Source organism: Rhinoderma darwinii, chromosome 7, assembly GCF_050947455.1.
Source record: "Rhinoderma darwinii isolate aRhiDar2 chromosome 7, aRhiDar2.hap1, whole genome shotgun sequence".
Lineage (NCBI taxonomy): Eukaryota > Metazoa > Chordata > Amphibia > Anura > Rhinodermatidae > Rhinoderma > Rhinoderma darwinii.
This window is the reverse complement of record NC_134693.1, coordinates 13,718,343-13,779,290: the sequence shown is the minus strand read 5'-3', so window position 1 is coordinate 13,779,290 and position 60,948 is coordinate 13,718,343. Positions and strand designations below refer to the sequence as shown.

Genomic DNA, 60,948 nt, shown 5'->3' with positions numbered 1-60,948 from the left:
CAAGCACAATGGTACCTGTAGTAGTTCAGACAGTAGCAACGGCTAGGCTCAGATGGGACCTTGGCATGGTGTAAGGGTATGTTCACACGCGTTTTACGCCTCGAATTACGCCTGAAAAAACGGCTCCATTACGCCTACAAACATCTGCCTATTGCTTTCAATGGGTTTTACGATGTTCTGTTCCCACGAGGTGTAATTTTACGCGTCGCTGTCAAAAGACGGCGCGTAAAAAGACGCCCGCGAAAAAGAAGTGCAGGACACTTCTTGGTATGTTTTTGGAGCCATTTTTCATTGACTCCGTTGAAAAACAGTTTCAATAACGTCCGTAAAATACGCCGCGAAAAACGCGAGTAGTTACAAAAACGTCTGAAAATCAGGAGCTGTTTTCGCCTGAAAACAGCTCCGTATTTTCAGACGTATTTTGCTGAGAGTGTGAACGTACCCTTACACAGCAGGCGTGACCGGTGGCACAACGCGACTCCAACTTTCTAAGGCACTGGAACAAGGTAGCATGGGATACAGGATACAGATAGCAGGTACGGGAACACTGGGAACAGAACACGGAGTCTAACACGGGTAAACACAACAACGCTCAGGCAAGGTGTAAAGGGGCGGGGCCCTTCTTATAGTCCAGTGTAATTATGGGCTAATTGATGATTATTTTCATGTGCACCTGTAATGACCGGGGGGTAGGGAAACGGACAAGTGAGCCCTAATCTACCCGCCACTCTGTCCCTGCCTACTTGCAACGACCCGCCCTAGGCGACGGGGTACAACTGGGCGGCGGTCCCTGCACTCAGTAAGTGCACGACAAACACGACAAACATACAAGGGAATACAAGCAAGGGAAAGGGGCAGTTGCCCACGGCAACACCGTGAGCAACCAGAGTGGTGAACGAGCCGAGTCAAGCCAGGAGTGTGCGAGGTACCAAACGAAGAGCAGAAGAGTAGTCAGTAAGCCAGGGTCTGTATGGAGCAGGAACAAAATAGAAGGAGCTGTAGCTGGGCCAGGAAACCACACGAAAAAGAATCACAAGCACTGGAGGAACAGGAAAGGCAGGTATAAATAGACCGAGGGCGGGAGCTAGCTGAGTCTGGCCAGGTTGCGATAGGCTCTCCCGCTCCTAAGCCTGCCAGCCTGAGTGGTGGAAGCTGGAGTCAGTCTCAGGGATGTAGATTCAGGTGCAGACTGATTAATTAAGGGAGTTAACCCCGAAGCTGTGCCTGGCAGATCCTTTACAGCACCCTACGGGACACAGCAGAACCGAGCGGAAGTGAGCGCTGTTGTCTCCTAGGGAGGAGATGCGGGCCAGCGCTCACAGATCCATGGTTGATGTTGTCGGGGGGGGGTGAGTAATCCCACCGGTCTGCGGGCATGGACCCTACAGTCTATCTCTCTCTGGAGGACCTGTCCTGTCCATTTTATGGTCAATATTACATCTGCCACTACCAGACTCCCTGTCATTCTGCCGTACCGAACTTAGATTATTATAGAACTCTATAACGGTACGTTCACACAGGGTGGATACACTGTGTAAAAGCACACAGCGTATCCACCCTGGTCGTCGCAGGGTATTCCGGACAAAGAACCGCACCAAATTGTGGTGCAGTTTTTCGGCGGGAATGTCCGCTGGGGAAATCCTGCACTAAAAAAAATAAAAATGGATACTTACCATGGCGACGCGTCCCTATGATCTCCTGCAGCCCGGCCTTCTGGGGTGAGGTTTTATTCTATGTGACCGCTGAAGCCTGTGATTGCCTGCAGCGGTCACATGGGATGAAACGTCACCCCAGGAGGCCAGCCTGGCTGAAGAAACACAGAATTCTGGGTAAGTATAAGATTGAAGGCTGAAACTGCTTTTTGTTGCGGGTTTTGTCTCCTCATTGAATTCAATGGGGAACACCCGCGACAAATAAGCAGCAATTACGCAAATGCAATCAACATGCTGCAGATTAAAAGACCGCACTGCAGGGTGATTTATGAATGTTTTTTCTGCTTATCATTTACGCAGTTTGTGGATGAGATTTGTTCAAAGGTCATCCACTTTGATGCTACTGTATTAGGCCTCATGCACACGAACGTATTTTTTCCCTCCCGTAAATACTGGCGTAACTACGGGTCCTTGGTCACACATATTTGACCCGTATCGCACCAGTATTTACGGACCCGTGCCCGTAAATACGGGTCCGGTGTCACCCGTATTCCACCCGTATTTACGGGCACGTTTTTGTTGCAAAATTGCACTGCACTAATCGGCAGCCCCTTCTCTCTATCAGTGCAGGATAGAGAGAAGGGGCAGCCCTTTTCGAGGTAAAAGTAAAAGAAATTCATACTTACCCGGCCGTTGTCTTGGTGACGCGTCCCTCTCTTGACATCCAGTCCGACCTCCATGGATGACGCGGCAGTCCATGCGACCGCTGCAGCCTGTGATTGGCCTGTGATTGGCTGCAGTGGTCACATGGGCTGAAACGTCATCCCGGGAGGCTGGACTGGAGGAAGAAGCAGGGAGTTCTCGGTAAGTATGAACTTTTATTTTTTTTACACGTTGATTTATATTGTGATCGGAAGTCACTGTCCAGGGTGCTGAAACAGTTACTGCCGATCGTTTAACTCTTTCAGCACCCTGGACAGTGACTATCTCCTGACGTCGCCTAGCAACGCTCCCGTAATTACCGGTGCACACACGTAGTCACCCGTAATTACGGGAGCCCCATAGACTTCTATGGGCCTGCCCGTGCCGTAATTACGGCCTAAAATAGGACAGGTTCTATATTTTCCAACGGCAGGGGCACCTTCCTGTAAGCATACGGGGAGGTACCCGTGGCCAATAGAAGTCTATGGGCGTTTTTACGTTCGTGTGCATGGGGCCTTATACTGTGGATTTCCCGCAACTAAATCCGTTGTGGAAAATCCGCAGTATTTACGCTATGTGTGAACTTACCCTTTGGGTTCAGCTCAGTAGAAAAAGGTGGAGGTCGTCCAGGTGTTATGGACGTCATATGGACCCGAAAATATGTCCGTATTATAGCAAGTAAAACTAAACTAAGCCGTATGAGAAAGTGGGAGCCCTGTGGGAACTGTATTGGCATCAATATTGGATATCACAGAATAACGGAAAAGGACAATTAAGGGACTTCTCCATAAAAAAAAAAAAGTCACTTCTAAACTTCCGCTTATAAGTGTAAAGGATCTGCCAGGCACTACGTCTGTGGATACTCCCAGGATTAATCAATCGACACCTGAGGCCAGACCTCTTAGACTGACACCTGCTCCCACCAATCAGGGTGGCAGGCTCAGGAGTGGGAGAGCCTATCGCGGCCTGGTCAGTCGGAGTTAGCTCCGCCCCCTGTCCATTTATACCTGCCGTTTTCTCTTCCTCATTGCCTGTGATTCTTCCTGGTTTCCTGGCCCCACTGCTGCCTTGCTCCAGCCTGCTTCTGCCGTGCTTCAGCCTTGCTTCAGTTCCCGCTTATCCTGCTTCGCTCTGCCCCCGGCCTGCTTCCTGCCCCGTGCTCTGCGTTTGTATACTTCATTACATCCTGATCCTGACTGCTCGTTTCCACTCCGTTCCCTCACGGTGTTCCGTGGGCTACTGCCCCTTCCCTTGCTTGTTCCCTGTTTGTATCCCCTTGCACTTAGTCAGCGTAGGGACCGCCGCCAAGTTGTACCCCGTCGCCTAGGGCGGGTCGTTGCAAGTAGTCAGGGACAGGGCGGTGGGTAGATTAGGGCTTACTTGTTCCCTTTACCTCCTTCCGCCATTACATAAAGGCCCGAGAATGATCAGAATCGTACATTGACCAAATCGCAGCAAGAACACAAATAGATTGGTAATCGCTTCTTCAGATTTTCCCATAAAATCGCTTTCTGGATCCGTGTTTTTAGCAGAAAGCCGGTAATTACTCCCGTCGAGCTTATTGACTTGGAATATTCATGACTTAATTAAAATGAGTAGAATCAGGACCCGGCATAACAAAGATACCCAGTCTAATTGGTCTGGTTGCTGTCAGTAGCGGCTGCAACAACAAGCTCCGCGCTGCCAACTTCTGCTCATTAGCCCCCACATTTTTTTTTGCTTGCCCTGTTTAATCATAAATGATTATCTTCTCCGGTACAGGCCAGCAGGGGGTTAAAGCTGGTGCTCCTAATTTAACAAAAGAGTCATTTTGCTAGATGGCAAATGGTTGGCAGGAATATACACACCGTCCTCTGGAATACTGGACGGGGTCCAAATCTGAGGAATTCTCTCATCATCTGCAAAGTCAGGCTCGGAATGCTAACAGATATTGGTGGTTTCTGTAAAGCAAACACTTACCGAGACTGCAGCATTCAAAGACGCAAAAATTACCAACGAGAAACGGCGGGTCCTAATATGACAATGATATAACGTCCTATACCACATCATCAAGACATAAAGGCTCCACCGTGATGCTAGGAATAGACCAGTGCCAGCGTCTAATTAAAATTTTTGGAAGATTTTTTTTTTTCGTCCTTTACGCCATTTACTTTGCACAGTCTTGGAAGAATTCTATAACTCAGAAATGACTTCATTGCTCTTCTGACATTGAACTGCACATGTGAGGAATTCAAAGGAGCAACATAACTGTCTGCAGTATGAACCCAGCCTAAGGCCTGTAGTGTTTTTTACTGTCCGCAAATACGGTCCGTAGTCATACACAAGTCATCCGCATTTCTGGCACGCTGTCTGCAAATACAGTCTGTAATGCATCCGGATTTATAGAGCCGCGCAAAAAGAAGGGAGGCTACAGATCATGTCACCAACATGTCCCATACCCTTGAAAAGGTCAAATGATCGCATTTTCTTGGGGAATACCCCGCTGTCGCAAAGCAATGCTTCCGCAATTACGGACGGCTATGGGTGCACATCCGTAGCCATCCGCAATTTTGCACGTGCCCATAGACTTCTATGGGCGAGCCTGTGCCGCAAATGAGTACAGGAATAGGACATGTTCTATATTTTGCGGATCATTTTTACGGTCCAGACACCCCTCCCGAATAGTGTCCATGGCCTATAGAAAATAATGGGTCCGCAGATTATCCGTAATTACGATTAAGGGAATACCTAATATGTATCACTATTTTTCTGTTTTCTAACTTTTTCGTTTTATTAAAAAAAAAAAATTTATAAAAATTATTTTACATGTTTCATAATAATGCATTATAAAAACGATGTGAACCAATGTAATGACATACCTCAGGAGTGTTCTCAGATCCCGCAGCTGTCAATCATAGCCCCTCCACCCCACAACCACTGAGCCTGCGCTGTAAATGTCTGATACCATGGCCTCCATGTTGGATACGTTTGGTAATGTGAGGGTATGTTCACACGGCAGCCTCCGTAAAGGCCGAAATGACGGGGCTGTTTTCACGAGAAAACAGCCCCGTCATTTCAGCCGTAACGGCATGTGCAGGCGCTTCAACGCTGCGTCCATTACGGACGTAACTGGAGCTGGTTTTCCATGGAGTCCATGGAAAACGGCTCCATTTACGTCTGAAGAAGTGACATGACACTTCTTTGGCGCGGGCGTCTATTTACGCGTAAATATACGCCTCGTGTGAACAGACAAACGTCAGCCCATTGCTTTCAATGGGCAGATGTTTGTCAACGCTTTCAAGCCGTAATTTGGCCGTGTGAACATACCCTTAGTATTACACTGGGGGTAGTAGGAGAACCTAAAGTTAGTATATCTGGGGAGGATGTCCCAGATCCACTTTTTTCCATATTTGGTCCCTCTGGATAATGGTCACTTTTAAGGATTTTACGTGTTTCCATTTACACCGAGCTCTGCCCATTTTCTCAGCTCTACTTGCTTCTAGAAATTCTCCAGTAGGTGATGCCTACATATTAGATGGATCAAAGAACATTTAAAGGACTCGGCTCTTGATTAATCGATTTCCACGCAACGCCACGTTTTTCTCTGATAGCAGCCGACGGTACCTCTCATCTTTTCAGGGTGCCCCTCTATTGAAAACTGGTTGTGCAGGCAATTCCAAAAATACTTTGGGATGATCACAGAAGATCAGCTATTAGACCAGTGCACTCATCATTTAGGGTTGGCAAAGACATGAACCCCATTAGCAAAACCTACCACTTTACTGACAGTTCCGGTAGTCTTCAGAGTGCTCATTTAGGGCACGTTCAGACGTAGCAGAAATTATCCACTGTGGACTTTGCTGCAAATTCGCAGCAAAAACAACTAATCCGCAGCAAAATTTGCATATTTGACTGTTTGTCCAGACGGGGTGGATTTTGCAGAGGACTTGATGTAGATTTCAGCTTTTGCATTGCAAAGGCTGAAATCGGCAGTGAAAATCCGTCTGCACTAACTTAACTAAAAAGCTATAAAAAAATAAAGAAAAAAATGTCTTAGGCCCCATGCACACGACCATGCCCGTAAATACGACCTGTAGTTAGACACGGCCGGCCGTGGACAGCCGTCCGTTTTTACAGGCCATGCTCCCATTATAAAGTATGGGAGCACGGTCCGTAAAATGAAGAAATAGGACATGTCCTATTTTTTGGGGAAAGTTTCTACGGCACGGACACCCTCCCGTAAATATATGGGAAGGTGCCCGTGGGCCATGGAAATGAATGGATACGTAATTGCGGATCAAAATGACAGTTGAGTATATGGGGCCTTAGGCATGGTATGGTAGTGGTATTTTATATGTGCAGTATTTGCTTGTTGCCCAGGATCTCGTAAATCCAATGTATCTAATCTGATTTTTGGCAGCCCCCAGAGACGAGATTGTTGGCAGGTCTTAGTAAGGCTGGGGTGATTTATTGTGTCTTGTGATGCGATCTTTACATGCGATTTTCTTCTATATAAGGGAGGAGCCTCCTTAATGAAGGGAATTTTTTTTAAATCACATTGTAATAGTGTGCAAAATCTTGCATTTATTTTAATAAATCCCTATAGGGGAAAAAATTTAATGCGATATGCGAAGATCTGGAAAAATCCAACATTGTTTGATTTTTTTGCGCCCACAATAGAGCAGTTGCATGAACGTGCACATACCCATGTGATTCCACGCTGCCCTATAAGGATCCATTAGGCGTGACATCGGACTGCGATCTAAAGTGATCGCATTAGTGCAATAATCACGGTCGTTTTTTAAAGATGCTACAATCCCATATTATGGGATGACGCAATGATTTAGTGTTTGCGCCACGGTCGTGTTGTTCACACAGGTGCGTCCACCAGAGCCCTCAGCTCTGTATTGCGTTACAATGTGTAATATATCCCAGACATGATGTCACTGCAGTATTAAGAAAACATTCATCAGTTCGCTGAATCTGGAGAATCCCGAGTCATTCTTCCGACACACAAGAGTTGCAACGCTGAACTTGCAGGAATTTGTGCTTTGCCTAATAAATGCTGAGAACTACAAGCTCCAGCAGTCCCTGCCATCCAGCTGCATTTATCTATAGCTGACTAGCAGTCTCGACTATAAGGGTATGTGCACACACACTAATTACGTCCGTAATTGACGGACGTATTTCGGCCGCAAGTACCGGACCGAACACAGTGCAGGGAGCCGGGCTCCTAGCATCATAGTTATGTACGACGCTAGGAGTCCCTGCCTCTCTGCAGGACAACTATCCTGTACTGTAATCATGTTTTCAGTACGTGACAGTGGTCCTGCAGCGAGGCAGGGACTCCTAGCATCGTACATAAGTATGATGCTAGGAGCCCGGCTCCCTGCACTGTGTTCGGTCGGGTACTTGCGGCCGAAATACGTCCGTCAATTACGGACGTAATTAGTGTGTGTGCACATACCCTAAATATCAGCCCTTCCTGCCCCCAGGTGCTGTGTATTACTAGTGGCAGCAATTCCTGTGCCCCTGGTATTACCAATAGGCCAGCGCTCCCTGCCACACATCTTCCATGATCTTCAATTTTTTCACTTTTAGGGCTCGTTTACACGAGCGTGATATACGTCCGTGCAACGCGCGTGATTTTCATGCGTGTCGTACAGACCTATGTTAGTCTATGGGGCAGTGCAGACAGTCCGTGATTTTTGCGCAGCGTGAGTCCGCTGCGAAAAACTCACGACATGTCCTATATTTCTGCGTTGTTTGCGCATCACGCACCCATTGAAGTCAATGGGTGCGTGAAAATCACGCATGCCACACGGAAGCACTTCCGTGGGACGCGTGTGATTCGCGCAACAGCTGCCAAACTATGAATGTAAACAGAAAAGCACCACGTGCTTTTCTGTTTACAAACATCCAAACGGAATGTCATAATGATGGCGGCTGCACGAAAATCACGCAGCCGCGCATCATACGGGGATGACACACGTAGCTGTTAAGTGCCTTTCGCGCACGCAAAACGCTGCGTTTCTTGCGTGCGCAAAACGCACACGCTCGTGTAAACCCGGCCTCAGGGCGGATTTATACGAACGTGATATACGGACCTATGTTAGTCTATGGGGCCGTTCAGACAGTCCATGATTTTCACGCAGCGTGAAACGCACGACATGTCCTATATTTGTGCGTTGTGCGCGCATCACGCACCCATTGAAGTCAATGGGTGCGTGAAAATCACGCGCAGCACACGGAAGCACTTCCGTGTGACACGTGTGATTCGCTCAACAGCAGTAAAAACTATGATTGAAAACAGAAAAGCACCACGTGCTACAAACATACAAACAGAGTGTCATAATGATGGCGGCTGCGCGAAAATCACGCAGCCGCGCATCATATGGTGATGACACACAGAGCTGTTAAGTGCCTTTTGCGCGTGCAAAACGCAGCATTTTTGGGCGCGCAAAATGCACATGCTCGTGTAAATCCGGCCTAAAGGAAGTTATACTATTACATTTTCAGTGTTTGGTGCTGGTCTTTAGATGTAGTGTTGGGTGCTGGTCATTAGATGTAGTGTTGGTGCAGTGTTGGGTGCTGGTCATTAGATGTAGTGTTGGTGCAGTGTTGGGTGCTGGTCATTAGGTGCAGTGTTGGGTGCTGGTCATTATATGTAGTGTTGGGTGCAGTGTTGGTGCAGAGTTGGGTGCTGGTCATTAGGTGCAGTGTTGGGTGCTGGTCATTATATGTAGTGTTGGGTGCAGAGTTGGGTGCTGGTCATTGGGTGCAGTGTTGGGTGCTGGTCATTAGATGTAGTGTTGGGTGCTGGTCATTAGGTGCAGTGTTGGGTGCAGGTCATTAGATGCAGTATTGGGTGCAGGTCATTAGATGTAATGTTTGGTGCTGGTCATTAGATGTAGTGTTGGGTGCTGGTCATTAGATGTAGTGTTGGTGCAGAGTTAGGTGCTGGTCATTAGGTGCAGTGTTGGGTGCTGGTCATTACATGTAGTGTTGGGTGCAGTGTTGGTGCAGAGTTGGGTGCTGGTCATTAGGTGCAGTGTTGGGTGCTGGTCATTAGATGTAGTGTTGGATGCAGTGTTGGGTGCAGGTCATTAGTTGTAGTGTTTGGTGCAGTTTTGGGTGCTGGTCTTTAGGTGCAGTGTTAGGTGCTGTTCATTAGGTGCAGTGTTGGGTGCTCATCATTAGGTGCAGTGTTGGGTGCTGGTCATTAGGTGCAGTGTTGGGTGCTGGTCATTAGGTGCAGTGTTGGGTGCTGGTCATTAGGTGCAGTGTTGGGTGCTGGTCATTAGGTGCCGGTCATTAGGTGCAGTGTTGGGTACAGGTTATTTGGTGCAGTGTTGGGTGCTGGTCATTAGATGTAGTGTTGGATGCAGTGTTGGGTGCAGGTCATTAGTTGTAGTGTTTGGTGCAGTGTTGGGTGCAGGTCATTAGGTGCAGTGTTAGGTGCTGGTCATTAGGTGCAGGATAAGGTGCTGGTCATTAGGCGCAGTGTTGGGTGCTGGTCATTAGATGTAATGTTGGGTGCTGGTCATTAGGTGCAGTTTTAGGTGCAGGTCATTAGGTGCAGGTCATTAGGTGCAGGATAAGGTGCTGGTCATTAGGCGCAGTGTTGGGTGCTGGTCATTAGATGTAGTGTTAGGTGCTGGTCATTAGGTGCAGTGTTGGGTGCTGGTTATTAGATGTAGTGTTGGGTGCTGGTCATTAGATGTAGTGTTGGGTGCTGGTCATTAGGTGCAGTGTTAGGTGCTGTGTTGGGTGCAGGTCATTAGGTGCAGTTAATTAGGTGCAGGATAAAGTGCTGGTCATTAGGCGCAGTGTTGGATGCGGGTCACTGGGTGCATTGTTGGGTGCTGGTCATTAGATGTGGTGTTGGGTGCTGGTCACTGGGTGCAGTGTTGGGTGCTGGTCATTAGGTGCAGGGTTGGGTGCTGGTCATTGGGTGCAGTGTTGGGTGCTGGTCATTGGGTGCAGTGTTGGGTGCTGGTCACTGGGTGCAGTGTTGGGTGCTGGTCATTAGGTGCAGTGCTGGTCATTGGGTGCAGTGTTGGGTGCTGGTCATTGGGTGCAATGTTGGGTGCTGGTCATTAGGTGCAGTGTTGGGTGCTGGTCATTGGGTGCTGGTCATTGGGTGCAGTGTTGGGTGCTGGTCATTAGGTGCAGTGTTGGGTGCTGGTCATTGGGTGCTAGTCATTGGGTGCAGTGTTGGGTACTGGTCATTAGGTGCAGTTTTGGGTGCTGGTCATTTAGTGCAGTGTTGGGTGCGGGTCATTAGGTGCAGTGTTTGGTGCTGGTCATTAGGTGCAGTGTTGGGTGCTGGTCATTAGGTGTAGGTGCAATGTTGGGTGCAGGTCATTAGGTGCAGTATTTGGTGCTGGTCACTGGGTGCAGTGTTGGGTGCTGTCACTGGGTACAGTATTGGGTGCTGGTCATTAGGTGCAATGTTGGGTGCAGGTCACTGGGTGCAGTGTTGGGTGCTGGTCACTAGGTGCAGTGTTGGGTGCTGGTCACTGGGTACAGTAGTGGGTGCTGGTCATTGGGTGCCGTGTTGGGTGCTGGTCATTAGGTGCACTGTTGGGTGCTGGTCACTAGGTGCAGTGTTGGGTGCAGGTCACTGGGTACAGTATTGGGTGCTGGTCACTGGGTACAGTAGTGGGTGCAGTGTTGGGTGCTGGTCATTAGGTGCAGTGTTGGGTGCTGGTCACTAGGTGCAGTGTTGGGTGCAGGTCACTGGGTACAGTATTGGGTGCTGGTCACTGGGTACAGTATTGGGTGCTGGTCATTAGGTGCAATGTTGGGTGAAGGTCACTGGGTGCAGTGTTGGGTGCTGATTACTAGGTGCAGTGTTGGGTGCTGGTCACTGGGTACACTAGTGGGTGCTGGTCATTGGGTGCAGTGTTGGGTGCTCGTCATTAGGTGCTGGTCATTAGGTGTAGGTGCAGTGTTGGGTGCAGGTCACTGGGTACAGTAGTGGGTGCTGGTCATTGGGTGCAGTGTTGGGTGCTGGTCACTGGGTACAGTAGTGGGTGCTGGTCATTGGGTACAGTATTGGGTGCTGGTCACTGGGTGCAGTGTTGGGTGCTGGTCACTGGGTACAGTATTGGGTGCTGGTCATTGGGTGCAGTGTTGGGTGCTGGTCATTGGGTACAGTATTGGGTGCTGGTCATTGGGTGCAGTGTTGGGTGCTGGTCATTAGGTGCTGGTCATTAGGTGTAGGTGCAGTGTTGGGTGCTGGTCACTAGGTGCAGTGTTGGGTGCAGGTCACTGGGTGCAGTGTTGGGTGCTGGTCATTGGGTGCAGTGTTGGGTGCTGGTCATTAGGTGCTGGTCATTAGGTGTAGGTGCAGTATTGGGTGCTGGTCACTGGGTACAGTAGTGGGTGCTGGTCACTGGGTGCAGTGTTGGGTGCTGGTCACTGGTGTGGTCACTGAGTGGCACTGCAGCAGCAGCAGAAGCAGAGCAGACAGGGGAGGTGCAGTGAGAGCCCCGTCACGTGATCCGGAGGCTGCGGCAGCTCGGCTGATAAATCTGGAGGCTGCAGAGCGCGGCGTGTGAGTCCGAACACCCCAGGAATCTAGAGCCGAGAGCAGCCATGGCGGGGGCCATCATAGAGAACATGAGCACCAAGAAGCTGTGCCTGATGGGGGGCATCCTGCTGGTCTTCCAAGTGCTGGCGTTCCTGGTCGGGGGACTGATCGGTGAGTGCTCCGCTCCAAAACTTTTCTCCTTGTGTCTGCAGCCTCCGTTCTCGCTCCCTGCGCCCAGTCCTCCTCCCCGGGGGTCCCCGGCACTCAGCCGCTTATCTTATTCTAGTGTCCGCTGGATGTGAGGAATAAGTGGGTGCAGTAGGTTCTATTCACAATGTGGGGGTCGTTGGTCGGGAAGGGGTTAATACAAAATGCAACTCTGTGCACTTTCCAAACCCAAAGGGGTTAACCGGGAAAGTTCATGAGACCTCATCGGTAACCCCTCCCCCCCCCCCTCTCAGCCTTTGTTGAACACCCCAGGAGGGGAGGTCTGTACCCGGCTGTATCCTCCAACTTTTTAAGGACTCGATTCGTATAGGAGGCTCCGTGCAGTTCCCGGATGTGATTGTTACTTTGTATCTTTTCTCATTTTGAAAGTTCTTTTTGTCTCTGGTGTAGAAAGACTGAAACTATGGAACTTTTTGCTCCAGCTTTTATCGTTTCTGACAGATGTGAGAAATCTCTAAAATCTCCTTTAGATTTAACCTTAAAACATACAAATTTTACCTGGAATTTTTTTTCAAAATATTTTAATCAACGATTGTTCTTCTAAACGCACAAGTTAGTCGCAAACTTGTTCTGATGATGAAAATCCGCAAACAGTGAACTAGCGCCAGATGAACGTCCCGATAACCATGGAAAAACCAAGATGTAAAAATAAAAAAATGTCCAATAAGTTTATTGAAAGATTTAAAATATTTCTATTGGTTGGACCTCTGCCCAAATCCCTGGAGCTCGACCCAATTAATTTCTGTCAGCGGAAGGTTCTTCAGTGGAATTCACCTTGTGATTTGTCAACTAAAAAAAAATAATAGTAAAAAAAAAAATTTGCATTTTTTTTAAATCCCTTTTTATTTTTTTGTTTACCTATTATAATTTTTTGTTTTTTAATATTCCTAATTGTCGTCCTCCATTCCTAAGGTAAATCGTGTCCTCCCCCCGCATTCATCTGAAGGCGAGTAGTGTCCATGACTGCACTTCACACAGGAAACCCATTCTCTGCTCTGCAAGTCTTTATGTGAAATCAGGAAATTATTTAGCCCGTCCCTGAGGCCAAACATTGGAGAACAGCAGAAAGGCAAAAATAATAATCCTGGTTAGAAATTTGTAGCTTCAACTTTTAGCCCATTGTATGTCAGGCTACAACACGTGTAAAGCGTCCAAGCTGCGTGGCATCTGTAGAGCAGGCTGGAGCGTTACCGCGTTCTCCGTTGTGAAATACGTAAAGATTCGCTATATCTTTTATTTTCTGTTTGCATAAAGAAAATGTATGTTATTTTTTAAAACTGACTTCTAAATAAAAAATATATAATAATAATATTATATATATTTTTTCTCTATGCACCAACTTGGTTATTCTGGATACTTTATGTAAAGTTTTCTTCGCTGTGTCTTAGAGGCTCTGTCACCAGATTATCAAATCCCTATCTCCTATTGCATGTGATCGGCGCTGCAGTGTAGAGAACAGTAACTTTTAGTTTTTGGGAAAAACGGTCATTTTTGGCTAAGTTATGAGCAATTTTATATTTATGCAAATGAGCCTTTTGAATGGACAACTGGGCGTGTTTTCTCTTATTTCCAACTGGGCGTGTCTTGTGTTTTTTACCAACTGGGCGTGTTTACTTCTTTCACTGCACAATCACACTGTGCTGTGGATCATGCTGGGCTGGAACAATGAGAAGTGCAGGACACTGATTGGTCGGCCTCATACACTCCACTGTACAACGCCCAGTTGGTAAAAAGTAAAAACACGCCCAGTTGTCCATTGAGAAACTCATTAGCATAAATCTAAACTGGCTCATAACTTGCTCAAAAATGATCGTTTTTCAAAATAAAAACCACTGCTGTTCTCTACATTACAGCGCCAATCAGACTATGTAGGAGATAGATCATTTATAATCTGGTGACAGTCTCTTTAAAACTGGAAATTCCTGGGGTCTACAATTGTCACATGGCTGTGTTTGTGTTGTACTGATCCACAATACGGGGTTCACGAGACCCTTTTACATGGACCGGTGATCGGGCAAACGAGTGTTAAATTGCCCTGTGGGTCATTGGCTGATTGTGTCGTTTATCCAGCAGAATGTATTATTTTTGTCGGCAGCAGATCTTGGTGTGTAAACAGGGAGACGCGCTGCCGACGATCGGAATGTATGGGGACGAGCAATCGCAGTAACGAGCGCTCATCCCCATACTAGCTTCTTCTGAAAGGAGCGCCGATCAACAGCGCTCATTTACATGGCACATGTCGGGCCATGTTAGGCTAGATTCACACGGGCGTTGCGCATCTCGGATAGCACGCATCCTCCATAAACTAGAGTTTATGGAGGGATGCGTGAAAAAGTAGGACATGTCCCTTTTTCACGCGAGCCATTTTTTCCGCTCGCGGGAAAAGAAACGCCTCCGCCTCCCATTGAAATCGATGGGAGGCATATTCAGATGTTTTTTGGCGCGGTTTCTGTGTCAAAAAAAACATGTAAAAAAACTCTGTGTGAACTAACCCTTATGGAGGTTTCTGCCCTAAAAGCAATGTCTCCAGTAGACCATACATATCCATGTGGTGTAACATCACAATTGCGGTGTTGCAGAATCCTTTTTAACCCTTTATATACACTGTAGGATGAAGTCTCTGGATAAGGTCAGTTTCAGGTGAGCGTAATATGGGTGCATTTCTGGAGCCGTATTACGGCCGCGAATCCTTGGCTGAAGGCAGGTCTGATGATTTGACCTGAACTGGCAGCATCATAGGTCATCACACCTGCGGTTGGGTAGGGATGTGCAGCTTTCATATAGTCAAGCGATGTCGCGGTACTTCTGTAAGGCCCTGTTCACACAGAGTTTTTTTGCAGGCAGAAAAATAGGCTGATTTTGACTTGCCTGCAAATTCTTGGCGCATTTTTATGCTGCGTTTTTCAACCGCGACCAAAAAATGCTGCGAAATACGCTTTCTCTGCCTCACATTGATTTCAATGGGAGGTCAGAGGCGGGACCGCGGCAAGAAAGAGCATGTCCCTTGTATTGCGAGCGCCTAAAAACCGCCGCGTAAAAAAAACGCCTCCCATTGAAATCAATAGCAGGCAGTTTCCGAAATTTTTTTGCTGCCGATTCTGATGTGGTTTCCCCGTCAAAATCCGTGTAAAAAAAAACTGTGTGAACTGGGTCTTACTCGTTTTCAAAAATTTTAGAATGTATTTTTTGGGCATTGTGTGACAAATATTAGCAAAAATTTTGGGTATAGAAAAGTGTCGAAAATTTCAGAGTGGTCTCGTTTGTGACCTATTATCCCATGGTGAGGCGGTTTTGCGATTCTTTTGCGAGGTTTTTTTTTTTTTTTTTTTAAGTGACCCTCTAATAGTCCACAATGGTCCCCAAATATCCATTGCATTCCCTGCTAGTGAATCTTGGCTTGTTCTGATGTGTCCTCGTTTACATAATCCTCTTTGTATCCGCTGACTTCAGTGTCTGTCTGGTTGATTCACTTCAATGGCAGCGGAGAGTAATTTGGCGCTGGGAATTTGGGAAGAGAATGCAGAATTAGGCCAGATTCACACGAACGTGTCCGTTATATGTTCGCAAAAAAACGCACCGTTTTTCATGCGTTGCAGTTCCGTGTGCCATCAGTGTTTGTCCCGTGTGGCGTCCGCGTTGGTGCACGGTTTTTATTCATTTATATTTTTTCTTAGGATTTCTTTAGCAACTGGTGCGTGAATCACGGACAGCACGCGGATGACGCACGTGTACTGTCCATGATTTTCACGCACCCATAGACTTCAATGAGTGACGTGGTCCGCAAAATGGACCAGAATAGGACATGCAGTGAGTTACACACAACGAACACACAATGCGTGAAAAACAACGCGTGTCTGATAAGCCCTATTGAATTGCGGGGTTCCGTGTGCTGTCCGGTTTTTTTTTTGTTTTTTTTTAACGGACAGCACACGGACGTATACAATGTTCGTGTCAATCAGGCCTTAGAGATAATTTACCCTAAAGTATAAGGACAGGAGCGCAGGGAAATTAGGGTCTGGTTGGCGCTGGATGCTTGGATCTGTTTCCAGGATGATGTGTTCTTCAGCAATTCTGTGTAAGGGTATGTTCACACACTCAGCAAAAAATGTCTGAAAATACGGAGCTGTTTTAAAGGGAAAACGGCTCCTAATTTTCAGACTTTTTTTTTAAGCAGTCACGTTTTTCGTTGTGTTTTTTACGGCTGTTTTTGGAGCTATTTTTCTATAGTCAATGAAAAACGGAGCCAAAAACGGCTCAAGAAGTGACATGCACTTCCTCGCGGGCGTTTTTCAAAACGGCCGCGTAAAAAAAATGCCCCGTCAGAACAGAACGCCGTTTTGGCGTTCTGTTACCGATTTGTCGGCCGTTTACAGGCTGAACATACCCTTAGAGTGCAGTCACCCAAATTTTCGTTCCATTCATCACAATAAAACTTGCAGAAACAACCACATTCAGATGAATTAAACTAATTATCAGTCACAGAATTTTTTTGTAACAAAGTCTGCAGCATGTGAATCCCCCGAAATATTCCCAGAGCAATCTAGAAGAGTGATTGAAGAGACTCCCAAGTCAGAACCTTCAAACGTGGTCTGGAACGAATCCTCATTCACTGCCTGAGGCAGAAGGAAGAGTCAAAAGCCGCCCCCACCCCCTGCGCCTTGTGAAGGGAACAAAAATAGCTGTTTACTGAAAACTTTACTCCAGTGGATGCACAAAAAAGAGGCCGAAGTGTAAAATGGACCCAACATGTTTTATAGTTCAGACTTTATTCACATCAATATACCGGTCTACAGGGAACACTTTTATAATAGTTATATTCTTGTATATAGGGGGCAGTATTGTAGTAGTTATATTCTTGTATATAGGGGCAGTATTATAGTAGTTATATTCCTGTATATAGGGGGCAGTATTATAGTAGTTATATTCCTGTATATAGGGGGCTGTATTATAGTAGTTATATTCTTGTATACAGGAACAGTATTATAGTAGTTATATTCTTGTATATAGGGGCAGTATTATAGTAGTTATATTCTTGTATATAGGTGGCAGTATTATAGTTGTTATATTCCTGTATATAGGGGCAGTATTATAGTAGTTATATTCTTGTATATAGGGGCAGTATTATAGTAGTTATATTCTTGTATATAGGGGCAGTATTATAGTAGTTATATTCTTGTATATAGGTGGCAGTATTATAGTTGTTATATTCCTGTATATAGGGGCAGTATTATAGTAGTTATATTCTTGTATATAGGAGCAGTATTATAGTAGTTATATTCTTGTATATAGGAGGTAGTATTATAGCAGTTATATTCTTGTATATAGGAGGTAGTATTATAGTAGTTATATTCTTGTATATAGGGGCAGTATTATAATAGTTATATTCTTGTATATAGGGGGCAGTATTATAGTAGTTATATTCTTGTATATAGGGGGCAGTATTATAGTATTTATATTCTTGTATATAGGGGCAGTATTATAGTAGTTATATTCTTGTATATAGGGGGTAGTATTATAGTCGTTATATTCTTGCATATAGGGGGCAGTGTTATAGTAGTTATATTCTTGTATATAGGGGGCAGTATTATAGTAGTTATATTCTTGTATATAGGGGCAGTATTATAGTAGTTATATTCCTGTATATAGGGGGCTGTATTCTAGTAGTTATATTCTTGTATATAGGGGCAGTATTATAGTAGTTATATTCTTGTATATAGGGGCAGTATTATAGTAGTTATATTCTTGTATATAGGAGCAGTATTATAGTAGTTATATTCTTGTATATAGGGGGCAGTATTATAGTAGTTATATTCTTGTATATAGGGGGCTGTATTATAGTAGTTATATTCTTGTATATAGGAGCAGTATTATAGTAGTTATATTCTTGTATATAGGGGCAGTATTATAGTAGTTATATTCTTGTATATAGGGGGCAGTATTATAGTAGTTATATTCTTGTATATAGGGGCAGTATTATAGTAGTTATATTCTTGTACATAGGGGCAGTAGTATAGTAGTTATATTCTTGTATATAGAGGGCAGTATTATAGTAGTTATATTTTTGTATATAGGAGCAGTATTATAGTAGTTATATTCTTGTATATAGGGGCAGTATTATAGTAGTTATATTCTTGTATATAGGAGCAGTATTATAGTAGCTATATTCTTGTATATAGGGGCAGTATTATAGTAGTTATATTCTTGTATGTAGGGGGCAGTATTATAGTAGTTATATTCTTGTATATAGTGGGCAGTATTATAGTAGTTATATCCTTGTATGTAGGGGGCAGTATTATAGTAGTTATATTCTTGTATATAGGAGCAGTATTATAGTAGTTATATTCTTGTACATAGGGGGCAGTATTATAGTAGTTATATTCTTGTATATAGGGGCAGTATTATAGTAGTTATATTCTTGTATATAGGAGCAGTATTATAGTAGTTATATTCTTGTATATAGGGGGCAGTATTATAGTAGTTATATTCTTGTATATAGGGGCAGTATTATAGTAGTTATATTCTTGTATATAGGAGCAGTATTATAGTAGTTATATTCTTGTATATAGGGGGCAGTATTATAGTAGTTATATTCTTGTATATAGGGGGCTGTATTATAGTAGTTATATTCTTGTATATAGGAGCAGTATTATAGTAGTTATATTCTTGTATATAGGGGCAGTATTATAGTAGTTATATTCTTGTATATAGGGGGCAGTATTATAGTAGTTATATTCTTGTATATAGGGGCAGTATTATAGTAGTTATATTCTTGTACATAGGGGCAGTAGTATAGTAGTTATATTCTTGTATATAGAGGGCAGTATTATAGTAGTTATATTTTTGTATATAGGAGCAGTATTATAGTAGTTATATTCTTGTATATAGGGGCAGTATTATAGTAGTTATATTCTTGTATATAGGAGCAGTATTATAGTAGCTATATTCTTGTATATAGGGGCAGTATTATAGTAGTTATATTCTTGTATGTAGGGGGCAGTATTATAGTAGTTATATTCTTGTATATAGGGGGCAGTATTATAGTAGTTATATTCTTGTATATAGTGGGCAGTATTATAGTAGTTATATCCTTGTATGTAGGGGGCAGTATTATAGTAGTTATATTCTTGTATATAGGAGCAGTATTATAGTAGTTATATTCTTGTACATAGGGGGCAGTATTATAGTAGTTATATTCTTGTATATAGGGGCAGTATTATAGTAGTTATATTCTTGTATATTGGGGCAGTATTATAGTAGTTATATTCTTGTATATAGGAGGCAGTATTATAGTAGTTATATTCTTGTATATAGGGGCAGTATTATAGTAGTTATATTCTTGTATATAGGGGCAGTATTATAGTAGTTATATTCTTGTATATAGGAGCAGTATTATAGTAGTTATATTCTTGTATATAGGGGGCAGTATTATAGTAGTTATATTCTTGTATATAGGGGGCACTATTAGGGTATGTTCACACGGCCTATTTACGGGCGTAATTCGGGCGTTTTTGCCCCGAATTACGTCTGAAAATAGCGCCTCAATAGCGCTGACAAACATCTGCCCATTGAAAGCAATGGGCAGACGTTTGTCTGTTCACATGAGGCGTAAATTTACGCGCCGCTGTCAAATGACGGCGCGTAAATAGACGCCCGCGTCAAAGAAGTGACCTGTCACTTCTTTGGCCGTAATTGGAGCCGTTATTCATTGACTCCAATGAATAGCAGCGCTAATTACGGCCGTAGTGGACGCGGCGTTCAAGCGCCTGCACATGCCGGTACGGCTGAAATTACGGGGATGTTTTCAGGCTGAAACATCCCCGTAATTTCAGCCGTAACGGACGCCCTCGTGTGAACATACCCTTATAGTAGTTATATTCTTGTATATAGGGGGCACTATTATAGTAGTTATATTCTTGTATATAGGGGGCAGTATTATAGTAGTTATATTGTATATAGGGGGCAGTATTATAGTAGTTATATTCTTGTATATAGGGGGCAGTATTATAGTAGTTATATTCTTGTATATAGGAGCAGTATTATAGTAGTTATATTCTTGTACATAGGGGGCAGTATTATAGTAGTTATATTCTTGTACATAGGGGGCAGTATTATAGTAGTTATATTCTTGTATATAGGGGCAGTATTATAGTAGTTATATTCTTGTATATAGGGGGCAGTATTATAGTAGTTATATTCTTGTATATAGAAGCAGTATTATAGTAGTTGTATTCTTGTACATTGGAGGCAGTATTATAGTAGTTATATTCTTGTATATAGGGAGCAGTATTATAGTAGTTATATTCTTGTATATAGGGGCAGTATTATAGTAGTTATATTCTTGTATATAGGGGGCAGTATTATAGTAGTTATATTCTTGTACATAGGGGGGCAGTATTATAGTAGTTATATTCTTGTATATAGGGGCAGTATTATAGTAGTTATATTCTTGTATATAGGAGGCAGTATTATAGTAGTTATATTCTTGTATATAGGAGGCAGTATTATAGTAGTTATGTTCTTGTATATAGGAGCAGTATTATAGTGGTTATATTCTTGTATATAGGAGCAGTATTATAGTAGTTATATTCTTGTATATAGGGAGCAGTATTATAGTAGTTATATTCTTGTATATAGGGGCAGTATTATAGTAGTTATATTCTTGTATATAGGGGGCAGTATTATAGTAGTTATATTCTTGTACATAGGGGGCAGTATTATAGTAGTTATATTCTTGTATATAGGGGCAGTATTATAGTAGTTATATTCTTGTATATAGGAGGCAGTATTATAGTAGTTATATTCTTGTATATAGGAGGCAGTATTATAGTAGTTATGTTCTTGTATATAGGAGCAGTATTATAGTGGTTATATTCTTGTATATAGGGGCAGTATTATAGTAGTTATATTCTTGTATATAGGGACAGTATTATAGCAGTTATATTCTTGTACATTGGAGGCAGTATTGTAGTAGTTATATTCTTGTATATAGGGGCAGTATTATAGTAGTTATATTCTTGTATATAGGGACAGTATTATAGCAGTTATATTCTTGTACATTGGAGGCAGTATTATAGTAGTTATATTCTTGTATATAGGGGCAGTATTATAGTAGTTATATTCTTGTATATAGGGGCAGTATTATAGTAGTTATATTCTTGTATATAGGAGGCAGTATTATAGTAGTTATGTTCTTGTATATAGGAGCAGTATTATAGTGGTTATATTCTTGTATATAGGGGCAGTATTATAGTAGTTATATTCTTGTATATAGGAGCAGTATTATAGTAGTTATATTCTTGTATATAGGAGCAGTATTATAGTAGTTATATTCTTGTATATAGGGAGCAGTATTATAGTAGTTATATTCTTGTATATAGGAGCAGTATTATAGTAGTTATATTCTTGTATATAGGAGCAGTATTATAGTAGTTATATTCTTGTAGATAGGAGCCAGTATTATAGTAGTTATATTCTTGTACATAGGGGGCAGTATTATAGTAGTTATATACTTACTTGTGATTTTCTCAGTGTATTCCTGTAACATGTGTAACTTATAACCGTTGTTGATTATAGAAGTCCGTGCTTAGTCCCACTGAAACACTCATGTCTGGTTGGCCTGGAGGTAGAATGAGTAGGTGTCTGTGAATGCAGAAGGGCGTTCTAAAACAAGTCTTTATGTTAAGAATACCAGATGTATTGGAAAATCTGTTTACGTGCATGTTAATGTTCATCAGAAAGTAGTGAAACCATTCAGTGTATAATGACCACGTGGTTAAAAAGCCCACCCCCTCACAAAATAGAGGAAAATAAAGTTAATGTAAGTCCGACGTGATTTCTTTCCGTGAAGTTTTGTTGTGAAGACAAACCCTTCCCTAATAATGGCCGCGGTGATCCCCTGTATTCACTGGGGAAGGATCGTCCAGCTATACATTTCTTGAAATGAAGTAATAAATGGCAGCCATCGAATTGCCAACTTTGTAATACAAGGATGGGCTGGGTGCACCGGAGTGGGAGAATCCAAATAGTATGTATCCTGACTGCACATACAGGTTTTGTCCTGCAAAAATACCGGCACTTGCCGGTAAAAATCTGAAACTTTTACGGGCCTCCCGGTGCAAATACCGGGTGGACTGGTAGAATAACGGCCTGGTGACAACCATACGCGGGAGACCTTATTCTGTGTTCTTGTGACATCTGTTTTAATCACCCAGCATTTCTATTCTAAATCGTGATACATCGCTAATTATCATATCTCTGGAACTAGGCAACTCCTGTGGGAAATGTAATGGCGGCCATTGTTTTTTTTTTTGGGGGGGGGGGCGCTTCCCTTATTGCCTATAGTTTGCAAACTAACCTACAAAAGCAATAGGATTTTGACTAAAAGTTTGAAGCTGTCCTTTTTCCCTATATAGCATTAGAATTGGCAATTTATTGCAGCTTATTTCTGCGATTCTTGCAAAAAACGCAACGTATTGATGCCATTTTGCAGTCATCGTGACTGCACTGTGTGAACGTACTGTGACTGTCCCCAGAAACCACTCGTACAACTCGCCTGAATGATTCACATCCGCCCCCCCTCCCCTCAGCGTGTCCAACCCTGCAAGTTCAGACATGTTGTGTCTTCTATAATTCATCCCTCATGTTTACGCCAGTGGATCCTGCTGAACGATGGATCTAACATTTCCATTAGATCTGAGTAACAATTCTTTCTTTTGAAGTGAAGTCCTCCCAGTTTTCTTGTGGAATGCTGTTTCATGTAGATCGAGGCAGCGCTGCCCTGGTTTCCGGGTCTGGCATACATGTTACGACCTGCGGCACGATCTAATCTGTGCAGACGCTGCAAGAGATGAATTTATTCTACATCCAGAACCTCAGAGCTGCTCTTCATATGAGACCATTGTCACATTAAAGTCGTCATTGCGGAGCAATAATCTGTATGTTAACCGAGTTTCGAATAATATCTCGAAGAAAGTTTCACTGTAGACCCCCAAATGATGACCCTTCATCAAAGCTATGGACAGATTCAATTATAACTTAATCCTAATCTACTAAAAAGCTATTAAATTGCACCTATATGCCTAAAAGGGTGTGAGAGAAGCAAAACTATGTATCCCACTCAAGAGTATAATGATATTGGAAGCTGAGGTCTAGGATGCTGTATGCATGGTAATAGAGATTCCGTCACTATCTGAGTGGGAGCCCAACTGGGACCACCACTGACCCTAGAACGTGAATTGGGCTAAATTGCAGTACCTTTCATGGGCCCACGTAGGAGTAAAAATCGAAAGGGGCACCTGTGCTTCACCTTCAGCTTGGCCCATTCTTTCTAGGGATTGGTGGGGGGCATAGCAGTCGGACCACCACTAATCAGATATCAATGAGATGTTTGGGAAAACCCCTTTAATAATTTCCCCATTGTGCGTACCCTCCATGTAGCTGCAAATGGCTGCTTCCTGGACCCCTGTAAATGTGATGGAGGAGGGATTGGGAATAATGGAGTATCCCCATCAAAGAAAGTGATAGCACGTCCGTCCTAGCGATATGCCATCACGTACTGATCAGTGGGGGGGCGGGGGGGGGGGCTGACATCTGGGAATTTGCTATATGCCAGATTATCAAACATTCTGGATTGTCCGATTCTTCAGGAAGACTGCAGAGGTTCCAAATTATTTTGAAGTACTTTCCAGATTCTAAAATCTTTATGGGCTACCAGATGCCATGCTCCAGATTCTACTGTAAATTGTCGTAAAATGTATTCTTGTATATCGTCGGCATAAATCCTCCCCATACATGTCAGATGTTAATGGTCCAAAAATCATGCTTGGTGGTCTGGGGATGTGGGAGGTTACGTTGGCCACTTGCCTGGAAACTGTCGATATGCTGCTGTTAACTGATCTTGTATATATCTCTTATTTAGTTCCTTCACTGATTGGCTAATTATACCAAATGCAAGTATCAGGCTATGAGCAAACATTTATGAAAACCCATTACATAGATCTGAATGGGGTTGTTCCTGCAGCATGTGCCTGCATTTTTGGAACGGTCCCATAAATTTCTGCTGCAAAACTGCCCTGTGTGAACATACCCTAGTATGTTAAAGAGGCTCTGTCACCAGATTTTGCAGCCCCTATCTGCTATTGCAGCAGATCGGCGCTGCAATGTAGATTACAGTAACGTTTTTATTTTTAAAAAACGAGCATTTTTGGCCAAGTTATGACCATTTTTGTAATTATGCAAATGAGGCTTGCAAAAGTCCAAGTGGGTGTGTTTAAAGTGAAAGTCCAAGTGGGCGTGTATTAGGTGCGTACATCGGGGCGTTTTTAATACTTTTACTAGCTGGGCGCTGTGAAGAGAAGTAACATCCTCTTCTCTTCACAACGCCCAGCTTGTGACAGTGCAGATCTGTGACGTCACTCACAGGTCCTGCATCGTGACGGCCATATCGGCAGCAGAGGCTACAGTTGATCGACTTACCTGCAAACGCTGATGCTGCTGCAGAATCAGCTGTAGCCTCTGGTGCCGATGTGGCCGTCACGATGCAGGACCTGTGAGTGACGTCACAGATCTGCACTGTCACAAGCTGGGCGTTCTGAAGAGAAGAGGATGTTACTTCTCTTCACAGCGCCCAGCTAGTAAAAGTATTAAAAACGCCCCGATGTACGCACATAATACACGCCCACTTGGACTTTTACTTTTAAACACACCCACTTGGACTTTTGCAAGCCTCATTTGCATAACTACAAAAATGGTCATAACTTGGCCAAAAATGCTCGTTTTTTTAAAATAAAAACGTTACTGTAATCTACATTGCAGCGCCGATCTGCTGCAATAGCAGATAGGGGTTGCAAAATCTGGTGACAGAGCCTCTTTAAGAGCATTATTTTGGCTATTCACACAAGTCATAAGTCGAATACCGATAAAGTTGTAATTGGCTCAGTCAAGAGCAGTATGTTAACAGTTTCCATGTACAACTGATCAGTATAGAGAATAAAGTCAAACCTAAAAACACCAAAATGGTGATCAGGATATATACACCGCTAGTCCTTCTCCTCATTGAACTCCCCTATTTTCTGTGATTGTGGGATTCCTGCTCTGAACTGGACGGGTTTGTTTATCCCATACTGCTGCTGAGTTTAATGAGGCGTTCCCCCATTGTACTGGATGTGGCGGGCAGAGCCGCTGGCACGCAGGAGGGGGTAATTGAGCATAAAGGAGGACTAGCCTGATTGGACAGATGATTCTGACACCAGATCTGTGTACTTGATATCCAGGAATTAATTGGTGCAGACAGCAAGTGACTGGGACTTTGAAAAGACTTGTTTTTGGGCCGGTCCAGGGTCACTCTCCTATTAAATGCATCCTATCTGTATTCTGATCTGAACAGTTGGGGGAACTGTGCGTTGGGCATTTAAAGGGCCTGAAAAATCTGTAAATTGTGCACAATACACACAGTGCCTCCGTGGTTGGCACTGTTGTTTGGCAGCACTGGGGACCTGGGTTCAAATCCCACTGCATAGAGTTGGTATGTTCCAAAAACATGTGATGTGAGTGACGCTCTCCGTAAAGTGCCGCGGGATATGTTTGCGCTATATAAGTAATGAGAAAAAAATAATTTAATACTTTTGGTGAAGACCGAGATAATAGTCATCGGATTCCCTTATCCTCATCGACCTCTTTATATTTTAGATAAAACGGAGAAGCGGTGCTTTCCCACCCCCACCCACCCACTGATGGCCGAATTCTGCAGATCTCGTGCAACTGGCATCTCTTTTAATGGCACACTTGGCAATTTAATGGTGATTGTATCATGTTCTGCATAGTGTGTAATACTTGGGAGCGGGGCGGTCAGATTATGGATGAAGGGCAGTGGTATTCAGACTACAAGTCTCAGCATACCGTGGCATTCTACAGCTTTTTATGGCATGCTGGGACTTGTAGTGTCGCAACAGCTGGAGAGTTGCCGTTTGCAGAGTGTGGGGTAGGGGCTGCTTGCTGCAGTCCGCACACCCTGTTCCTTTCAGCCTTGATATCCTTTTTTTTATATTAGATCTGGTCTCCGGTTCCTCATCAAAAAAATGGTTATTACCCCTCCTATATACAGTGGCGAACATCCATTAAAAATGTCGAATATCCATCGGAAAATAGTTGTTCAAATTTTTGTCAAGCTGATGGTACTCTGAAACAGAACATTTTTGCACAATCTTTATACATGTTGCACCGTTCTTGATGCCCCGCAGGGTAGTGCCAGCTTTATAATGCAGGACATACGGCTATACCCGGACAAATCACATGACCCAGAGCGGGGCTATTATCATGAAGCTCCTATTAACCTCAGGGCTCCGCTATTCCTCTTGGCGTTCTTCCCTTCCCATGAGACGTTCTCATCCATCAGACTACTAAAAACCTTTTAGCGCTTTTGCCGCCTCTACAGGAACTGTGCAAATCGTTTGTTTTATTCCAGTCATTTAACACCGGAGTCATATATACGCGCACCCATCATGGATTGTATGCAACTATATAAAAGATGGCGCTGGGGATTATTTTCTACCGCACGTCCTTGCATCCTGGGATTTGAGGGCTTAAAGGATTCTTGCCCTCTTCTCCCGATCATGCTTTGTTGGAGTCATTTTGGAAATCGGTAGCCCTTTGCCGGTTTTATCTACCCATAGGAAGGGGGGATGGGACCAGCCAAAGCTAGAGCACCACCAAATGGACCTAAAGTGGCTCCATCAGCGGTCTCGGTGGTCCCCATCCTGCAATACTCCCCACTGTTCACTCCCCTCCCCCCATTCTCTTGTGTATCTTCATTAGCTTATCCATAATACCCAACGGTACATCCTCAACAATATTGCCCCAGTCCACCTATTTCCCCAAAGATTTGTGATAACCCATAAAACTGCCAATCCCGAGACCGATGTGGGGGGGGAGACTCAGCACGAAAGCACTACTCTCCCAAGCGCTGACGGCATGATACCATTGTGCCTGGCAATAAAGAACTTTACTGCATCTCGCTTTGTGTCCTATGAACAGGTCTATTGATCCGTAATTCTTTCCTTTCCAGCTCCAAAACCAACATCCTTTGCCGACTTTCTAGCTGTGAAGTGTGTCGATACACGGAGAAGTCACCACAGCGCCCCCAAGTGGCTGCTTCCATGGGGAAGGGATCGCTGCGACAGCATCCGAGGTTTCGAGGAGGCGGCCAGTAAACTCATCGAAGCGAATGACATTGTATTCTCTGTCCATATCCCGTTCCTAGGCCAGGAGATGAGTCCTTGGTTCCAGTTCATGCTCATCATCCTGCAGCTGGAAATTGCCTTCAAGCTAAATAATTACGTTGGTAAGTGCCGCCATTGCTTCGTTCTATAGGTGATGTGATAATGTAACGGCCTACGTTTACCCTCGTCAATCACAGCAGTGTGACCCTAAACGAGCCCTTAGTCCTGGTCGACTATAGACTTGCGTGGGTCCTTGGGCAGGAAAGTAGACGTGGGCCCGTCTACTCCACCCTTTTTTTTAACGGCCGTCGCACGGACGACTTATACGCTCGTCTGAATGAGCCCTAAGAAAGTTCTCTACAAGACTAAATACACAGTTACCGACCCCCGATAAGGGTGACCCATCCAGTGCCTGTCCCGGCGCATGGTTTTTGAAATGGGCGACCTTCCTCCATAGGGGGCCATGTGAAGCGCCAGTTTCCTTAATTGATCTTATTTGTAGCCTCCTTGGTCCCCTGGTGAACCCAGATTAAACTGCTAGAAGAAAAGCAGTGGGACGTTTGGACTGATCATAGGGGCATTACAGGGATATCTGCCAGAGGGACATGCAACGGAAGAGGTCGCCCTTATGAAGGGGTAACCCAGTATTCAGGCTTGTAGGGAGCTTTCCAGCCTGCCATTAGGGATTAATAGGGACAGGTCCTCTTCCCTGTTCTCTGGCACGGAGGATTTTCTTGCTCTACCAGGATGCGATTCACAGGGATTAGTAAGATTGCTTTAGGCCCTGTTCACACTGAGTTTTTTTTCGAGGCGGAAAAATACGCCTCCAAATACCTTCAGGAATTCGTCAAAAAATGCGCCAAAATACTCAGTGTGAACAAGCCCTTAATGTCCAGTTAATACCGGTTAGGGGATGTTCACACGGCTTATTTTCACCATTTTTCTTGCCGTAAACGGCCGACAAATCGGAAACCGAACGCCTCCAAACAGCTGCCCATTGATTTCAATGGGAAAAACTGCGTTCTGTTCCGACGGGGCTTTTTTTTACGTGGCCGTTTTGGACAACGGCCGCGTAAAAAACCGCCTGCAAAAAATAAGTGCATGTCACTACTTGGGACGTTTTTGGAGCAGTTTCTCATTGACTCTATAGAAAAACCGCTCCAAAAACGTCCGTAAATAACGCCGCGAAAAACACGAGTTGCTTAAAAAAAAACGGCTGAAAATTAGAGGCTGTTTTCCCTTGAAAACAGCTCCGTATTTTCAGACTTTTTTGTTACGTGTGTGAACATAGCCCTACAAGGTGAGGCAGTGGAAATGTTCCCTCACATCTATTTGTAATTGGCGATCGTTATTCTACGCGGTAATACACAAAGCGCATCACTCAGCTTTCCCAGGATCCTGAATGGCAAACGTGCGCCCTCGTGCACTCCAGTATCACTAAATAACTAGGTGGATTTATCACTGACTGGGGGGTCACCCAGCTCTCCCAGAACTTAAAAGAAAGAAATGCTGACTTGATATTTATGTTTTGTTTGACTGTATCAATGAGCGAGACTGGGCGATTCGCTTCCGTTTCCTGAATACATCGGATTTTTCCAGATCTTCCTACTCGGATACAGATTATGATGGGGGGGGGGGTCATTTCAGCCTCAGTCCTGTATTGTTTTTAGCGGCCATGATTGGAGAAGTAACATCTTTAAATAGAACGCTGCCTCATCTGAAATGACTGGTTTACTAGGGCGGCATTAAATGCAGAGTCTGAGTTATTCTGGATAAGCGCCAACAAAAACACCGCTGCTCCACATGGGAATTTATGAGCTCTTTCCGCAGGTTTAACCCTTCAGACAAAATCGAACGAAAAAAAAATAACCCTATAATGTTATAACATTTGTATATTGAAATCTTCTGCAACATTCTTCTATATTGCAGTTCAATTTATCACTATTTCAAGATCTCTGCTTGCTGTTGGTAAATGGGAACATAGTTTTTCTTTTATTTTTGTACAACCTATACAGACCTAAAATTTCTCGTGGTTTATTACAATTGTAGACCATCCCCCGTGACTTATTTTTTCTGCACTGATACATTGTAACAAGCGATCAGTACAGGAGAGAGGTTTGTGCTTCTGATGCGTTTAGTTCACAGAGGATTATATAGACTGGAAACCACTGTAACAGTCTCTGCTTCGAGAAGTGTCTGATCTGTTTGGGTTTCAGTCTCCAAGAATGTTTCCATTCTCTGACGACAAGCAGAGATCTTGATAAGTACAGCATTCTGGGCTGACAAATATGTGGATTTTTTTTTTTCTCTACCCAACCAATGTGTCTTGACTTTTAGAGGATAATGCAATGGTGACTCTTGAGGTGGCCATGGCGTATCGTGACGAGTTAAACGATCCGTGGACTGAGCTGGCACGTTCTGTAGAGCAGAGAAAACTTCAGTGCACGTTCCTACCTACTAAGGTGATATTGTTGGGGTCTCTTGTGGTTGTACTGGACGATTTTTATTCTTAATGTATTAAAAAAAAAAACAACTGTTAAACCCAAGAAATAGGTTGTGTTCTATAAAAAAAGATTTCTACACCTGGCACTGGTCTGTAGGTTGTCAAGAAGAGGGACTAACGAGACTGCAGGATCAGACTACACACAGGTTTTGTTTGTAGTCTGTTACCATGGAGACACTTAGGGTATGTGCACACACACTAATTACGTCCGTAATTGACGGACGTATTTCGGCCGCAAGTCCCGGACCGAACACAGTGCAAGGAGCCGGGCTCCTAGCATCATAGTTATGTACGACGCTAGGAGTCCCTGCCTCGCTGCAGGACAACTGTCCCGTAGTATAATCATGTTTTCGGTACGGGACAGTTGTCCTGCAGCGAGGCAGGGACTCCTAGCGTCGTACATAACTATGATGCTAGGAGCCCGGCTCCTTGCACTGTGTTCGGTCCGGGACTTGCGGCCGAAATACGTCCGTCAATTACGGACGTAATTAGTGTGTGTGCACATACCCTTAGGATGCTGGACATTTTATACCTATTTCCAGTGAGGCTTTCCCCAGCCTGAAATGGCTGATAACTGGGAGCAATAGATTGAAGATTGAATTAACTCAAGAGCAAGGGGAGATGAGAGACTTTAGGTTTAGTGTCTCTTTAAGGAAATGGTCTCTAGCAGATGCAAAACTGCAACTCCCAGCATGACCGAACTGACAAAGGATGTGAGGGCATGTTGGGAGTAGTAGTTTTGCGACAGTTGGGGACTCACAAGTTGAAGAGCACTGTATTCTGGAATGGTCTTCCTCTTCTATAACTTCAGTTCTTCTTCTCTTACAGACTGCCGACAACCAAGGCCGTTCTTACGAGTGCGACGTCCTTCCCCTCATGGAGCTGGGCAGCGTGGCGCATAAATATTACCTGGTGAACATCAGACTTCCAGTTAACGATAAAAAGAAAATAAATGTGGGCATTGGAGAGATAAATGACCTGCATTTAGTGGTGAGAAATTCAGAAATATTCCAAATAATTTCTCATCTGCGCTTTTAAAGGAAAATTACACTGAAAAATGACCAGACTTAGAAGCTATTTCTTAACACGTGATTCATTTTCTTCAAGATCGAGACCCTTTTATACTTAGAGGCTCTGTCACCACATTATAAGTGCCCTCTAACCCTACATAAGGAGATCGGCGCTGTAATGTAGGTGACAGTAATGCTTTTTATTTAGAAAACCGATCAATTTTTACCACTTTATGAGCGATTTTAGATTTATGCTAATGAGATTCTCAATGGACAACTGGGCGTATTTTACTATTGACCAAGTGGGCGTTCTCCAGAGGAGTGTATGACGTTGACCAATCAGCGTCATGCACTTCTCTCCATTCATTTAGGCAGCGCATGGGGATCCTGTTAGATCCTTATGTGCTGTCTTATACTAACACGTTAACGATACTGAAGTGTTTAGACAGTGAATAGACATTCCACGGGATGTCTATTCACAATCCCTGCACTTCGTTACTGTTTCTGTGGTAGTTACAGCAGAGGGTGCGTAATCCCGCGAGATTACACTGTAAATGACAGGTTACAACGAGATTACGCTTGCTCTGCTGTATCTACCACAGAAACATTAACGAAGTCCATGGATTGTGAATAGACATCCCGTGGAATGTCTATTCACTGTCTAAACACTTCAGTATCGTTAATGTGTTAGTATAAGACAGCACATAAGGATCTAGCAGGATCCCTATGCGCTGCCTAAATGAATGGAGAGGAGTGCATGACGCTGATTGGTCACTGATTGGTCAGCATCATACACTCCTCTGGAGAACGCCCACTTGGTCAATAGTAAAATACGCCCAGTTGTCCATTGAGAATCTCATTAGCATACATCTAAAATCGCTAATAAAGTGGTGAAAACAGATAGTTTTTTTTAAAATAAAGAGCACTGCGGTCACCTACATTATATCGCCGATCTCCTTATGTAGGAGACAGGACACTTATAATGTGGTGACAGAGACTCTTTAAGTGATATCCTGTTGTTCCACGGCAAATGCAAACAACGCATGCAAAATATGTGACGACAAATTGCTCATAGAGGGCGCTGTTGTGTCTAGGCTGTGATCAGTTGCCCATAGGGGGCGCTGTTCTATTGTGTTTAGACACAAATGCAAATAATTCTAAGGGTCCTCTTACACGGCCCGAAGTGAGAGCTCGTTGACTGGCGCTCGTTTGCTCCTTTGACAATGAGCTATGGATGGAGACGAGCGCTCGTTACTAAGATCGCTCGTCCCCATACATTTCCATCATGTCGGCAGCGCCTCTCCCTGTTTACACAGATGTACTGCGGGTGATTATAATATTTTCGGCTGCATAAACGATAGAATCAGCCGATGAACGAGCGTTTGCAATGATTGGGAACGATGGTTGGCCCATATAAAAGGGCCTTAAGGCCAGAAGTGCAATATTAAGGTAGAATAGAGCAGCGTAACTGGAGCCAGAGGAATAAAGTGGAAGTTATTTTCGACCTTGCTCCAAAAGCTTTATCTGGTCCCACTACCGAACAGGTGACGTCTTGTCATTCTGCCATATGTGATGACCTCGCACTATAGGTTAGAGTTTGCTTCGTGTAGAATAATTCCATGGCATGTAGTCGACCTCCGCATGTACTACTGCTTGTATAGCGCCAACATATTCAGTAGATTGCCGTCCCTCACATCAGTCCTTGTTCCTGGGACTCCCTATCTAAATTCTTCATCCACAATACACATTCGGTCCATATTTACTGGAAGCCGGAGTGTGTTTTTTGAGGTTTGGGAGGAACCTGGCCAAAAGCCACGCAAACCTGTCCGATGAACAGAAACTATTGCTTCCCTTTGCATTGCCGTTGATTTCAATGTTAAGGGTTTGTCCACACATAACGGAACAGCTGCAGCAATTACGCAGAAACTAGAAAAAATTCCGCTGCGGAAAAAAACGCACCATTTCCTGCGGTTTTTACTGCAGAAAATGGTGCGTATTTTGCTGCATTTTTCACAATGTTGGGGGATGGTGACGTCTCCTCTGAAAAATGCAGCAATGCAGTCCACTTTCCGCAGCAGGAATTGACATCCTGCGGTCAGAAAAATACGCACCGCATGTGAATCTTTGCCCTGAATTTGTACGCAGCGTGTGGATGAGATTTGTTCTATCTCATCCACTTTGCTGCTACTGTATTCCGCGGCGTTTTTTCCGCCCGACGTTCCGGATGGAAAATACACAGCAATTCCGCTGCGTGTGGACAAGCCCTAATGTTTTGGTTCAGAAAGTGTTTGTGTTTTTGGTTTTTTTTCACGGAAACTCTAGTGCTGTCGACTGCGCTAATGTTTCTGTGAAAAAAACTGAATTGGAAACCTACTTAAACGGAAGCGTTCCCATTGAAATCAATGGTAATTCAAACGGTACCAATAGTTTCCGTTCTTCGGTTCCTCTGACAGGACGGTTGAACGGAATCCGCATGCTGATGTGAACAGGCCCCTATATAGTATTGTGGGTCTGGGGGAGGGGTGGGCCCAAGGAATAAGTCGCTGTATGCAACTGCCACCTCTGAGCCACCTTTATTAATTGACACGGATACATTTTGTCTACCACGTCTGTGGTCATGTGATGTGCGCTCACGTGTGGATCCGTTCTTATTAGGAGGTTTTTATAGCGCTCCTAGATTACAATAGGAAGTTTGCTGTACATGAATGATCACATCTGTATTATAGGGGTATGTCCTGGTCAGGTGATGGATACACAGGTGCAGTGTTTGTTACAGTTATCAGGGTTGTGTTTTGTAACAAGCCAATCACCTGTGTGCACATCAGGACAGATTTGTATCCACTTTTTATTTCAATCCATTCTGGGACCTACTTATAATAGTTATTATTATATTACCTACTTATTTTTGATTGGCAGGGAATATTCCTTTAATGCATAAACCATAAAAAATTAAGGCAATAAAAGTTAATCTATAATCTATATGTATCCCAAAACGGCTTCTATTTAAAATATGAATCGTTCCGCAAAAAAACCCAAGCCCTCCTACAGTCACATCGACCAAAATAAAAAGTTATATCTCTCGGAATCCGACATTGAAAAAACGAAAAAAGATGCTTTGTCCTAAAAAAAACCCCCCAAATAAGCCGGCCCTGAAAGGGTTAAACTGGAGGGAGAGACTTTACATGTGACTTCTTGTCCCTTATTCAGACCATCTTCCAGAACGGAGGCTTTACAAAGGTGTGGTTTGCTATGAAGACGTTCCTGACCCCGAGCATATTGATTATTATGATCTGGTACTGGAGGAGAATTACCATGATGACTCGGTCCCCAGTCCTGCTGGAAAAGTAAGGACCTTGAGTTCACGAATTTGTCTTTCTTGTATAAACTTTCTTTTTGGAAAATCATTTAAAGGGTATGTCCAGGTATTTGCTGGGTTGCGCAATTCTAAAAAATAGTAAAAACCGAGCATTATATTTGGCAAATTCTTCGTAAAATGTTCTTTCTATTGGACGTATAATCCCTAAGAAGAGGCGTTTGCATTGCTGCTGACTTCCTGGGTGCATGTGGGCTGTCATGTGGACACCCCTACCTCCATGTTGGAGTACAACCCTCCCTCTATGTGCTAGTCCAAGTAGGCGCAGAATGCACAAGGGGATGATTATTGGCGTTGCAAATTTGAAGACCTACAATACTGTATATACATGTATGTTGCTTCTGTGACTGGGTGACAAGACCACTTCCAAAATGGCTGAAGACACTAACTTGTATTCCTTTCCATAGAATTATCTTTGCATTGGGTATCTCCATGACCTTCATTAACATCCCTGTTGAATGGTTCTCCATTGGATTTAACTGGACTTGGATGCTGTTGTTCGGAGATATCCGCCAGGGCCTCTTCTACGTGATGCTGCTGTCGTTCTGGATCATCTTCTGCGGGGAGCACATGATGGTAGGATTGATGGGGACCTTCCTCTTCCTTGGTTGGGCGTATGAGACGCTTTGTCTTCACCATCGCTGTGATTTTGTCTTAGGACCAGTCTGAAAGGAACCGCATATCAGTCTACTGGAAGCAAGTTGTTCCCATTGCTTTTGGCTCCTGCTGTCTCTTCGTATTTGATATGTGTGAAAGGTAACGCTTCATCTTGTGTACCTTCCCGGTCATGAGGCACCGGCCTCTATATGATAAGGGACCAGTCGTCCCAACCATTGGGGGCAAGTGACCACTTCTCTTCAGACAGTGTTTTAGCTTGAAACTTCTTCACCTCACGACAGGTTGAGGTCTGACAACCACGTTCCCACGCATCTGACACACGTTAGTGGCTAGGTGGCGCACCTTAAAAGAAAAACCTCGCAATCTTGGAACCATTGAAGAAAATTTTACTAAAAATCGACCATTCAATTTGATTCTTTATTGTCATTTAGGTTCAAAGAACTTTATTGAGAACTGTCAAGGGGAGCAAGACGGACGGCTATACGACATACGCCACAAAGGGGAGGGGGGATACCCATTATAGAGGCTTTAATGTTCATGACCGTTCCTAGGGACTGTGGTGTCGTCTATAGACCAGCTCTGCATAAGCGTTTTTGTTTTTTTTGTATGGTTTGGACGTCTGTTTTCACTTTTGCTTCTCGTGACTTGTCGCTTTATTTCCCACAGAGGAGTGCAGCTAAAGAACCCATTTTACAGCATTTGGACCACAGATGTCGGCGCAGAGCTCGCTGTATCCTCTTTTAAACTTTTCTATTCCAGAAGACCCCAATATTGGCTATCACTTGGTTTCACTCCATATACAGCCCCAGTCCATTTGCCCGAACCACCATTCAATGAGCGGCCGCTACTGTGTAGGAATGACGTGAATTCTTTTGACATGGTTGTATGTTCAATTAAATGGGCACCATGTAAAAATGCAATTCTCCTGCAAATTCCGGCAGTGCCAGGATCAGTTTTGGGGGGGCTGTCTATCAGTAGTTTGATCCCCCCCTCCCCCAGGATCTCCGCAAAGTCTTGTAGTGCATTGTATTGTATTGTGCACTGTATGAAATAATCACCCAAAAAAAAACAACCGACCTTCTCTATGAGGGTCCTTGGGCAAATGGGTCGCATGGAGATCATGTCTACCAAACCTTGAGCATGACCAGCGTAGAGCAAGTTTACCTAGATCACCTTGGCCCCTTAACCCACTGGACTGGCATTTTATCCGTGTTGTCGAGTGCTGACAATGGCCGTCCATCCGTTACCCGGAGACCACGTGTATTGTCTTTGCTTTAAAAAAAATAAAAAAAATAGGAGAATTTTATAAATCGGGGATTTCAGAGTTAAGAAAACCAGTGCATCCGAAGCTTTACCAGAGGCTCGTGGGCATTCTAGATGTTCCCTGGAGCCGCGGAGAAGTGACAAGTCTCCAGCTCCAGTCATACAAGTGTGATAAATGTGATTAATAATTTATTCCTGATCCTCTCGCATGCAGGAACACGGATTTCATGGCAAGTTCTTGAGAATCAGGGTATTGAAGAGCACAGAGAAGAGGAGGCTCGTGATTGGCTATGGGTAGGGGGGGGGGGGGTGCCATGGATCCAGACACAATCAGACCCTGTTAATTTAGGGGGCCGAGGACGGCTCCTCCATATTAAAGGGCAGCCGTAGTATACATGCCATGTGAAAGTTTAGGGGGCTCCTGCTCTCAGCTGAGAAGTGAGTACAATTGTTTGCAGTCTGAGCTAAACATCCTGGACTTCAGACTGATACATTGTAGCAAACTACCAGATCTGTGTAGCTGCTTCTGATGTATTTAGTTCCTAGACAGGATACAACTTCTCAGCTGAGAGCAGGACTGGGTATGTACAGATTTGCAGCCTATGAATGTAAACAAGTTACTCATTCACTGACAGCAAACAAATATATTGAAAATGGTGAGGAATGGAAAGCCAAAAGGGCTACGTTTCATAAGCCAGTCCTAATAAGAAGCAAGCCTAAAGAGTAGGTTTACTGATTAAGCCACGATCCACTGTCAGCCCGTCAGCGTGCGGTCGTGTGATCAAAATCCGGGCTGGTGTACGTTATTCGGTCGGGTTCACACCTGGTGTATTTGTCGCAGTATCTGCACTGGAATTTCACCGTACTATGCGAATGAGGTTTTAGTGTAATCTGTAGCGGATTCTAGACGTGCTGCGGATTTATCTGTTTCGGGTGATTGCCACGGATTTCAGTGACTCGTAATTCATGCGAATTTTGTTGCAGATTTTAATGCCGGCCCAAGAACGTGTTTTCAACGCCCGAGCGTTAACCGAACCTTAATGCTGATCGATTAGTTGTGATGAAGGGAAATGATGAATTCCCTGCTGTGGACCTGCTCTATTAACCCCTTCCCATCACAGCCATTTTCCGGATTTACATTTTTTTTTTCCCTCCCAGTTTTCCAAAAGCCATAACTTTTTACGGCTTTGTGGGGGCAAAATAGGAAAAATGGCATGTTAACTTTATTCTACCACTAAATACGACTACGGCAATACCAAATTTATTTTTATATATAAGTTTAGTTTTATGTATTTATTTATTAAAATGTTTTTATACTTTTACAAGGAAGAAGCGAATTGTTAAAAATAAAGTTTGTGTTGTCGCCCCATTCTGAGAGCCATAACTTTTTATTTTTCCAGCGTTTGAGCGATGTGAGGGCTTATTTTTTGCGGGGCGAGCTGTAGTTGCTATTGGTACCATTTTGGGTTACATGAGACTTTATTGAACGCTTTTTTTTTAATTTCATTTTTTGTGGGATATGAAGTGAAGTATTTTTTATGGTGTTCACTGCGCGAGTTAAATAATGGTATATTGTAATAGTTCACACTTTTACGGACACGGCAATAGCAATTTTGTTTATTTTTTACTTTAGAGGGGGAAAATGTTTTTTTTTTTTTTACGTAATTTTTTAAAATGTAAAACTTTATGAAACCTTTTTTTTTTTTTTACACATATTAGTCCCCCTTGGGGGCTTGAACCAGCGATCGTTGGATTGCTGGTACAGTACACTGCAATACTGGTGTATTGCAGTATACTGTAATTTTTACAGGCTCCTTCATTAGGCCCCTGGGCTGCCATGACCACCACCCCCCCCCCCCCCCCGATAGCATTGCGGGGGGTGGTGGTGCAATGAACTGTCAGAGGTGGGCGCCCCCTCTTTTTTTTTTAACGTCTTGGTTGCGGTGATCATGATTGATCGCAGCATCTAAGGGGTTAAACTGCCAGGAACAGCGTGATCACAGTTCCTGGCCGTTAGTCCCGGCTACAGCTGTAACGCTCAGCGGAAGAGCCCGTTCCAAACATCACCCCCACGACGTAATAGTGGGGCGGATAGGGGTTAATGTAACACTTCAGTTTCTACGGCCAGAGCTCAATGGCGTTTTAACACGTGCGATTATCGTGGCCGCTAATTTGCATTGCGATATCGTCCAGTATATTGTATGCAGTGTTGCCTACGGGAACGCACGACTTTATGTAGGAACGTCCAACAGTGTTGGAAATTTGGCAGAAATTACAGCCTCCCCCTTGTGGCGCCAGATGCGGAGCCATGGCCTTAAAGGAGCAATCCCAGAATAAGGGAAATTGCTGTTTGTGCCGGGGGGGTCTTTGGAATAGGCAGACTAAATAGAGAATGGATAATCCATCTGGAAGCAGTTGTAAAGAAAATTAAAGACGCTTGCTGCAACTCAAGGGTTGTCCTCAAACTCCAGGCTTACAATGTGCGTAGCTTTAAGGCAGGTCTTGAAAGTTGCGATGAGTCGTGACTAGTCATTCACGAAACCTTTCCCTTAATGAACGTTCTCAGATGGCTTTCATTATAGTGGCTGGGATCTGCGCCTGTCTCTACTTCTTGTTCCTCTGTTTTATGGTGTATCAAGTCTTCAGGAACATCAGCGGGAAACAGTCCAGTTTACCGGCAATGAGCAAGGCCCGCAGGCTGCATTATGAGGTGAGTGACACCAGCCGCCCGGAGGGTCAACTGAGGGGCCAAATATGCGAAACCCTTATGTCTCAGGAGAAATGGGATGTGCATTCAGAAGACTCAAGGAGGACATACAGTCTGTGGTTGGGGGTGATACAGACGTCCCCTTCTTCTACACACCCAAAGCGAACACGTGCTGGTCAGAAGTTAAAACTAACTATATACTATGTTTTTGAGGATTTGAAATCTGATAGAACCACAAGGTACGGTAAAAAAAAATACTCCTCCTGTGAATTGCGCATACAGCTCTTAGGCCCCGCTACAAAAATACACATCACAAGTGACCAAAAATGCCATGCGCCTCCATGTATGAAACAATGGCCCGGCCACACGTGGGAAGATGCTATTGGTGACCACCACTGATGGGTCATGAGACATCTGCCCACCAGGACCCTACAAGGTGCCGCGAACTCCGTGGTGAAGGATCGATTTCATGTTGTACAAACCACCCCACTCTTCCAATAGATAGAACTGGTCCCCCACGCACCCCAATTGTTACCCATAGGTTGGTTTGGCCCATCAAATAAATCCCTATATGGCTGGCAGATGTTTTTTTTTTTTGAGGTCTCATTGATGTTTTCTGTGTTTCCTATTTACAGGGACTGATTTTTAGGTTTAAGTTTCTGATGATCATCACCCTGGCCTGTGCCGCGCTGACCATCGTGTTCTTCATTACCACACAGGTGAGACGAGTTTTTGATCGCATTTCTCCGGGGTGTTCTTCTAGACCTGAAAAAATGCCCATGTGTAGAAAAAAGCAGCATTGTTCGAATCGAAGGCTCTGTTCACATACACATGCGATATACCAAGGAGTCCAGAAGGCACATCGCTAACCACTTAAATGTTTCTCAATGGTGAACATTCCGAAAAAACATTGCGGTGTTGGTGTTTCAGCGAAGGTCCATGCTACGGCTGTTTTAGGACCTGCAGGCTGTGTATGGCTACAAAGCCCCTATAGTGCTTCTGATCTTAGGCAGCAAAGCGTGAGGACAGAGCTGGACTTGGCTCCGGTGTATGACAGGACTCTCTAGGGTAGGGATCATGTCGCGGGTAAGATCTAGGGGCAAACGCCCGGAGGGGAAGGCACTCCATGATTTCATCATCTGTTACAAAAAAGTCTTATTTTAGCTGCCTGGGTGCAAAAGCTGAAAATCCACTCCCAAAATCTCCCCTACGTGGTCTCCACCAATCAGTGATCCATGGGTGTTCTCTTGCGTACGTGTTCCGATCCTGGGCCGCAGTCGTCATTACCCACCCGGGAACCTGTATAAGGCATAAACTGCTGCTCATGCTGGAATAAGTTTCACCCACGGTGGGTAATGACCAGTGACTGCCACCTGAGCTTACAAGAGTGGCCAGCTAGGAGACAACCATGGATCTCCCAATTGGCGGAGACCACATAGCTGAGACTTTTACAGGTGGGGGTTCCCTCGACACCACTGAAAATCCAGGCTGGAGTGTCCCTTTAGTGTTTGCCTTAGGCCCCATGCACACGACCATATTTTTCATCCGGAATTACAGACCCATTCATTTCTTTGGGCTACGGACGCCTTTCTGTATTTTTACAGTAGAAATGATCCGTAAAATATAGAACATGTTCTATTATTCTTGTCCGTAATTACGGCACGGACTCCCCATAGAAGTCTATGGGCACTTTTGTAATTACGGATGTGTACCCATAGCCGTCCATAATTATGAAAGCGTGGCTAGGCTGACGCCAGGTTTGCGGGTCCGTATACACGGATGCACTATGGACCGTATTTGCGGATACCGTTTCGTATATGCGGATAAGTTGCGGATGACTACGGATCCGTATTTATGGATAAATGTAAACACTGTTGTGTGCGTGGAGCCCAATTCATCCACGTTCACATGTACTGCTGCAGCATAGGATGGGGGAGGTGTAGCTGGGACTATCACTCCATGCTCCGCTCTGTCCGCTCCACCTGTTACAAGTGGCTGCTGGACTTGAGTAATGTGGTTTTGTTTTTTTTTCCTCAGGTGTCTGAGGGAAACTGGAAATGGGGCGAATACAACATTGAACTGAATAGTGCTTTCTTCACTGGTATTTATGGGATGTGGAACCTGTACGTCTTCGCCCTCATGTTCCTGTATGCGCCATCGCACAAGAACTATGGAGATGAGCAAACCAATAGTAAGTGAGCTCGTTCCCTGTGCAACGTCACATGAGGTCTTAATACCCACCAATAAAAAGCTTCATGTGCAACTAGTTTAAAATTTATAAAAAAATTAAGCAGCTTTGCGAGTGTCCTTCCGTTTTGTGTAAACAGCTCCTATGCAGACCTATGTATCTGCACGTTTACAAACTGATGCTCCTGGAAAACCGCTTCAATCAGGTGGCTGGCTTGTGTTGACTATGGCAGCCTGTTCGGGTTGGTAATTGCCCACCCTGTTGGGGCTGATTAATTCTATTAAAGAGGTTGTCTCATGAAAGGGAACCCCTGTCCATGATTCCTATTGGGTTCCCTCTTCATGTTAAGTTAGAAAACAAAAGTGAACAGAGTAAGGCTATGTGCACACACCAAACAAAAAACGTCTGAAAAAAAGGAGCTGTTTTCAAGGGAAAACAGCTCCTGATTTTCAGACGTTTTTGGAATGTTTTTCTAGAGTCTATGGAAAATCTGCTCCAAAAACGGCTGCTGAAGTGACACGTATTTTTTTTTCGCGGTCGTTTTGAAAAACGGCCGCGAAAAAACTGCACGTCTGAACAGAACACTGTTTTTCCCATTTTAAATAAATGGCCAGATGTTTGGAGGCGTTCTGCTTCCGTTTTTTCGGAACGTTTACGGCCCGAAAAACGGCTGAAAACACTACATGTGCACATACCCTGACTACAAGATCTGACTACACAGGATTTGATTCTAGTCTGTAGCCATGGAGACACATAGGTCTGTATAGGGGCTGTATTCACAACCGTAGGAGATTTCTAATTCTAAGGGTATGTTCACACTACTTATTTTCAGGCCGAAAAATCGGAAGCAGAATGCCTCCAAACATAATTTATTTTTTTTCCATAAGTGTAGTTTCCAAATTAGGCATAGGTGGCGGTCTTGTGTTATGTTTTTTTTTTCGTCATGCCCTTCATGTGTAACCCAGTGATGGTTTTTAATAATCGCTCAGTGCTATTGTTTTTTCCATAGGTGTAACCGGTATGAGCAGCGGGGAGGAGCTTCAGTTGACCACGACAATCACGCACGCAGACGGACCAACAGAATTATACCGACTGGCTGGCAAAGAAGCCCAGGAATGACCCCCTTGTGTCGTTGGGGTGGGATCAATGTAGACATTTTAGCTTCGATATCCCACTATTACAATGTTGCATACGATAGCCTCCCTTACATTTCTCCTATTTATAGCTGGATTTCTCGGTTAGAGGAGTGGCAGAACGTTTATTGTAATGTAGCCTTTTTTTTATAAATATATATATGAAGTTGGTGAAGAGGTCTCACTTATACTGGTGGATATACTACTATTTTTGTTGCTGCTGAATGTGTCCATCAGACCCCGGTATTGCATTTGCTCTGGTTTTTTGTTTTGTTTTTTTTTATGACTGAGCAATTCACTGGGAACAATACTCACGATTTTAAAAGCGTATACTGCCTCGTGTTCATAAGCAATAAAACAATGTTCTTTTTGTATCTTTTGGTGTTTTTTGTTTTGAATCAATTAAAATACTTTACTTTCCACGCTATGTATCTGATCTGGAGTTTTAAGTAAGAAAAAGTGTTTGCTTTTGACTGGAAATGGCGCCATCCTTGTGCATGGGCTGTGTCTGGTATTGCAGCCGTTCTCTTAAATATTGCAATACTAGTCATCTCCTATGGACCAGAGTAGCATTGTTTTTTAATCTCCAACAACCCTTTGGGATTGGTCTTCCTATGTGAACGACTGGTGAAAGAGGTGCAGAGGAGACAAAATTTGTGACTCCCCCGCTTCATAAAAGATTTACCACTAGATGGCCAAAAAGACCCAGGGAGATTTATGCTGATTGGCTGTACATCCAGTCCATCAGCTTCCATCCCATACAAATAAAGCATTGATTTCCCCTTTTATTTAAAAAAAATAACCAAAACCCTTGTTATACACCTGGGTCAATGAACAGTCGCACGCACGCACGCACGCACGCACAATAACCGTTGACTTTTATTCTTATTTTAGCATCAATTCTTTGTGCTCATTTTACTATTTATTGTATGTTGTTGCCATCTAGTGGTGATATGTAGTTATTACATTTCCGTTTTTATTTCCGCTATAACTTTATACGAATTGTAGATTTTGTTTTATCTCTCATTTTAAAACTTGATCAGTCTTTGTGGAAATCTGTAAAATTCACAAGCCAACTAGATTATATGATCTGCTTCGTCAGCCACTCATTAATTTTTAATGTTCAAGTTTGTCCCACCGATGAGTGTTAGGCCTTGTTCATACGGACCAATATAATTCAATGTGGCCATTCACATGGCCGTTGTTTCAACGGACCGTGTGAAGGGTCCGTGAGAAAATAGGACATGTCCTATTTTTTTTTTCACGCATCCCTCCATAGACTCTAGTCTATGGGGGATGTGTGAAATCGCATCCCGCAGAGCACAGATACACCTCGGACGTGAAAAATGCAGTTTTTCACGTCTGAGATGCGCAACAATACAGCCTAAGGCCTTATTTTCACTAGCGTTGCGGTTTTTCATGTCCGAGTTGCATCCATGCTCGGCACTGCGGGACGCGATGTCTCGCATCCTCCATAGAGGAGTCTATGGAGGGATGCGTGAAAAGAACGGACATGTCCTATTTTCCCACGGACCCTTCAAACGGTCCGTTGAAACAACAGCTCTGTGAACGGCCACATTGAATTACATAGGTCCGTGGTACGGCTGCTGTTTCAACGGTCGTCCCACGGACGTTTTAACACGCTCGTGTAAATAAGCCCTTAGTGTAAGTTCATACAGGGCAGATACGCTATGTAAAAGCACACTGCATATCCACCCTGGTCCCCGCAGGGAATTCTGGCTGAAATTCTGCACCAAATTGTAGTGCTGTTTATGGTGGCAGAAAATCCGCTGCAGAAAGCGTCACTTAAAAAATGTTTATACTTACCCGTAGTCATGGTGAGGCGCCCCCTCTGACGGCCTGCAGCCCGGCCTCCTGGCATGACTTTTCATCCCACGTGACTGCTGCAGCCTGCTCTGGGTAAGCACTTTTTTTTTTTTTCTTCCCCCACAGCTTTTCCGCTGCAAAAATTGCAACATCTTCTATTTTTTTGCCGGTTCTACCTCCCACTGAATTCAATGGTGAAAACCCGCAACCGTAAAGCAGCGATTCTGCAGCATAAATTGACATTAAAAAACCCCACTGCCGTTTTTTTTTTTTGTTTTTTTTTAATGCAGCGTGTGGATGAGATTCATTCAAATCTCCCCCGCTCTGCTGCTACTCCTATTATTCTGTGGATTTTCCGCCATGAAATACGTTGCGGAAAATCTGCAGTGTTTAGAAGTTCCACTTAGCGCTATTTGAACTATTTCCAATCCCAGCCAACTACAGACTAGGTCAGTTTTGCATCAACCAAACTTGTTAGGGTATGTTCACACGGAGTGTTTTCAGACGTTTTTCTTGCTGTAAACGTCCCAACAAACAGCTGAAAAATCGGAAGCAGAACGCATCCAAACATCTGCCCATTGATTTCAATGGGAAAAACTGCGTTCTGTTCCGACGGGGCGTTTTTTTACGCGGCCAATTTGAAAAATGTCACTTTAGTCGTTTTTGGAGCCGTTTTTCATAGACTCTATAGAAAAACAGCTCGAAAAACGACAGTCCAAAACACAGCGAAAAACATGAGTTTGATTAAAAAACTTCTGAAAATCAGGAGCTGTATTCTCTCCGTCAGACGTTTTTGGTTAAGCGTGTGAACATAGCCTTAGACTGCAGAATAAAACTCTTGGAGGGACATTGCATTACCTTTCCTTTTTTAAATTTCTGAACTTTCTATTCTCCTAACTCCAGTTCCTATGCCCTTGTTCACGCAGCGCAGTTTTACTGCAGATTTTGAATGTATGTATGTTTTTTTTTCAAGCCAAAACCAGGAATTGCACTAAGGGCTCGTCCACACTTAACAGAATTGCTGCAGATTTTCCCTCTGGAATTGCAGGCAGAAAACAATAGCAGCAAAGTGGGTGATCTCATCCACACGCGTAAATATTCAGAGCAGAAATTTACCTGCGGTGCGTGTGTTTCGTACCGCAGCATGTCCATTCCTGCTGCAGAAAGTGACTGAATTGCTGTTTTTCAGAGGCGACGTCACCATCTCCCAACATTGAGAAAAACGCAGCAAAATCCGCACCATTTTCTGCAGCAATTCCGTTACAAGCCCTAAGGGTATGTTCACACGTAGAGTCAAAAACGTCTCAAAATACGGAGCTGTTTTCAAGGGAAAACCGCCCCTGATTTTCAGAAGTTTTTTGAGCAACTCGCGTTTTTCGCTGCGTTTTCACGGCTGTTTTTGGAGCTGTTTTCATTGGAGTCTATGAGAAAACGGCTCCAAAAACGTCCCAAGAAGTGTCCTGCACTTCTTTTGACGAGGCTGTAATTTTACGAGCCGTCTTTTGACAGCGAGTCGTAAACTGACTGGTCGTCGGCACAGTACATCGTAAAGCCCATTGAAAGAAATGGGCAGATGTTTGCCGACGTATTGGAGGCGGTTTTTCAGACGTAATTCGAGGCGTAAAACGCCTCCATTACGTCTGAAAATAGGTCGTGTGAACCCAGCCTAAGGCCTCATGCACACGAATGTATTTTTGTCCTCCCGTAAATACGGGTCCTTGGTCACACGTATTGCACCTGTATTTACGGGCAAGTTTTAGCTGCTAAATTATACTGCAGTAATCGGCAGCCCCTTCTCTCTATCAGTGCAGGATAGAGAGAAGGGACAGCCTTTTCCGCAGAAAAAGTAAAAGAAATTCATACTTACCGGCCGTTGTCTTGGTGACGTGTCCCTCTCTTGACATCCAGTCCGACCTCCCTGGATGACGCGGCAGTCCATGTGACCGCTGCAGCCTGTGATTGGCCTGTGATTGGCTGCAGCGGTCACATGGGCTGAAACGTCATCCCGGGAGGCTGGACTGGAAGAAGAAGCAGGGAGTTCTGGGTAAATATGAACTTCTTTTTTTTTTAATATATATATTTTTTTTTTACAGCTTTATCTATATTGTTATCGGTAGTCACTGTCCCGGTTGCTGAGAGTTACTGCCGATCAGTTAACTCTTTCAGCACCCTGGACAGTGACTATTTACTGACGTCGCCTAGCAACGCTCCCGTAATTATGGGTGCACACACGTAGTCACCCGTAATTACGGGAGCCCCATAGACTTCTAATTACGGCCTGAAAATAGGACATGTTCTATATTTTTCAACGGCACTGGCACCTTCCCGTAAGCATACAGGGTGGTACCCGTGGCCAATAGAAGTCCATGGGCCCGTAAAAACGTGCCGTAATTATGGCACGTAATTACAGGCGTTTTTACGTTCGTGTGCACGGGGCCTCAAACAGAAGAAATCTATAAAGGAAGGCCTTATAGGATCCAGGAGAGCGGACCATTTCTGGTTTTGTGCATGAACTTAGATGTGAGGCTGGATTCACACGTGCATGTTCGGTCCGTAAAGGATCCTCGACCGCAGAAAGAACGGGCATGTCTTATTACGGCTGTGTTCTGCGGTGTAGGCTCATAGAAAATAATGGACACGGCCCGCGATTTGCGGGTGACACCTGAAAATCGTGAGCATGAGGCCTAATGCAATTTATTTTTTTTTTTTTAAAAAAAACAACATTTACATAGGCAATAAGTACACGGACCCTGTACCTCCATAGGCATCCGATCTCATGCGGACACTTTTTCTGTTTGGATTCCACACAAATCCGGCAAAAGAAATAATGGCGTCTATCAGGGGTGAATGGTTCTGTACTCGGGCGCTGTGTGGAGTTCTGCGTTGAGTCACTGACTCCAAAGGCCTACGTTTTTGTATTTTTTTTTTTTTTACACACAGCTCTTTGGTTGGGACTGGTTTTAGGTTTCATGTCCCTTTTAAATATATTTAGTTATAGACAGAGCGAGTATTGGAGATTATTGCCAAAATACCAGAGGAAGCCACCCGACGTGCCAACATTTGCACATACTGCACTTCTGGGGTGCACCCCTCACCCTGGAGCAGGGGCGGATTAAGGGTACCATGGGCCCCTGGCACTTCTTCAAGTCTGGGCCCCCCCGAAACTCTGAAGACAGAACTTTGAAGACGCTGTACCGTATATATTTGCAGATTTCTGTTTAAGCGGTCACAGATCTGGAACGGTTTTGAATTAGCTGTAAAAGCAGAATATTTTGAGACACTAAAGTGGTCAGGAGCTTTATAACTTTTTGATTTTTGTATCAATGGAGTGGTGTGTGAAGAATTATTTTTTTGTGGGAGGAGTTGTAGTTTTTATTGGCACCGTTTATAGGGAAGGTGTCATGATTTTTTTTATTTTTTTTTATCATATTGCTTTTAGTATGATAACAAATTTTATTTATTTGTGTTCTCGTGTTCTACTTTTTACTGTGTTCTTACTTTTTCTTCTCTATGGGGGATGCCGTTTTTTTTCCCCATCTCTGTATGTGTCGATTAACGACACATACAGAGATGGAATACGGCACATACATCCCCATAGAGAATGCGAATGGGAGCCGTTCCATTTTCTGCAGCGTCCGCCGTCTGTGTGGGAACGGCGCATGCGCAGCGCCCACACAGACCAAAACGAAGCTCGTCCGCAGAGCGAAATCCGGCGCCATTTTCGTGTGGACCGGAAGCCGCTGCCGGACAGTAAGATAACGACTTCCGGCCCCGGCTTCCAGCCATATGTTCAAGGAAGCGAAGGCGCAAGGAATAGGAGCGGAGGCGGCGGCGGCGGCAGGAGCAGGTAAGTTATGTTCGTGTTTGTTCGTGTGATACTGTCTGCTGAGCCCTGTATCTAATCCTCCTACACTGTGCAGTCGCTCAGAAAATGGCGGCACACAGTGTAGGAGGTTTGAAGATTCAAACCCCTCCTTCTCCTGGCACTAGCCAGAATAAGGATGGGGGGATTGTGTGAGGACACTATAGAGAGAGTATCTACCCCAAATTTGCAGCATAAAGCAATGAGGTTGCTTTACCACATTGACCATGCTGCAATTTTGGGAACTGCTCCCTCTAGTGGCCAGCACATGGAAATGTTATAAATTAGAATCTAATTTATAATATTTCCTGACTTGTGAAAAAAATAAAATGTGTAATCACTCAAATAATAATTGATTAAAAAAAATAAAAAAATTCTAGCAACACATTCCCTTTAAAGTAGCATATAATGGGTGAATTAAAAAAAACAGATTCATCCATGTTTTTTTGGGTTTAGATTTTGCTGTATATATTTACCTTCTCTTAAGGTAAAAGTAGAATTTAACATCTACTTTTACCTTAAGATAATGTAAATATATACCACACCAGAACCAAGCTCAGTACATAACTACAGCCCCAGAACCAAGCCTAGTACATATATACAGCCCCAAAACCAAGCTCAGTACATATATACAGTCCCAGAACAAAGATCAATACAAATATACAGCCCCAAAACCACGCTCAGTACATATATACAGCACCAGAACAAAGCTCAGTACATATATGCGGCAACAGAACAGAGCTCAGTACATATATGCAGCACCAGAACAAATACAGTTCAGTACAGAGATCATTTGCAAATTCAGTTTAACCCCTGCTGTATAAATTTGTACGACATAAAACAATAGCTCCCAGTATAGCCTGAACAATGGTTAGGTTATGCTGGGAGTTGCTATTTAACATAAAAGAATGCTACCATCCGTCATCTCGCTGCAGATCATACAGTGACTACAGTACTGATCAGTCACAGGGAGAATAAACATTTACATTGAGTGACTCACAGGTGATGTCTCAGATTCTTTTTCGTTCTTTTTCTCTTTTTTTCTCCATCTGGTCCAGACTTCTTCAGGGCACGGCCCATTTCTTCAGCTCCTCACTTTTCCAACATCCACCTATAAATGAAGATTATATTTCTCATGATGCCACACTCTATGATTCTAAATATAATAGTATCATAAACTGTGCCCCTGAATATAATAGTACTATACACTGCACTCCTGAATATAATAGTACTATACACTGCACTCCTGAATATAATAGTACTATACACTGTGCTCCTGAATATAATAGTACTATACACTGTGCTCCTGAATATAATAGTACTATACACTGCGCTCCTGAATATAATAGTACTATACACTGTACTCCTGAATATAATAGTATTATACACTGTACTCCTGAATATAATAATACTATACACTGTGCTCCTGAATATAATAGTACTATACACTGCACTCCTGAATATAATAGTACTATACACTGTACTCCTGAATATAATAGTACTATACACTGTGCTCCTGAATATAATAGTACTATACACTGTGCTCCTGAATATAATCGTACTATACACTGTGCTCCTGAATATAATAGTACTATACACTGTGCTCCTGAATATAATAGTACTATACACTGCGCTCCTGAATATAATAGTACTACACACTGTGCTCCTGAATATAATAGTATTATACACTGCACTCCTGAATATAATAGTACTATACACTGCGCTCCTGAATATAATAGTACTATACACTGCGCTCCTGAATATAATAGTACTATACACTGCGCTCCTGAATATAATAGTACTATACACTGCGCTCCTGAATATAATAGTACTATACACTGCGCTCCTGAATATAATAGTATTATACACTGCACTCCTGAATATAATAGTACTATACACTGTGCTCCTGAATATAATAGTACTATACACTGCGCTCCTGAATATAATAGTACTATACACTGCGCTCCTGAATATAATAGTACTATACACTGTGCTCCTGAATATAATAGTACTATACACTGTGCTCCTGAATATAATAGTACTATACACTGCGCTCCTGAATATAATAGTACTATACCCTGTGCTCCTGAATATAATATTACTATACATTGTGCTCCTGAATATAATAGTACTATACACTGTACTCCTGAATATAATAGTACTATACTCTGTGCTCCTGAATATAATAGTACTATACCCTGCGCTCCTGAATATAATAGTACTATACACTGTGCTCCTGAATATAATAGTACTATGCACTGCACTCCTGAATATAATAGTACTATACACTGTACTCCTGACTATAATAGTACTATACACTGTACTCCTGAATATAATAGTACTATACACTGCGCTCCTGAATATAATAGTACTATACACTGTGCTCCTGAATATAATAGTACTATACACTGCGCTCCTGAATATAATAGTACTACACACTGTGCTCCTGAATATAATAGTATTATACACTGCACTCCTGAATATAATAGTACTATACACTGCGCTCCTGAATATAATAGTACTATACACTGCGCTCCTGAATATAATAGTACTATACACTGCGCTCCTGAATATAATAGTACTATACACTGCGCTCCTGAATATAATAGTACTATACACTGCGCTCCTGAATATAATAGTATTATACACTGCGCCCCTGAATATAATAGTACTATACACTGCGCTCCTGAATATAATAGTACTACACACTGTGCTCCTGAATATAATAGTATTATACACTGCACTCCTGAATATAATAGTACTATACACTGCGCTCCTGAATATAATAGTACTATACACTGCACTCCTGAATATAATAGCACTATACACTGCGCTCCTGAATATAATAGTACTATACACTGCGCTCCTGAATATAATAGTACTATACACTGCGCTCCTGAATATAATAGTACTATACACTGCGCTCCTGAATATAATAGTACTATACACTGCGCTCCTGAATATAATAGTACTATACACTGCGCTCCTGAATATAATAGTATTATACACTGCGCCCCTGAATATAATAGTACTATACACTGCGCTCCTGAATATAATAGTACTACACACTGTGCTCCTGAATATAATAGTATTATACACTGCACTCCTGAATATAATAGTACTATACACTGCGCTCCTGAATATAATAGTACTATACACTGCGCTCCTGAATATAATAGTACTATACACTGCGCTCCTGAATATAATAGTACTATACACTGCGCTCCTGAATATAATAGTACTATACACTGTACTCCTGAATATTATAGTACTATACACTGTGCTCCTTAATATAATAGTACTATACACTGCGCTCCTGAATATAATAGTACTATACACTGTGCTCCTGAATATAATAGTACTATACACTGTGCTCCTGAATATAATAGTACTATACACTGTGCTCCTGAATATAATAGTACTATACACTGCACTCCTGAATATAATAGTACTATACACTGCGCTCCTGAATATAATAGTACTATACACTGTACTCCTGAATATTATAGTACTATACACTGTGCTCCTGAATATAATAGTACTATACACTGCGCTCCTGAATATAATAGTACTATACACTGTGCTCCTGAATATAATAGTACTATACTCTGTGCTGAATATAATAGTACTATACACTGCACTCCTGAATATAATAGTACTATACACTGCGCCCCTGAATATAATAGTACTATACACTGTACTCCTGAATATAATAGTACTATACACTGTACTCCTGAATATTATAGTACTATACTCTGCGCTCCTGAATATAATAGTACTATACACTGTGCTCCTGAATATAATAGTACTATACACTGCGCCCCTGAATATAATAGTACTATACACTGTGCTCCTGAATATAATAGTACTATACACTGTGCTCCTGAATATAATAGTACTATACACTGTGCTCCTGAATATAATAGTACTATACACTGTGCTCTTGAATATAATAGTACTATACACTGCACTCCTGAATATAATAGTACTATACACTGCACTCCTGAATATAATAGTACTATACACTGTGCTCCTGAATATAATAGTACTATACACTGTACTCCTGAATATAATAGTACTATACACTGTGCTCCTGAATATAATAGTACTATACACTGCGCTCCTGAATATAATAGTACTATACACTGTGCTCCTGAATATAATAGTACTATACACTGCACTCCTGAATATAATAGTACTATACACTGTGCTCCTGAATTAAATTGTGTCAAACACTGTTAAGTAAAACACCATACACACTAACAATGCCCCCTGTAGATAGCGACAGTCAAATGTCCCCCGTAGATAGCGAGTCACTATGCCCCCTGTAGATAGTGCCAGTTACATTGCCCTCTGTAGAAAATGCCTCCTGTAGATAGTGCCAGTTACAATGCCACCTGTAGATAGTGCCAGTTACAATGCCCTCTGTAGGTAACGTCCCCTGTAGATAGCGCCAGTTACAATGCCCTAAGTAGATAACGTCCCCTGTAGATAGTGCCAGTTACAGTGCCCTCTGTAGATAACGTCCCCTGTAGATAGTGCCAGTTACAATGCCCTCTGTAGATAATGTCCCCTGTAGATTGTGCCAGTTACAATGCCCTCTGTAGATAACGTCCCCTGTAGATAGTGCCAGTTACAATGCCCTGTGTAGATAACGTCCCCTGTAGATAGTGCCAGTTACAATGCCCTGTGTAGATAACGTCCCCTGTAGATAGTGCCAGTTACAATGCCCTCTGTAGATAACGTCCCCTGTAGATTGTGCCAGTTACAATGCCCCATGTAGATAAAGTCCCCTGTAGATTGTGCCAGTTACAATGCCCTAAGTAGATAACGTCCCCTGTAGATAGTGCCAGTTACAATGCCCTCTGTAAATAATGTCCCCTGTAGATTGTGCCTGTTACAATGCCCTAAGTAGATAACGTCCCCTGTAGATAGTGCCAGTTACAATGCCCTCTGTAGATAACGTCCCCTGTAGATAGTGTCAGTTACAATGCCCTCTGTAGATAATGCCCCCTGTAGATAGTGCCAGTTACAATGCCCTATGTAGATAATGCCAGTTAAAATGCCCTCTGTAGATAACGTCCCCTGTAGATTGTGCCAGTTACAATGCCCTATGTAGATAACGTCCCCTGTAGATAGTGCCAGTTACAATGCCCTCTGTAGATAACGTCCCCTGTAGATTGTGCCAGTTACAGTGCCCTAAGTAGATAATGACCCCTGTAGATAGTGCCAGTTACAATGACCTCTGTATATAATGCCCCCTGCATCTTTTACTCCCAACGCTGCCCAGAACAAAAAAAAACATTCTCACCTGTCCCTGTTCCCGCTTCTTCCTCCAGCGCCGCAAGACTGGTCAGAGACCAGAGGGCGTCATCCAGTGTAATGGCACAGTCGGCATGATGACATCATCGCGCCGACTAGGTCATTAGTAAAGCGCCGAATGGCAGGAAGGGAACGGATAGTTCCCTGTCTCGCCAGCGCAGTAAGCAATTGTATCCGCATCCTAAGGATGCGGATATAATTGGGTAAGAGGTCCCGCTTCACTCCGGTTCTCTGAATTAACAGCCGGTACGGGAGAACTGGGGCGAACTTGGCCCCCTTCCAGCCTCGGGCCCTTGCCCTGATTGCCCTCATTATAATACGCCCCTGCCCTGGAGTGACCCTCATTTGTTCTAATCTTTTGCGGCACTATTAAGCTCTGTTCACATCTGCGTTGGGGTCCCGCTCTGACGTTCAGGCCTCATTTACACGAACGTAATATACGCGCGTGCGACGCGCGTGCTTTGCACGCATGTCGTACGCACCTATATTAGTCAATGGGGCAGTTTAGACGATGCGTGAATTGCGCTCAGCGCGTGTGCGCAGAAAAAAACTCACGACATGTTCTATAATCGTGCGTTTTTCGCGCACTCACGCACCCATTGAAGTCAATGGGTGCGTGAAAACCACGCATGCCGCACGGAAGCACTTCCGTGCGAACTGCGTGATTCGCGCAAGAGCTGTCAAACTCCTGAATGTAAACAGAAAAGCACCACGTGCTTTTCTGTTTACAAACATCCAAACGGAGTGTCAAATTCGAGATGAGCGCACCGAACTTCACCGGGTTCGGCCAAACTCGTTTTGACCGAAACCGGTAAAAAATGTTCGGGTACGCGACGTCAGGAGACAGTCACTGTCCACGGTGCTGAAAGCGTTAAACTGGTTCAGCACCATGGACAGTGACTTCCGCTCCGAAAATCCATGAACCTGTAAAAAAAAAAAAGACGTTCTGACTTACCGATAACTCCGGTCCGACCTCCCGTGATGACAGTTAAGTCCAAGTGACAGCTGCAGCCAATCACAGGCCAAGCACAGGCTGCAGCCAATCACAGGCTGCAGCGGTCTCATGGACTGCGGCGTCATCCTGGGAGGTGGGGCCGGATGACAAGAGTGGGACGCGTCACCAAGGCAACGGCCGGGAGCCCGGACTGGGGGAAGCAGGAAGTTCTTGGTAAGTATGAAAGTCTTTTTTTATTCACAGGTTGGTGTATATTGTGATCGGAACTCACTGTCGAGGGTGCTGAAAGAGTTACTGCCGATCAGTTAGCTCTTTCAGCACCTTGGACAGTGATGGCCGTCGACTAGCCTCATCTCTATGATGGCGGCTGCGCGAAAATCACGCAGCCGCGCATCATACACGGATGACACACGGAGCTGCCAAGTGCCTTTTGCGCGCGCAAAACGCAGCGTTTTTTGCGCGCGCAAAACGCACACGCTCGTGTAAATCAGGCCTCACTCTGAGGTTTCCGTCAGAACGGGACTCTGAGCAGACACAAATTGACACCAACGGATCCGGTGCACAAAAGACCCCGACGCAGATGTGAACAGAGCCTGAATAGGGTTTTCCGGAACCAATTAACTAAATTCTATTTCACTGCAGATATAAAAATAATGTAATTTGTAATATACTTACGTTTTGATTTAATCTTCTAACACCCATTTCCAGCGCTGGTCACGTGATGCGTCTCCATGAATCAGCAGGTCCTGAAGCAGCCCGAAGGTCTTCGAACCGCCCTCCCATATGTTTTTGTCCCCTTAAGGCCCCATGTACACGGCCGTGCACATAATCACTGGCCGCGATTGCGGGCCCAGCCGGCTGCCCCCATTTTCAGGCCATGCTCCCATACAAAGTACTAGAGTACTGTGTCTACAGCTCCTGACCTATGTGTTTCCATAGAGACAGACAACAAACAAACCCCTTGTAGTCTGAACCTGCAGTCATATTGCCATCCCCTTCTTCATGTAGGAGGGACATACTACCCTGGGTTTGTTTGTAGTTTGTAACCATGAATACAAAAAGGTCTGCATAGGAGCTGTATACACAAAACGATAGGAGATTTTGTATTTAGGACTATTATCAAAGTTGTTTATTTATTTATTTCATTTTAGATGCATTGGAGCAAAAAAAAAGAATTGGTTGCGGAAACAACAGCTGGAAAAAAGGAATTGTACTGAGCTCTTTCCGATGACGGTCTAAAGGGGGATATTATACAATGAGGGGGGGGCAGATTTCTCATGTCAGGGCCACATAGTACAGATATTGACTATTCCTGGTGTTCTGCATTCAGAGAATCGTCACATTCTTTTGTATCATTATCACTACGTCGCCGGCCATGTTTTCAGCTTACAGGGAACCTGATCTGCTTACAAATCAACATAGAGCGGCCAATCTCGGGACGTCTTGCTTGAAAGGTTCTTAATAAAGCTGGTTAAATACTGTGACTGTGGTCTACCTTGTGAAAGAAAATCAGACCGTCTCCGCAGAATATTTTTTATCTTTTGTAATAATGAGTCTGGAGACGGAGCAGCATCGTGGTGCAAACAACTCAACAATGTTAATTATAATACAGATTTTTTTTTACATTTTTAATTCTGTTTTTATTTATTTATCAAAGGTGAATGACAGAGAAATAAAACATTTCACGACTCTTTGATATACAGTTATGACATAGGAGCACAAATGAAAATTATACAGACATAGAGAATACTAAGAAAGAGAGTGAACCGGAACGGAGAAGGGAAGAGGAAGAAGGGTATAGAGGGGGGGGACTTATCCTCAGCATCCACCCCATAAGCAGACGTCCCTTAGGAGGAATACGTATATATTCAGTTACACACTATTGGGACAGCAGATCAATAAAGCTTACCCATGTAGACCGTACTCGCATAAACTTATCATGAGTGTCCCGCAAGGAAGCCGTAAGCTCCTCCATTCGTTTCACTTCCTGGATCTTCTGAAACCAAAGGCGCACCGAGGTGGCCTCGACCTGTTTCCACATAGCCGGAATGCAAGCACGCGCCGTGTTGATCAGATGTCGTACTATTGACTTCTTTTATGTGGAGATTGGGATGCCACACAGATGAAGCAGGAAGAGGCCCGGAGATCTGGGCAATGTGTAGTCCGTGAACCGAGATGCTACATTCCAGACCGTCTCCCAAAAAGTTATTAAGCGCTGACAATCCCAAAAGGTATGTAAGAGATCACCGACCCCCACCCCGCATCTCCAACACAAAGGAGACACCTCTGGATAAAATGTATGCAGCCTGGAAGGGACCCTGTACTATCTCGTCAGAATCTTATAGCCCGCCAACTGAATTCTACTTGATATGGAAGACTGATGAGTCATGGTATACAGTCGAGTACGCTCATCAGCTGTAATACTTATGTCAAGGTCCGTCGCCCATTTAGCCAAGTATGATGGATGTGAATCTGCCGTCTGGGAGTTTATGAAAATATAATTTACCGAAAGGGCGTGACTGACCGTGCCCGACATTGTGCATAACGTTTCAAATGCTGTAAGGTCACGTGAAAATTCGGAGGCAGGAGCAAGAGATAACAGAAAGTGACGGATTTGGGAGGCCAGCCAAAGCGGAAGGTGGCCCGGATCCGCACTGTCCGTTAATTGAGATGTCATCCTCAAACTGTCATTACTAATATAATGGCGGGCCTGCGTCTCCCCAGCTAGACGTTTGCCAGAGAATGGTCCAGGTTCACAACCCGGCTGAAAAGAGGGATTGCCTAATACTGGATATAGCGGTGACTGTGACGGGGAGATACGGAAATGTTTGAATGCAAGCGTCGCATTGTTCCAACTTGACCCATGATTTGGAACCGCCATGTTTACACCAATCTATGATACGCGTCAAGTGTGCTGCTTGGTAATATTTGTGAATATCAGGCAAGCCCAAACCACCGTCAAATCTCGGGCGGGTCAGAGTTGTTCGTGCATTGCGTGAGGGCTTGTTCGACCAAATAAACTTGAGCATTAGGGAAGAGAGGGAGGTAAAGAAAAGACGCGGTTTGTAGATTGGGAGTGCCTGAAAGAAGTACAACAGCTGTGGCAACACATTCATCTTGAATATGGCGCAGCGACCAAACCAAGTGAAGGTCCCTTTAGACCAGGGGTCTCAAGCACGTGGCCCGCGGGCCGCATGCGGCCCCTGGGGCTGTCATCTGCGGCCCACGGGACACAGAGCCGCTAGTATCGGCTATGCTCTGAGACTCTGGAATTCCCTGACATCGCTGTCCATATATGAACAGCGATGTCTGGGGCTTCCCCAGAGCCGGAGTCCCGAGCAGAGTGCTGGTGTCGGCTCTGCTCCTGGACTCTGTGGAATTCCCTGACATCGCTGTCCACATATGAACAGCGATGTCTGGGGCTTCCCCAGAGCCGGAGTCCCGAGCAGAGCGCTGGTGTCGGCTCTGCTCCGGGACTCTGTGGAATTCCCTGACATCGCTGCCCATATATGGACAGTGTGTCAGGGTCTTGCCCAGAGCGGAGCAGAGCGCTGGTGTCGGCTCTGCTCCAGGACTCTGTGGAATTCCCTGACATCGCTGTCCACATATGAACAGCAATGTCTGGGGCTTCCCCAGAGCCGGAGTCCCGAGCAGAGCGCTGGTGTCGGCTCTGCTCCGGGACTCTGTGGAATTCCCTGACATCGCTGCCCATATATGGACAGTGTGTCAGGGTCTTGCCCAGAGCGGAGCAGAGCACTGGTGTCGGCTCTGCTCCGGGACTCTGTGGAATTCCCTGACATCGCTGCCCATATATGGACAGTGTGTCAGGGTCTTCCCCAGAGCGGAGTCCCGGGCAGAGCGCTATTATCGGCTCTGCTCCGGGACTCTGGTGAAGCCTCTGACATTGTTGTCCATACATTGACAATGATGTCAGGGGCTTCCCCAGAGCAGGAGTCCCAGTGATGTCAGGAGCACAGCAGGAGTCCCAGGAAGAGCCTACAAGCGCTCTGCCTGGGACTCCAGCTCTAGGCAAGCCCCTGACATCACTGGGGCAGCCTCTACAGAGTGCACTGGGGCAGCCTCTACAGAGGGCACTGGGGCAGCCTCTACAGAGGGCACTTGGGCAGCCTCTACAGAGGGCACTGGGGCAGCCTCTACAGAGGGCACTGGGGCAGCCTCTACAGAGGGCACTGTGGTAGCCTCTACAGAGGGCACTGTGGCAGCCTCTACAGAGGGCACTGTGGCAGCCTCTACAGAGGGCACTGTGGCAGCCTCTACAGAGGGCACTGTGGCGTTATCTACAAGTGGGTGTGTGACAGTATCTGAAGAGGACACTGGCATTATCTAGGGGTGTGTTGCATTATCTACAGAGGGCACTGTGGCCTTATCTACAGAGGGCACTGTGGCCTTATCTACAGAGGGCACTGTGGCCTTATCTACAGAGGGCACTGTGGCCTTATCTACAGAGGGCACTGTGGCCTTATCTACAGAGGGCACTGTGGCCTTATCTAGGGGTGTGTTGCACTATCCACGGAGGGCACTGCGGCAGCATCCACAGAGGGCACTGCGGCAGCATCCACAGAGGGCACTGCGGCAGCATCCACAGAGGGCACTGCGGCAGCATCCACAGAGGGCACTGCGGCAGCATCCACAGAGGGCACTGCGGCAGCATCCACAGAGGGCACTGCGGCACTATCTAAAAAGGGGCTGCCCAATCTTGACATGTGTGCTAACTGAGCCGCCGGACTGCATTTAGCGACACTTAAACTGGAAAGCTGGATTGTTGAAATAAGCACGTGGAGAAATATCTCAAATTTTAAACCTAGCGCTATTATTATAGTAATGTAGTATTATAGTAGTTCAAATAACTAATTGATTAACAATAATTTTGTATTGTATCAAATTTGAAAGTAATGCAGCCCGTCAACTTCCCATTTTTTCTATATGCGGCCCACTTACCCGGCCGAGTTTGAGACCCCTGCTTTAGACCATCTTTCAAGATCTCCCTGAAGTGTTCGTAATATATGGGGATAGTTACATGCATAAAGGTGTGAGGGCCGACTCGCGAGCCGAATGCCTAGATATTTAAAGGAATTAGCCGCCCACTTGAAGGGGAAGGAATCCACCAAGGCTGCCATCACCTGGGGTGAGAGGGAGACATTAAGAGCTTCAGATTTTTGGAAGTTGATTTTAAAGTTGGACAGCGCCGCAAACGACCGAAATTCTGCCATCAGGTTCGGTACTGAGATACGGGGCCGTGAAAGGAAAAATAGTAAGTCATCCGCGTATGCTGCGACTTTGTGAGTCGTATCCCCCACCTGGACACCCGCAACATCTGGGTTAGCTCGGACATGACTTAAGAAGGGTTCCAAACACAGCGTGAAAATCAAAGGAGAGAGCGGGCAGCACTGGCGGGTTCCGTTAGAAATGAAATGTGTTGCTAGAATTTTATTTTTATTTTTTTAAGTTAAACACTTAGTATTTAAGTGATTAAACATTGTTTTAATTTTTTTAATTTTTTCACAAGTCAGGAAATATTATAATTTAGATTCTAATTTATAACATTTCCATGTGCTGGTCACTAGAGGGAGCAATTCCCAAAATTGCAGCATTGCAATGTGGTAAAGCAACCTCATTGCTTTATGCTGCAAATTTGGTGTAGACACACTCGCTCTAGTGAGCTCACACAATCCCCCCTCCCTTATCCCAGCTAGTGCCAGGAGAAGGAGGGGGTTGAATCTTCTAATTCTCCTGCACTGTGCATTCGCTCAGAAAATGGCGGCACACAGTGTAGGAGGATTAGATGCAGTGGTAATCACACAGTATAACATGAACATAATATACACATCACATACACAAACATAACTTACCTGCTCCTGCCGCCGCTGCTGCCTCCGATCCTACTCCTCGCGTCTTCGCTGCCTGGAACATATGTCCGGAAGCCGCGACCGGAAGTAGTCATCTTCCGGTCCACATGAAAATGGCGCCGGATGTTGCTCTGCCGAAGACCTTCCTTATGGACTGTGTGGGAGCGGAGCATGCGCCGTTCCCACACTGACGGCGTACACTATAGTGAATGGAACGGCTCCCGTTCGCATTCTCTATGGGGATGTATGTGCCGTATTCCATAGTGAAGTAAAAGTAAGAAAAAAAGTAAAACACAAAAACACAAATAAATAAAATGTATTTTAATAACACACTAAAAGCAAATTTATATAAAAAAAAATTTTTTCGCGACACCTGTCCTTTAATGTGTCTGTAGGCAGCAATCTACCTTCTGGGATGGAATTAAAGGCCGCCAAAAAAGGACTAGTGAGGAGGGGAGTACGTTTTTTATAGTAGGCCAGCAATAGACCATCAGGGCCTGGGGCCTTACCAGACTGGGGACGCTTTGAGAGCTTTAGGGTATGTTCACACGAGGGCATTACGTCCGTAATTGACGGACGTATTTCGGCCGCAAGTACCGGACCGAACACACTGCAGGGAGCCGGGCTCCTAGCATCATACTTATGTACGACGCTAGGAGTCCCTGCCTCTCTGTGGAACTACTGTCCCGTACTGTAATATTTAGGTTAGACATGATGCAGCCGGTGTTACGACCCTGAGGATAAGAGGGGGAGAGCGAGGGATGAAGAGTGGATCAAACAAGAGGACAAAAGGCAAAAGGTACAGGGAGGTGGAAAGAAGCGAGAGAAAAAGAAGAGCCCAAAGGCTCCAAGGGACTACTGTGATTTGCACAACCCAAAAACAGGACGAGCAAAACCACAGGTCAATAAATGACGTCGTAGAAAGGCACAGCAACATAAGGTGTCCAGAGCACACGGACAACACACTGAATAAATCATATTTAGGCAATAACATATTGACAGCCAA

At 44.2% G+C, this 60,948-nt stretch overlaps 1 protein-coding gene across 1 annotated transcript; it reads left to right on the top strand.

Moving 5' to 3' along the window:
- The first annotated feature begins 11,816 nt into the window (after window positions 1-11,816).
- On the top strand, window positions 11,817-42,483 carry WLS (Wnt ligand secretion mediator). The gene is made up of 12 exons (XM_075832814.1): window positions 11,817-12,042; window positions 27,161-27,436; window positions 29,652-29,776; window positions 30,646-30,807; window positions 34,035-34,171; window positions 34,608-34,776; window positions 34,859-34,956; window positions 35,485-35,548; window positions 38,648-38,791; window positions 39,424-39,507; window positions 40,826-40,979; window positions 41,986-42,483. The coding sequence occupies exons 1-12, from the start codon at window positions 11,937-11,939 to the stop codon at window positions 42,093-42,095; spliced, it is 1,629 nt and encodes a 542-aa protein (XP_075688929.1). The 5' UTR covers window positions 11,817-11,936; the 3' UTR covers window positions 42,096-42,483.
- The last annotated feature ends 18,465 nt before the right edge of the window (window positions 42,484-60,948 follow it).

Bases quoted from the DNA above. Each gene is read 5' to 3' on its own strand.
- WLS (XM_075832814.1), top strand. From the start codon at position 11,937: ATGGCGGGGGCCATCATAGAGAACATGAGCACCAAGAAGCTGTGCCTG. The intron at 34,957-35,484 runs GTAACGCTTCAT...TATTTCCCACAG, and splicing joins GTATTTGATATGTGTGAAAG to AGGAGTGCAGCTAAAGAACC. The intron at 35,549-38,647 runs GTATCCTCTTTT...GAACGTTCTCAG, and splicing joins ATGTCGGCGCAGAGCTCGCT to ATGGCTTTCATTATAGTGGC.